The 72,089-nt window shown below is 40.0% G+C and overlaps 1 protein-coding gene across 1 annotated transcript; it reads left to right on the forward strand.

Moving 5' to 3' along the window:
- Nucleotides 1–4,668: 4,668 nt before the first annotated feature.
- LOC311204410 (DNA mismatch repair protein Msh3-like) lies at nt 4,669–48,585 on the forward strand (the record flags this gene model as incomplete). The annotated part of the gene is made up of 12 exons (XM_084280840.1): nt 4,669–4,803; nt 7,322–7,509; nt 9,544–9,712; nt 13,034–13,098; nt 14,350–14,466; nt 16,133–16,240; nt 19,742–19,856; nt 23,162–23,319; nt 42,411–42,597; nt 42,801–42,930; nt 45,085–45,259; nt 48,314–48,585. The coding sequence occupies 12 exons, from the start codon at nt 4,669–4,671 to the stop codon at nt 48,420–48,422; spliced, it is 1,656 nt and encodes a 551-aa protein (XP_084136966.1). The 3' UTR covers nt 48,423–48,585.
- Between the last annotated feature and the right edge of the window lie 23,504 nt (nt 48,586–72,089).

A 72,089-nucleotide genomic window follows, 5' to 3' on the forward strand; every position in this document is an offset into this window, starting at 1 on the left:
TGTGGAACACCACTCCCTGTCCGCTCTGGCAGATGAGGTTTATCTGATGGGCTCTCTGGATGAGAGATTGGTACCTGTATGATCTCTGGCTTCAGAATGTGCTCAGTAACTACTTCCTCTCTTCCCACCTTCAGCTTCTTGTATTCTTTTCACATCTCAGACTATGGGTACGGAAAGTTCTTCCATCTTTTGACTTTCAAGGATGCGAGGCAACACTGCTTAAAATTCCAGAGGCCTGTCTTTCCTATTCCATGAGCCCCTGGGAAGTCCATAAATGTCAAAGAAATGTTGGATTATTTATGTATTTGTTAGGTCTATGCTGTGTTTCTGAGAAGGCCTTGTGGCATTTGGTCAGTACATCTTTAGAAGACATAACACAGACTAAGAGCACTGTACATAGATCAAAAGAATTTTGATGTTTCCCATATTATGATCAATCTGTCTTGTTCTTGAGACATTATTGTGTAGAAAAAGCACTTTTCATCCTTTCCTTTGCCAAATTACTTTTTCAGCTCTTTGTGCCTGTGTGTGTGTTTTTAAAGGATCCTTAAGCAAGGATGTTTAGTGCAAGAAAGAACGAGGCTGGTCTTAGACTTTGTGGATTTCACACGATGATTTTTCTCTGAGTCAGTTCCAAGGCTTGAGTGCTCTGTTATAACACACACAAAGAGAAGAATCCCATCAGGATGATGCTTAAGTCCTTCAGTAGGATTCAGGTAAAGATTTATGTCTGTATCATGATAGCTACTGTGTCTCTCTAATTGCATCATTGGTGCTCTCTAATGAATTGTACTCCCCACTGATGCTGTTTGACCATTCATACTCTGTCACTCAACTTCTGGCTAGTTTCAGGTAGGGTCAGCACCATCTACCCATGGTGTTTGAATAAGACAGTGCAGACAACAGCTCTCTTTTCAATCTGGGTGTCCCACCCGTGGATATGCCAAGCACTCTCTTGCCATGCCCTGCTGTGATCTCTCTGAAAGCCACACAGTGACCTCTCTGAAGCCACACTGTGATCACACTCTGAAGACACACTGTGATCTCTCTGAAAGCCACACAGTTTCAACAGCCTTTGGATTAGAAATTACCTGTAGAGACTAGAGAACCCAATCTTGGTGTCAGGCAGTACCAGGGGCTCCCCCACCCCTATTCCCCTTGTTTTGACCATGGCCTGTATTTCACAGCTTAGCTGAATTTGCCTTATGGCTCCGTATTCCAATTGAATCGGGAACTAAAAACTAACACTCTCTCTGTTGATTTTCTCAGTGGTGGTATTGCCTGGGAAAGGAATTGGAAAGACAGAACCTGTCGCTTTTGTGGCCTGCACCAATCTTTCAGATTGGTGTGACAAGGCAAAGGATTGCACGGGAACAGAGATCTGTGGTGTGCACAGGATGAAAAACCCTTGTCCACAGCTTGGCAACACACAGCATCACATAATGGTAGGCGTTGGAAGGGATCTCTGCAGATCATCTGGTCTAACCCCTCTGCCAAAGCAGGCTCTCCTAGAGCAGGTTGCACAGGATTGCATCCGGGTAGGTTTGGACTTGAGACGATGATGTTTGGCTAAGCATACTGCTGACTAATTCTTTTCCTGAAATTAAAAGCTAAGATGAGATTGTTCTCATCCTGGCAGGGGAGGCTGCTTTCCAAGTCTTCTCTGTGTTCAGTAAACATCCTGACATGTGGCCTGTCATCCGTACAGGGACAACAGGTTTTGCTGATGCCTGGATTCAAACCAGTAGCTCATGGGCATTCCAATACTTCAAACACATTGTGCTGCTCACACTACTGAGGAATGTCTTCTGAGATCTGGTGTCTCAGATAGTTAAAGCCAGTAAACTAGGAACTCTCATGTAACGAATTCTAATCACTTCTCTTTAGGACTCATCTGTCAATAGGCCCTGTTGTCTCTATGCATTTGTCCATCGACCTGTTGACATAAACAGCTTTCGCTCTGTTATTTACAAATCATTTTCTGACCCTGTTGCTCTCGTTTTGGAAAGTGCTGACAGCAGAGTGGACAAGATGTTGGTTTCGGTCAGATAATCAATGACAGATCGTTTATGCCTAACAAGAAGTAAATCACAACCCACTCAGAATGGTCCACTGGACGTTACTGGCCATTGGCAGTTATGGTGGCATGTTTATTCTCCACAGTCAGTTGTGTGCACAAATCCATCACTTGTTACTTGTTAAACAGGAAGAGCTGATACCACGCTACAAGGGAACAAATGTCCACTAATGCTTTAGTGCTGTTCTGTATTATTTTTAAAGCTCCTGGGCATGTGTTGGTCGCTTTGCACTCCAGACAAGGGATGTAAGGATGGATTGTCCAGATGATCATCACAGAATTGTAGGGATTAGAAGGGACCTCGAGAGATCATTGTGTCCAACCCCCCTGCCAGAGCAGGTTCTGCAAGAAGACAGCGTGTAAGCGAGATGTCAGGCAGCAAGGGAGAGAACTGTACAGGGGAATAAAGGCTGCCTCTAACATATTAGAGCCAGGGAAGTCCACTGATGGATGGCTTACTCACTTGGATGTCAGCACGTTCACCTGAGTGTGCACAACGTCTTACTGCTTTTCTAATGTGTTAATTCAGGACTAAGTTCAAGAATTCTAAGGTCAATTATTTGTATTTTTCATTACTGTAGATAATAAATAAAATGGCTCCAAATGTCACTGAGGTGCCATTTTACAGAGTGTGAAGGTAGAGTACTGTAAGATCTGCAAGGGGGGGTGATAATTTTTGGCAACACAAGTCTGCAAGTGTGAAAGGAGTTCATGACTGGCAGAATTTTTATGATGCTGGCTGTAAGTTTATTAAGCACTACACTGCGTAATTTCTGTCAGCATACTGCACCATTTTCTGAGCCATATAGTAATATTGCTTTGAACTTCTACAGTGCCTTCCATTTCTGTAGCTTCCTAGAAAGTGTTACCCATGTTAATTGCCACGGCATCTCAGAGGGGTAAAGAAATAGGACTTTTAGCAGTGAAAGCGAAGTGACTGTATGTCTTGCTCTTCGTCTTGGCTTTTGTGGGAGCTGGTTCCTTGGGGCAGTATGCTTTCTGGAGCGTGCTTTGCTCAGTGAGGATGGCTGAGTTCTTTGGGCTGCTACAGTAATTACCAAAAGCTCCTCCCAAAATAACAGTGTTGATCTTCTCAGGAGCGTCATTTTCTGCTAGGCAGCGATAGTCAGGCCTTCCCTGTATAGTATGGCACAGCCATGCTTCCTCCTGTGACAGCTGATGGAGTCAGCTGAGGGTGGAACCCAGTGTCTGTGATTATATCAGCATGCACCCAGGGCGCCAACACTCCAGGGATGCTGAGCTCATCACTCTTCAGAAGCTGGCCAGAACTTGGAGATGAAGGCTGCAAGGGAAGCCCAGGATGCTGTAGGCCACCGAACTGGAGATTTCTCTCACTGGCCTCGCCAAAAGTACACACTGATGTCAGGATGCACGATGCCTCCTTAATAACTGCCATTTAGCTTGAGCACAAGATGAAGCCTGATTGTTTGTAGGAGTTAATTAGGAAGTGTCAGGCTTTCTAACGCAAAGCCTGTGAGCCCTGTAACCTGTAATAGTGTGGCCTGTGCTCTGCCTGCCTGCAATGCTTCTTGATTACCGGTTATCATCTTCTGCAGCGCTGTTCCTCTGTGCTGTGGCTGTGCTGCAGCGGTGGGTGTGGTGAGCAGACCCTATTTCAAATCGAGTACTGGGATTCCAGCTGGAATAGGCACCAACTGCTTTGTGATGCTTTGTTTCGAACTACAGAAACAACCCACCCGCTTCAGGATGAAACAATCTCACTTTCTTGTCGTGGCGGAGCAGGTGACTCGGTACAGGTGGAAAAAAATATGTCCCCTTCCACAGCCTTTCTTATCCTGTTGCCATAGCAGCTGCAAGTGAGGTTTCTGCAGAAGAGGACTAGGTCTTTCCAGCCTAGAGCAGTAGATCTGTTAGTTGCCACCTTGACTCGGTGTGAGTGCCCTGGCTCCCTGCCTGGGATGCACAAATACAGCTGAGGGCTCTCAGCCCTGTTGCCTGCTTCTCACAAGTGAACACTTCTGCTGCATGGAGCCAGCTTCTCATGTTACAGAGATGAGAAATAAGAGGGTTAGTGTTTGGCTTCTGTTTACCGTAGTATTCTTTAAACCACGACCCCACTGTAGAGATACATCCCAGAAAACATGTATTCCTTTCTTCCTTCATCTCAACCCCATCAACCTTTGTAGCTGTTAACACGTCAGTGGGACCAGCTCTATGCAGGCACAGTGTGCTGCTCTAAGCAGGTCAGCAGACAAATCTCTTATAAGGGGGGTCACTGACATCCTTCTGTCTGTCTGTGGTGGCTTGATGCTGGCTGAAGACCAGGTACCCACCAAAGCTGCTCTATCACTCCCTCTCCTTAGCTGGACAGGAGAGAGAACAGATGACGAAAGGCTTGTGGGTCACCATAGGGACAGGGAGAGATCGTTGGGCAGTTACAGTCACAGGCAAAACAGAGACAACTAGGAAAAAATTATTATCCAATGAAAACAGAGTAGGATAAGGAGAAATAATTCCAAACACCTCCTCCCATGCCTCCCTTCTTGCCGGGCTCAACTTTATTCCTCATTTCTTTTCTCTCCTCCCCCTGAGTGGCATGGAGGCGAGGAATGGGGGTTCAGTCAGTTCATCACACCTTGTCTCAGTTGCTCCTTCCTCCTCAAGGGGAGGACTCCTCACGGTCTTCCCTGGCTCTAGCAAGGGATCCCTCTCGCAGGAGACAGTTCTCCATGAACTTCTTTAATGTGAGCCCTTCCCATGGGCTACAGTTCTTCACAAATTGCTTCAGCATGGTTGTCATGGGGTACAGACCTTCAGCACCAGACTGCTCCAGGGTCAGACCCCAACAGGGTCACAAGTCCTGCCAGAAAACCTGGTCCAGTGTGGTCGCCTCTCTCCGTGGGCTGCAGGTCCTGCCAGGATCTTGCTCCAGCACGGGCTTCTCATGGGGTCACAGCCTCCTTCATATGTCTCCGCATAGGGTCCTCCACAGGCTTGAGGTGGAATCTTTACTCCCCATCATCTTCCACGGGCTGCAGGGGGGGGCAGCCTGTCTCACCATGGTCCACCATGGACTGCAGGGAAAGCTCTCCCTTGTTCAGTGGTGGGTCTGTCCTTGAGCCCAGCTGGTGTTGACACTCTTGGGCCTAGGGGAAGCTTCTAGCAGCTTCTTGCAGAAGCCACCTCTGCAGGTTGCCCCCCCCCCCCCCCCCCTACATTTCTCTTCCACCCCTGTCAATCCTGGGAATATTAAGATTAGGTTTTCTGGTTGGGCAGGAAATTTCCTTGGAGAACTAAGGAAGAGAGAAACAGGGCTCAAACAGTCCTAGAGGAGTCCTAACTGAAGAGGTAAGGTCTGGCGCTCTAAAGAAGAATTTGTAATGTTCAGGATTTTGACTTCCAAGACACTTTCTCAAGTGTTGTTGATCCCTCCTTTTACGTCAACAGAGCAACCAGAGACTGCTGTTCCACTCCGTGACATCAGAGCAATAGGGAAATATCAAGTGCTTTGGAAAATAAGGCAAAATGTAATTTGGGAGCTATTTGTAGGCTTAATCAAAAGGATTGATTAAGCATCCACAACTTGAGCAGACTTGAAGAGCTTTGTGATGAACACCACTTCAGAATCAGTCCATATCAAGCTGTAGCATATATACTGCACCAGACTGATGCCTTGGTCTTTTGTCATCTTCTTCAATCTGCCTAATCTACCCATTTATCTTTATTCTAAAGAGGACTATTGAAAAACCTGCATGAAAACAATACCTTATTTTTGATAGGTCTTGTGAAAGCAGTGCCTGTGTTTCATGGGAGCACAAAAAAAGGCAGTGGAACTGGGTGTTTACCCATCAAAACAAAGAACACAAGCGAATCCCAGAGTGAATTTTTCCAATTAATAGACCTGTGTCGTGGTTTCACCCGGCTGAGGGCCAAGATCCACGCAGCTGCCTGCTCCTTAAAGGAAAAGAGCAGGTGAAAGGGAAGGGGAGGGGGGGGGTGAGAAGTAAGGGAAGGGAAAAGGAAGAGGAAGGGGCAAATAACCCCAAGATCAAGAAATTAAGAGGCCCGTGGGTTGGGATAAGGATAGTTTACTAAGATAACAGAAAGATACAATATAACAATGTAATAAAAGAGCAAAAATACATGAAGCTGTTGATACACAATGCAGTTTCTCACCGAACCCACAGCTCAGGCCGTGCCACCCAGAGCCGTCCCAGAACCCGACCGTCCCCCACGAACCGCGCATCCCGGAGCCGCCCCCGTTCTTCCTCCCGTCAGCCCCCGATATCCTGGGCAGGACGTAACTGGCGTGGAATACTCTCTTTGGTCAGTTCGGTCACCTGTCCTGGCTTCGCCCCTCCTTTCTCATGAAGAGCTGAGAATGTCCTTGACTGTCTGACAGCAACTAGAAACATCAGGGTGTTATCAGCACTACTCCCATCTTACTCTCAAACACAGCATTCATCTGCTGTTACAAATGAAATTAACTCCATCCTGACCAAAACCAGGACAGGGAACCAATATGCTCCTGCTCTGTGGATATCATGAAGCAAGCTCTGAAAGTGCTGTGTGGTATTGGCTGAAATCTGGAAGATTCCTCTTCTGTGGTACCTGGCTAACTGTCTGACATAGGTAGAACAATCTCTTTCTACCAATTGAGGATGAAAGGCAAAGTCCAGGTTAGTGTGTTCTTATTACATAGACCTAGGAGTGACCTGACAGAGGCTGAAACTGGCAATAGCTACAAGCACTTTAAGCAATGACTGCTGGTTTTCTCTTTCTGTGGGTTTTTTTTTCTTTTATTTTCTGTGTTCTTATTCCAAGACTCTGCCTCTTAGTGCCTGACCTTGTCTTTCCAAACCCCCTCTTGCCAAAACAGCAGCCTGGGGATTCAGATAACAGCACATAGATGCAGAAATCCATATGGAGAAGTTGTGGTACTCATAAAGTTTCTCAGCCTGCGTTTTTGATTCTTGGACATAATTAGTCCATTTTTCAGCTATTTGTGTACTGCATATGTGCTACAGACCACCATCCAGCAAAAAGTGTAATGTACATCAGCTCTCAACTGTTTGTTGACAACAATGGTTAAAACAATTAGTATGCTTTATTAACCTTTTGAATGTGATGATTATGCAACTGTGTTACAGTTAATTCATTTAAACTGTATTTTATGTCATTTTCCGAATGCAAAAAAACCCCAACTATGTAGGATTAAATGAAAATACACTGTAATGGTTTACATATTGCCTTCTTTCTCAGTGCTCAACCCAAGAGTTTTTCTTGATACTCAGCACCCTGTCCCGTCTGGATTTGGAAATTCAAGCTCTTGTTCCAGTCATACATTCTCAAGTGAAAACTCCACTATTACAAAATGTGCTTTTGGAAATCCCAGAACTTCTCTCCCCAGTAAAACATTATTTAAAGATCCTTAATGAAGAAGCAGCCAAGTAAGTAGAGAAAATAGATTAGTCTTCTGTGCCTTGTGGGCTTGCTGACTACATGTATTCAGTTATGTGAATTACACATCTTATTTTAATATACCCTAGGTTTATATTTTTGATTTTATATATGTACAGGTTGCTTATAGTTAAGCAGAGATTGTGCTTTTCTACAGCTCATACCCTTCCCCTAAACCAGGCAAGCAAATATTTTGCCTAGTGGATATCTGCCTCAGGTTGAAGAGTTTTTTAGTTTCTTGGCTCTTTGGGGGAATGAATTTATAGCAAAATGTGTTTTGCTCATGTTAAATTGTTTAACAATGTATGAAATACTTTGTTTTTAAGCTATTTCTTTTGAAGTGAGACTTGACCTTTAGCAAAGTGGCTGCTTTGCAGTCAGGAATGTGGCTTCTACTATTGTTTGTGAAAATTTTTCAAAGCTTTGCATGTCCCACCATCCTTCTTAAAAATACATTTATATGCTCACTAACAACAGAGAATATGCAGTTGACAGCTACATGCATGCTTGCACGTGCATGTGTATATTGCATTGTGTTAGTTGTATAGTGCAGGTAAATCCTGTAATAGTTTTCAAAAGTGGCCCTTTGCTCCAGGGAGGAGTTTGAGATTAAGGGTTAAGGGGAGTTTGAGATGTTGGGTTTTATGTTGGGGTTTTTAAACTGTCAGGTTTTGAATTTTTGGTGTACATCACATAGTGACAGTCTTCACAATCAGCTGCTGGCTACTACCGATCATTTTATCCTTTCCATTCCCATGGAAACAAGTCTAATTAGCACAAAATCATTTCTAAAAATTAGTACTGTATTTACAAATGGCATCTTTACTGTCACTTATATAATAATCCTGTGTAATGCAAAATCAAAGTCCAGCTTTGCGTTACCTGTATGGTCACTGGCTCCATCTGTAGTTTCATTCTCAAGCAAAAGGGGTATTGATATAAGTAGAAAATGAGACTTTCTATTATTTTTGTGTTTTAGTACTTTCAGTTTGCTAACTATTTGTTCTCCAAATATTAGATTTCAAGGTAATTATCTAATTAAATGGTACAGTTTTGTATTTGCTCTAAAGTACAAATGTATACTTCAGTTCATTTAGGCCTGTTTGTACTACTTTTTGTTGTTTGCCTGATAGTTATTAGGACAACTTAAATTTTTGTTACTTTTGATGACAACAATATTTTTAATAGTTTGTTCGGCTTCCAGTTTTAAATATTTGAATGATGTTATTTCAGGTTTCAATCCTGAGCTGAGATATTGCAGCCAAAACTATTTTGTCATTTTCTGACATTAAGACTAGAAAAGAGCAGATTTTTTGCATGTATTAAAAACTGCTCTGGTTAATCATTTCTTTAGAAAAGAAGCAAGGTACTCTGAAAAACTCCTGGTGATATTCTGCTTTGATGAGAACTTTATAGGATGTTTTTTTTCTTTGTAATCCTCATTAAAATCTGTCCAAATTTGGACAAATTCTAAATATGCAAAAAAATCTGTGTTCCTGTTATGCAGAAATTATCTAGAGCTTCACTTTTGATCATGGTAAAAGGGGTTGTCTGTACTTGGGATCCTCCATGTTGGGACAACAGTTGTATTCTGAAATTCTGGATTGAGCCAGAAGGGAATGATCTGTCTTGTGATTCCTTTTCTTGCTTTACTTGACTAAGGGAAAACAAGCATAAAGCCGCAGGATGCACACTGAGAGATGACAGAAATCCAAGTCAGCAGGGTTTGGCATAGAAGGGCAAATATAATGTAGACGAGTAGAAAGCAATAGCAATAGATGGGTTTTTTAATACAATGGGGAAAGGACTATCAGTGTTTAAATGCCTTTGTGTTTATATACTGTGCATAGCAGCTTTTGGTAAATGTGCTGTACTATGAACAAATAACAGAAAAAACTTACTGAGAGAGGAATGAAGCTAGTATTAAGTGAGAATAACAAATAAAAATATGGACACAGCCAGTAGAATTGGGGAGTGTGTCTTTTGGTTTTACCATTACTATATCTTTTGCTTCTTATGGATAGGACTGGAGATAAAACCCAATTGTTCAAGGACCTTACGGACTTCCCTGTCATCAGAAAGAAAAAAGAGGAGATCTCGGATGTGCTTTCTAAAATCCAGTTGCATCTGGTAGACATTCGTAAACAGATCAAGAATCCTTCTGCCGAGTATGTTACAGTTTCTGGTCAAGAGGTAATATGGTGTCTATTATGGATGGCTGTTCCCTTGCTTGTCTAGAAAATAGCTTAAAAGCTAGGCTTAACTAGAACTCTCTTCATTTAGTATGGTACTTGATCAGGTCATTTGCCTATATTTGCACAACTTCAAAAAACAGGTTTTTGACAGTGTCACTTTATTTAAGTCAATTTCTTTGGTGATTTAAATAATAAAACCACATTACTGCAGTCAAATTTGTTTCAGTAATGCTTTGCTTTCTTGTGTATTGAATTGAAAGTATCAGTGAGATACCACTGTTCAGCATTGCGCTGGAACTGAGAGTGGGAGACCTGGGGAAAACTCCACAGAAAGTTGGGAAAAGAAATTAGCTTGGCAACTGAATGAGGGTTGAGAGTAAAAGAGATGAATCAGTGAGGACAGTGTGGTATGAAGCTGGAAGCAGATCACCGTCCCACTGAGGACCTGGGACGCTGAGAAAGACCCAAGAGATGCAGCAGGGAGCAAATAGACAATGCTGAGAGGGGATGGGAGAAGGGATGAGTTAGAGTATCACTTGATAAAGACCTTGGGTGGATATTTCTTTTGCTACTGAGGTTCAGAAGAACAAACATGTGGCAGGAGAGTCGGGGAGGATGTCAGCTAAGATGCTAAGTCCAAGAGGAAATGTGGAAGAGTGCATTTCGGTATTGCATGAGGAAGGAAAGAGCCAGGATTTGAAGGATTTCTCTGAAATACTGGCTTAAGAGTTGGATGATGACATGTGTGTGAAAGAGGGAAGAGTTGATGAAAGAGGAGAGTATCAAGAAAGTAGCCAGGTCTGAACTGGAGAGTTTCAGAAACCACCAGTTAACTATGCCTGTTTTAGAGGGGCCCCTTGTAGCAGCAGACAGCTCAGAAACCATTGCAGGCAAAGAGCTCTATCTTGGGAAATTCATTAATGGAGCTGCACAAGTTAAAGCTATCTGTCATTTAATTACATCTGGTATGAGTGTATTGCAGACATCAAAAGACACAAAAGAGGAAGGGTTAGAGAAGAGGGTCAGTGAGGAAAGGGAATTGAAGGGGAGGAGCAAAGCATAGACACGAGTCTGAGTTAAGCTCAGCCTTCCTCAGAACTTGTGCTGTTGTAGCACTCTAGCACTCTGATAGATGTTGTGTTCAAGCACTTCTTTGCAACAGGACTGGTCAGAAGTAGGTTTATGGTTTGCTGGTTCTGGAAGAAAAAGAAGCTGCCAGGAAATCTGTTCTCTTTATCTTCCCACTCTGAACACATTCAGAGAACAGACGTTCTGTCAGGGAGGCACTCAGATTCTTTGCTCCTGCATGTGTGCCCTCCAAACACACTCTTATGAATGCAGTCAGCCCACAGTTTATTAACTTAAATTTGTGAAGATCCACTTGACATACACCTTTTCAAAAATATGAGGTTACATCCATATCTATCTTATCTTTCATTTCCAGACCTCTAATGTAACTAATAGCATCACTAAACAGGACAGAAAGCTGTCCAGATAGTGATAGCATTGCTATTCTTTTCAGGCAGGATTTAGAGAGAAATTGCTACATTTGGGAAAAGTTTGCTTCCTGATAAGCAGTGCTTCAGGCCCAGTTTATTTAATACTGCACATATTTATATAATAGGCCTAAGAATTAAAGGGTAAAAAAGGAAATGTTTTTGTTGTTTTGAAGAAGATTGCAACCTCTCTACTTATTTCTTGCTAGCCACACAAACACACCAGGCAATTGAACTGGCTGTGTAACTGTTCTGAGTTCAGTTAGTCGTCTAGCATAGACACAAATATGGTCTTGTTTTCTGACTACTCTTCATGAACACAGCTTGCTTAATTGTTTTGAGCTAAAATTCAAGAAAAAAATGCAATACTAGCACATCAGCAACACTACTAGTAGCAGCAGCAGTTGATTCATTTTCAAATCTTTGTCTTGTGTATTATGCAACTTCAGGGTTTCAGAGGTACCGATTATTTTCAAGGTGTTTTAGGTAAATTAAGAACTAGTGTAGTCTGTCCATTCTGGAGTGTGCTCATGTTAGGGTTATTCTTCTTGTTTGTAGTCTAAGGTGATTGCTGGGTATTCTGGTGAGGTGTGGAAGGTTTTATCTAAATCATACTAACTGTAATGTAAGAGCTTTGTCAGATGAGTCTTGGGCATTTCTGTAAAGGTGATCAGATACTGGGCTAATCTAATCTCTGCTGGAAATTAATTTTCCATCTGTGTTTTTTATTCTTTGACGTCTAGAACCTCAGGCTGGTGTTATAAAAATAACTGACATGAATTGTATAAAATACTGCAGGAAAGACGTAATGTAAATTTCACTGTACTAAGCTTCTTGCCATTACTGCTGGTTTCCTCTGTTCTTTCCATTTCTGAACTCCAATTGATCCAAACGTGAAGGAAGGTACTGTACATGCAGTGCTAGCATTTGAGGTTTTGAGCTCTTGTCTGTGAAATACTGTAGGTAAATATGGCTCAATAGGAATCACTGATCCCTGGGCAGGAAAGCACATCTTACTCGTAAGGCTGAGGGACTTGGGACTCTTTAGCCTAGGTGAGACTGAGGGAGGATCTTACCAGTCCTTTTAAATACTTGTAGGCTGGGTGTCAGGAGAACAGGGTCAGTCTTTTGACAGTGATGCCCTGCAACAGGACAGAGGCAATGGGTACAAAGTGAAATATAGGAAGTTCCAGCTAAACATGAGGAGGAACTTCTTTACTGTGGGGGTGGCAGAGCTCAGGGCCAGGGCTGCCTAGAGAGGTTGTGGAGTCTCCATCTCTGGAGACATTCAAAACCTGCCTGGACTGTGTCCTGTGCAACCTGCTCAAGGTGACCCTGCTCTGGCAGGGGGGTTGGACTAGATGATCTTCAAAGGCCCCTTCCAACCCTGATCATTATGTGATTCTGTGAAACAGCCTGAGTACAGCTTGTGTATAGTGTAGAGTCTGTGTAAATGCTGAATTCTCTGCGAGGCCCAGTCAGGATCAGGTAAGTCTTAACTAGCTTTAGTCTGGGTTTGGCTTGGTAAGAGGGAGGTGAGCAGAACATTTTAGTAGATGGAGGAGCAAAAGGGCAAAGATGAGGCAGGAACATGGCAGAGCAAAAGAACAGCTCAGGGTAGAAGTTGCTCTATTGGCAGCAAATGTACGTGATTACCCTCCTTTTTAGGGAAGAAAGAACATTAGCTTCTGGTCTGCTCAGTCTCTTCAGGATGAGTATGGGTTTCGTCTGATGCTTGCAGATTTCTTGATTTCATTATGGTTATGCTTCTGTAGTCTTCTTAACTTCCCATGATGTGTAATATTATATTTCTGTTTGTTTAGTTTATGATAGAAGTCAAGAATTCCAATAAATCATCCGTTCCATCTGACTGGGTTATGGTTAGTAGGTATGTAAAATGTCTTTAAAGTTTGCTGTATTTTAATATATAAGGAAAAAAATATAGTATGGGCCATTTTGGTTTTACAGTTAATTAGATACACATTGTCACAGCTCCATGTGTGTTTGTGGTTTGGGGTTTCTTTAAACTAAAAGCAACCAATGAAAATGGTTACATTGATTTATTGCCATAGTAAGTTTTGCTTAAAACCAAACAAGACCAAGCTGAAAAACCGGAACTTTTAAAAGTGTTTATTTTTAAATAGTACTTAATGTTTCAAAGCAGATGTATTGGCATGAAAATTACGGTTTTGATTCAGTTGTGCCTGTAGATTGTAGATATACATTTTTCATAAAATTTTAGTTGTTCTTACTTTATTCAGAAAGGTAAAAGTAGCTGTGCAAAATATCTCAGTATCTAAGACTTAGTGTATTAAAAATGTTTTAATTTTATTTGTTCATACAAACAAGCTTTGCTTGCTTTGTTACTTAGTGTTGTGTAAGCATGATTTTAGATAGTTTAGATACTTTTTCCAGTACATGAAACAGAGGTGAACTGGAAGATCATTTATTATTTAAACAGGTAGAATACCTTATGTTATGATGTGTACACAGAGCCATGTCTCATCAGAAGTAGGCATAATAAAGGTGAACTCTGAAGCGATGTTCTATTCACTTATGCAAGAATTCGATATTGAAGTGCACAGAGTAGACAGAATTAAGGCGATGAAGGAAAAATACAGCTATTCTGGATATTGTAAAAGAATGCCTGGGAATGCCAACATGAGTCCTTAATGGAAATACATAAATAAAGAGCAAGTGCCTTAAATGGAAACTAGTATCCATGCAATACAGTCTGTATTTACTAAGTTTATTCCAGGTTTATTGTGAAGTTTCAGCTTTAAAGTAGAAATTTTTTTGTTGGAGGTTGTTGTATATGCAGCCAGTCAAAGAAAAATCATCTTTGTGAAGCCTGTTGCTGAAGAGAATTTTGTGAGATATATAAGCTTCAGTGATACATAATACATTGTGAAAAATGCAGCCTTCAGAATGGGCAGCAGTACAGTAGCCAATCACTTTATTCACAGTGAAGATCACTGGTATCAATAGAGTTTGGTACCACAATAAAAGAACTGGCTTTTTTACCGTGCATTTTCAAGGCTCAGAGTGAGTTAGAAAACTAGTCCAATTTTGCATGTAGATGGTGTAACTGATTGCTTAGTAACCTTGATTTCCTATTTGGCTTCTCTCTGTTTTCCAGCACAAAAGCTGTCAGCCGTTTCCACTCGCCGTTTGTTATAGAAAATGACAAACATCTGAATCAGCTCCGGGAGCAGCTAGTCCTTGACTGCAACGCTGAATGGCTAAACTTTTTAGAGTGAGTTGACAAAATAGACTCATTTTTTATTATTTTATTTATTGCTGTAAGAACAGAAGAAGAAAGAGTTTTATCTTAACAAAAAAAAAACAACCAAAGGAAAAAACGCAGTTGATAACTCAGTTATGCTGCCCATGGTAAAATACTGTTCTTCAACATAAAGCATTTGAAAGCGAGACCTTTACACACTAAGTCCTGAAGGCAGCAGTGATGTCTCTAGATTTTAAAATTCTGATGACAGCACACTATTAAATATATACAGTGGCTCTCAAAATTTGAAAATTGAGTGAAACGGAATCTAGTACAGTGTAACTGAGATGAGAATAGAATTTATTATACAACAATTGCAGTGTTACAGTTTTTCAGTTAGGAATGTTCAGGGTGTTTGGGCAGTTGCTTGTGTGAGTGTGATTCTCCCTACCCCTGTATGGAAAGCGGCCTGGTGAGCACTTCTGCTAGCTCCTTCAGCACCCTGGGATGGATCCCATCTGGCCCCATAGACCTGTGTATGTTAAGTTTAAAATATATTTCTCAAACTTCTGAACACCTTTAATTTTCAGGTGTCAGGTTATAAATCACTGCTTTACTTCCAGGAATTACTAGCACACTGAAATTATCCCTCAATTCTTGCAATAATAATTAACTCACTTGTGCTTTTTTCCATACCACAAAAACTTCCTTCTGAAATTGCCTCACTGGATGTAACTGATGCCAAGTTTTGCCTCTTGGTAGGAACCCAGAGGTTCTGTAAACTTTATTAGAAACTGAAATTCCAATTCACTCTTCCAGATGTATTGCCTTTGCAATACCATAAAAATAGTTACATTATTTTTTTTGTTACTATATTAGCCATATAAGTTTTAGTAGACCTTTCTTTACTTAGATCTGCTGCTTTTCATGTTCACTTTGATGATTTCAATAGTGTCATATGATAGCAGCGTACAGCAAGGAAAGATGTGTAGAGAGTGATCTTCCCCAGCCCTCCATTTATTTATTTATTCATTTTTGCTCCCTTACTTGCTTTATATTCCCCAATTGTATCTTTGAGGCTAGGAGTGGAGAGAAATAAATTCTACAGTACTAAAAGAATGAACTCTGCTTTCTCCTGGTAATGTTATTGTTGTACTAGGGGCATCGGTACCATAAATGGAAGGTGAATTCTTGAATTTTCTATTGTACTTACCATATTTTATTGATATTGTAGACAAATCCTGTATTCAGGCACTTCGGGGTTTGAGGGTTTTTTTTTATTGTTTGGAGGGGGGGGTTATTTGACTGTAACTTACAGCTGAAGTGAATTGGCAGTTGCGATTCAGCTGCCACTGTGATAAACAGTGGCATTTTCAGAGACCTTATTTAGGCAGCAGGGATCAACTGTGGACCCTTTATATGCTATTAAATGAGTTTCATTTTGCCACCTTTTTGTGCTTAAAAATAATGCCCTGTTACAAGGGAAGCACGAAGTCTGCTGTGAGCAAGATTGTGTCCTCACACTGTAAGTTAATACACTGCTGGGAGATTTGAATTCAGAGTAATTTAGAGACTGTAGAGAGCTCTGTGAGAAGCATGCACGAGGTGTATTTTGACAGTACATTCCTATCTGTATGAAATGATTTTTTTTTTTCCTCTTTTCTTCCTCCTGTTATTTTCCCCTGTTTTGGTGTAGCCATTTCAGTGAACATTATCACCCCGTGTCTAAAGCAATTGGTCACCTAGCAACTATCGACTGTCTGTTCTCATTGGCTCAGGTGGCTAAACAAGGAGACTACTGCAGGTAATAAATGTTTAATTTTTATGTAAGATTTTATAGGGAATTATGAGAGAGCTTTTTAAATAAATTTGATTTTAATATGTGTACCGTGATAAAATGCATTATTGAAATTGTTTGCAGTAGTTTCGACTTAATCTGATTTTGCAAAGCGGCACTTCTGGGCTTAATTCAAGTCTGTAAACATTGCGGTTTAAATTTGACATCTCATGTTTGTCTGGTTTTCAAACTGTGTGTGGTTGGTAGATGATATCTCACAAACATAAATATATGTTGGACTTTGCATGGAAATATTTTTCCTCCTATTTCTTTTCTCCTCATCAAAGTCTGACTTTATAGTGTATAATACCTAAGATTTTAAGGTGTATGAGGTATGTTTCAAAGATGTATTTCAGGTAAATAATAGGTAATTAGAGCCAGCTTCCAGAGCAGGGATGGTGCCTTACCTAGGAATGTGTGTTAAATCTGATGAGCTGTGCCCTTCCCTCTGTGCAAGACCCACACGTGCACACCAGGCACCACAGCCTGCTGCATTCTGCCATGAGGAAGCATGAACCCTTAAGGCTTTCTGCCTCAGAGATTGGTCCAGAGCTGGCTCCTGAGTGTGTACAATCTGCAACTTGGGTCTTCCTCCCCCTCGCAAACCCACATCCCTTGCACCTACACAGAGATAGTCAGTCTTATTGGTGTGTTTTCTTCTATATCACGAGGTCTGTGTCCCCAGAGAGACTCGACGCTCGCTGAACCACTGCTTCAGCTTGCTGAGTGCTGTCCTAGAGATTGGCATTTACTGTTTCTGAGGCTTACTGTGAACACCCTTGTGAGGGCTATCTGTTTCCAGTCCTCAGCCATTCCTTCTTCCATACAGTCCACATACTCTTTTTTTGAAAAGTGCTGTGTGGTTTTTAAATGTCATTGTGGGGCTACATTGCAAGTAATTGGGCAATTGCTTATGTATAACCATATGAATTGGTAACATTTGTGACCCGTGGAAATAACAGCAAATCATGTATTAAATGTGTGTGGATAAAGGGAAATCCACTTAGATATCCTTCTGCATTTATACAGCATTAAAGACAGTATTGATCACTTCTGGATTCTTGATCATGCCTGCTGCTAATCAAAATCTCTTTAAAAGTAATTGCTCGTTTATTCTGTATACTGAGATGAGAAAACAAACTGAAATTTTATTAATTCACTGTGCAGTGTTTAAATAATTCACTGAATTTTAAAGAGTGGCTTAGAGCTTATAAACTGGCAGGAAGGAGACTTCTCAGTGAAACTTCAGCTGCAGGGAAGGTGTCAATAATTAATTTTGGAGGACTACTGAAGGAAAGACGGGACATCCATATTAACCAACTCGAGTATTTCGGGAGAATGTTTTTTTGATTGAGGATTGTTTCATATCATCCTACCTGAGGCAGGTAAACAAGTTGTGAGGTTGGGAGCACTGGTGCTCCACATGGTTGTTGGAGAGTAGTAAGCATATCTTGGAGTTTCAACCTGTCTCTGGAACCCTGCTTTGGGAGACTCAACCCTGACATGGACAATGTAAGGCATTGGGCTCCCAGGACACAAAGTTAGATGCCTAACTGGTGTAGGTAGCCCAGAGATCATCATCTGAAGTTTGAGTATCCATTCTGCAAGCAGTGAGTTTGTTTAAGGAGCACCATTGAAAAGATGCATGAATAAAGGACGTTATACATTCCAGAGCAATTTCCACCCCCGTCCCCCAGTTCTCTCTTACTGCATGACATGTGATTGTCTAACTGGGACAGGGAAGAACTTTTAAATGACTGTGGCTGAGGGCCTGCCTCTGCAAGCCCCATTGTGTGAAACCAGAATAGGCAGAGTCAGCAAGGCTCATGGCATCTGAAACTCACATCATATTTCACAGTTACGTGTATGGAGGCTTGAGCAGTTAGGATAAAGACAATTATGCCCAAAGTAGAGGGCAGAATTATAAAATGGCAAATGGATCATTCAGCTGTTATGCCTCTCTTCTGAATGCAAAGTGGAGAAATCCAGAAGGAAGTGCTTCTAGGGATGTTCTCCCTTTTAGGACTATCATATTACAGCTCCAAACAGCTTACCAGTTCATCAAATGGAGGGTGACATTTCCTTTCTTTATCCCAAAGGCCTAAGACTCTGTCCATATTGGTTTAATCTCAGCTATTCAACTGCTGGAAATATCTTCGTGCTAAAAAGAAACCAACCCACACCATTCTTAACTTGCACCTCTTTCTCCAGTGCATTGTGCTCCTAATATGTCATTTATTTTATCTCCATGTTCTTTTCAAATTGCATCATCATTCTTCCACTCAGGAAAAATCACGCTCCTCGCGTCTTTTCTTCCCTCCCCTCTAAAGTCCATCCAAAGTGTTAGTTAATTTCCAGTAAAAAAAATATGTGTCTTTATTCCAGTATTACTCTTTTACTCAGCTGTCGTCACTTTCCTAAATTACTGCTCTTATTTCAGAGTGATTATACTTCTTGTGTAACAAAATGTTGCTGAGACATGACACCACATTTACCTCTCCATTGAATGCTGCACTTCAGTTTGCAATGAAAAAGTAAATTTAAGTTGCAAGAGAACAAAAGGAAATCACAGTCATAATTTAGTGGAACATGCTTCTTTTGCATTTTTCTCTCTGTGAAGAGCACACAGCTCTTGGAGGTAGAACTTTGTTGATGTGAAGATGTATAACGTGGAATTACACATGTATGACTAGACACATAGATAAATTTGTAGCTAAGGTGGAAGCATTAAAGGCAAAACTTTTTACATGGTTTGGAGATGAGAGAAGAAAGTAAGTAGTATTGATCTGGTTTGCATACTAATCTCTGAAAAGGTACTGTCATTTCAGTATGTCAACTTAAATAGTAAGCTCTTTCTATAGACTGTTATGGTTTGATGACTCATATGTTTGGGAGTTGCTGTCACATTATGAGAGCTGCTAATGTTTATAGGAGAGTTACAGCTCTGTCATACTGTACTCTTTGATTTATATCATTTAATGTGTTATCAGTCATAATATACAAAGTTGGACAATTATTTTTCCACTCCCCACACTAGTTAGGGTTTAATGCAGTAGCAGGTTGGACTAGTTCAGCAAGATCATTCTGAGAGTATGAAATGTGTCTGCAAAAGGTGGCACTTGCAGAAGCCACTGTAGTGGTGGGAAGAAAGCAGTCCCCTCCAGTTTGCGTATTTTTGCTACTGCTTGTTCATTTTGTAGTTCCTAGTATTCCTTTAGAATACAACTAAACAAACGAAAACATTCCCTAGGGAGTGGAAAAATGAAGAATTCTAAAATTTTGTTACCCAATCTGCTAATACTTTTTTATCACTGAATGAAACCAGGGAAGTCCTTAGAAATATTTGACAGCATTAATTAATTTTTGTCATTTCTATTTTTTTCCTACCCTTCTTCAGGCTTTAGCTGCAGTACTTCTAAGTAATCAGTTACAATGAATGTTGAAATTAATGTCTCTTCCTTTCTGCAGACCAACTGTGCAAGATAATCGTCGAGAAATAATTATAAAAAATGGGAGGCACCCTGTGATTGATGTGCTACTGGGAGAACAGGATCAGTATGTTCCAAATACCACTAACCTTTCAGTAAGTACTGAGAAATGGTTTGAGCTTCAGCATCATCCAAGGGGGGGAATTTGGCATCTGCATCCTGGCCACGAAGTTAAAATAAATAATTTAATCATACAGCTTTCTGCTTGGTTACATTTCAGAGAGATATGGCTAGATGTGATCACATCTGTTGTGTCCTTTTTCTGCTATCTAGCAGCCAGACACTCTCTTTACAACGTTGTTCGCTTTTCACGGCATTAAGAAAGATCACAGGATCACAGGGTTGCAAAAGACCTTTGAAGATCATCAAGTCCAACCAATCCCTTCCTAAGCTAAAACAGATGATCTCAAAACTAGGAAAATAAAAGTTTAAAGTGGCTCTTTTTGAAAAACAAATTAATAATTCCAGGGGTTTTACCAGTGTTATCAGAAGAAGTCTACATTTTGTCATAACTTTATGTGAGATTAGTGGAACTTTTTAATGTTCAAATGCACAACAAATGTTTCCATGTCTTACAGGCTCACTTTCCAAGACAGTTCTAAGATAGCTCAGATCATTTTTGGTGGTATTACTTTACTATGTGTTTTCCTTTCTTTCTGGAGGTATTGATTTCATGCAGCCTTTTTTAATCTGACAGAGCAGATTTGGAGCTCTGACTCTTGACTGTGTAGTGGCAAGTCCATTCTTTGTAGATTGCACACTGGTTGGAAGAAGCCTTTCATATTAACATATGCTAAAGATCCCCCATGCTTAGCTTGCAGGCAGTGTGTTGCCCCTAAGTCTCCTTCTGGCTGTTGTTTTCTGCAATAGAGAGTGATGTTGAGAAGTAGTAAGACTCTTGCTTGTTATTGTTGCCAAGTCGTCAAAGAAAGTGGGTAGGTTATTTCCTGACATTTTCTATGCAACATTACCTAAATTGCATGACCTACATTACCTAAAATTGCTATAAATACACAATTACCACAGGTAGGAAATATTGTCATATTTTACTTCACTTAATCTGTTTCTGATAAACATCTTTTATTTTGTTTCCTCCTTTTTTTTCATCAAAACCTAAATTTGTTTTTTTAAGTGGCATGCCCTTTTGGCGTTTTTTATTAAATATTTACCTTTCTGAACCTTTTTTTAAATACTGTGTTTCTGTTCTTAATACAAAAAATGCACTGAACTGTGTATACGTAACTGCTTTTTCATACAGTTGATATATAAAAGGTATGTCAGTGTGGAGCATGGGCTGTGATAAATACCATTCAAATGTGTATGTATTTCTCTGGAGATATTTTTAAACCATGTTATATACTGAACAATGATACAGATATTGTGCAATACATCAGGGAATGTTTTCAAAATTATTTGTCAACTCCAAACAAACGACAGATGGCATTTACAGAAAACTCATCATTTCATTCAGTAATCATCATGCACTTTCCCCTGTTAGCCCTATTCTTATGTTGGCTTTCTAAATACTGAATATTACAAAATCAACTGATCGTGGTGGAATTGTTTTTGCCTCTACTGTTAGAGTTCTGTCTTTTTTGAGAGAGGTAGGTGGGAACCCAGTTTATTAAAACGTGTCTGGTTTTAAGCTGATGTATTTGAATCAACAGTAAAATGCAATTGCTGTCATGTTTTCAGCTGAAATGTTGTCAAATAACTAACTTTAGGAAAAGCTTTCTTGCAGTGCCCTGAAATAAACATCTTATTTTTCAGTTCTCCCTCTCTCATCCAAATATTCATGGAAATTCTAACTTCATCCATAAATTCCACTAAGATGTTAGCTTATGGTTCTGTGCAATTATAAGGGCAGATGGGCTCTCTGGTCTGATGTTACAGCATATGTTCTTTCTGAAAGCTGGCTTTGCAAGCCAGCCACCAGTGTCAGAACATGGCTGGAGGGACCCCAGAGGGATACCAAACACATGGAAGAAGTTTGTGGGTTCTAACAGATTAACTCATCCTGGATTTAAGTATCTGTAATTCTGTTGTGTTGAGCCAAATGGTGGTCCTGATGAAGTTTCAGTTGCTGTATTGAAACTACACCTCAGAGACTAGAATGTTGTGAGTTTTGTTCTCATGTAGTCATATGCATGTTATTACTTCCATTCTTTATTCCTGATAATGACATTTTTTGGGTTTTGACTTTATTGTGACTTCCTTATGGACAGGGTTTTTTTTTTTTTTCCAGCAAAAGCTAAACAGTTTTCTGCATTGACCTAAGACTGATTCCATCCATCTTTTCTATGATGTGGATTATGACATGTGACATATAAATCTTATTTGCCTCCCTCTTAACAAAATGAAATCCCTGTAAAGATAATCATGTTTATTCCTCAGAGATATGTTGTTGTCATCACAGTGCCTGGTCAGTTCCAACTTCCCTAAGTAGTGTGTCTAATGTTCATTATGCTTGTCCTGTCTGACATGCCCCGCCTGTGGAGCAGTGAAATATGCTGACTTTTGGTTAGTTCATCAGTTGTTGGATTTCATTGTATGTATGTAGTAGAAAGTAAAAACTCTAGTTATTCAACATCCTTGCATAATCTAATTTCCTAGTTTTGATGCAGGCTGTGATAAGGCTTTATAGACTCATTGATGAGTTTTAATTTTGTATTAGCAACTGTCTTCCACCAGAAGATGACAGTTTTATTCTGGAGCCATAGACCTACAGCAGTACTGTAGGGACTTTTACAGCTGAGACAAGCTCTTGCATCTGATTCATTTTTCTGTAAGATTTCAGTGGTTGGATGCACCAGTCAATCAGAGATTGGATACAATCTGCTCACAATATCTGTGTTGCAGTCAAGTATTGCCAAACTCAAAAATGTCTTGATTTCTTCTTGTAGCCCTTCTGTTTGAATGTGTGTGTGTTGTAGCAAGGCAAGCAGTTATGAAGGGGTCTAGGTCTGATCTTTGGCTGCCAGATTTCCCCCCCATTTGGCAATGAGAACTCCTTAACTGGAGCAGAATCCAAATTAGGACAGCACTGGCTGTGCTGAAAGCTGGTGAAGTTCCCCCTTCAAATGAAATTGTACAGATGCTTCATGGATTCTCTTGGTTCCTTGATGGACCAAGAAGGTTCTCCTCACTTTGTTTTGCTCAAGAGTAATGAAAGATGATAGTGATGCTCCTCTCTTATGAGCCTGGAGAGGACTTAGGAAGATTTTTGATACGTGGCATCATAAACTCTTGAAAACTGAATGCTGTGAAGGAAGCTTTTTCAACTACAGACTGTGTCCTGAGGGCTTGTCCTTTATCCCTGTAGGCACATACACTCAGCAGCCTTTCTTAGAACAGCACCATGTGCAGGACAATATGTTTCACCAATGTTTTATGTTTCCAGGGAGATGGTGAAAGGGTCATGATAATAACTGGACCCAACATGGGAGGAAAGAGTTCATATATAAAGCAAGTTGCATTGATCACAGTCATGGCACAGATTGGTTCTTATGTTCCCGCAGAGGAGTCGACGATTGGTATTGTGGATGGTATTTTTACCAGGTAATCTTTCAAACTTTGCTGTATGTTTATGAAAATGTTACTGTGGTGGGGCATGTGTGTGCACATCCAAGTATAATTTAATGTTTCACTTAGAGCTTTAGAATTTATATTTGATGTTTCCCTTTTTCATTTTAAATACGTGCATTGGTTGTTGGGTTTTGGTTCTGATTTCCTGCTAAGCTATGGTACTTGTTTTGGAGTCTTTGAATCTCTAAAGGATAAAAATGTTAATGTGTCTCTCTTGATTAAGATGCAGGTATTGAACATCATGTGTCTGAATGGACACCTCAGCCAAATTTATTCTGCCAGGTGATAGCCAAATGATGTTTCCCCTAAAATGAATACTGTCACCTCTAAAAATCAGATCCGTTTCTGCAGGGCAGCACAGTTGTACATACAGTATTTGACACTGAGAATTTTGGGGTTTTGTCCTTTCTGTACTATCAGTCTTGAACACACTTCAGGTATTTTAAAAAAATTAATAATGGCAGTTCATTTCACTTAACATGTCTCATTTTCAGGACAGTGCTGAGTAATTTTTGAAGTCAAAACTTCCCTATTTTACTGTCTAATGTTTGCCAAGGATCATCCAGCTGGTTTTCCCCCCCTTTTTTTAGTCTGTTTTTGTAATCAGCAGAAGTTCTGTGTTACTGGTGGTACGGGAGATGGAAACTTATTTGTGGTTTTAAGTTTCACAACAATTATATATCTGTAGTAGGATTATTTTTTCTGAAATTCTAGTTCTGTGATGGCAGAGTGCATTTCTTAATTTTACAAGGAATCTAAATACTGGTCATTTGGGATTGCTTCATCATATAATGATGATATGTTCTTAGGCCTCACTGTGTCATGACAAAAATGAATGCAGTTGTGCTTTGATGCACTTTGGTGCTAAGCAGGTGAATAAATTAGAAAACAATTTCTGTTATCTTTATAAAATTAATTGGAGCTGAAAATTCAAAATGGTTACCTTTTTCCCTGTCCTGCGTTGAAAGTAATTGACTGGTTGATTGGATGAGCTTTTCTCAAGGGAATATAGGACACACAAGATCTGAATTACTTTACAGAAAAAAATTACAACATTATTAACAATTTGAACATTATTTTTGCTTTCCTTTGTAAGTGAACAGAGTACTTATCTTGTGTTCACACTGACAATTTCTAACCATACTTGCAGAAGTCTGTTACTCTTAAGCTTAATCTCCCCTTTTCTCTATTTTTATTTGGCTGTAATTGCTTATTTTTGCAGAAAAATTAAGAAATGTGACAGAGTCACTGGGCATGCCATTTCATTTTGTACCTTCTAGAAAGAGAATAAATCGGTTCTTATCCTCTACAGTACCTTGAAATGTATGTATCTGAGTTCCACCTGTTCTGCACTGCATTTCTCTGATTCTACTTGGCTTTTCTCTACATTATTGATATTGTTCAGATCTGTTCTGATAATGTAGTGTGGTTGAAGATAGAATTTATTCTTTCAGGTTTCAAGCCAAGCAGACACAGAGCATGTTACTTACTGACTGAGGTTTCAGACCATTAATTTGGAGCCCAGACAAATTCTAACACAGGGGATTGATTGATTTATTTTTTTCCCTTGTCTAAATTAGCTTTGGAAGCTCAGCTAGATATGCCATTCTTCATTTAATGTGAAATGTGTCAAACACCAGATGAATATGGTAAAGAATTACTTAAAATCTTGTCATTGTGCTGGCAATTAAGAGTAAGCTAATTGGCTCAATATTAATCAAGAAGAAATTGAACATACATTGAGATAGGAAGAGTCATGCATTAGTTAAAAGGTTAACAGGAAGGATAAAAAAATAGAAAAGAAGCTGAGCTTATGTAATGCATTCCTTCAGAAATCCAGGGTGGTCACTTCAGTTTGTAAAAGACTGTAAGTGGATCTGCTTGTCTGCATCTCTTTAAACTTCTCTCTTCTGTATAGTGTATTTTGAGGGAATTGATTGTACTGGTGGGACAGGCATTAACTGTGGTGTTCTTACAGGATCTTGACCCAGTTGTAGCTTTTCTTTCAGTAAAAATGCTTAAAATACTTGGATCATTTTGCTTCAGCCTATGGAGTATAGCCCTTCCTTGCTGTACATACCCAAGTGATCATCATCCATGCTGATGATTGTAGGTCAGTTGTCAGTGCTCTTTTCTCTTCTGCTGTGTTGGATTGTCAGTAGCCACAGAGTGGTCTTTTGTCCCCAGTCTGGGCATGCCTACTTCCTGCTTTGTCCACATCTTCTCCAAATCGTGAACTTTGCTCTCTGCCATGAGAAAAGGAGAAACTTAGCAGATTCTGCAACTCAGAGGGAAAACGTGTACAGAGACTGTGCAGAAAGTTGGTACCTCTGTTTTGGTTAGTTTGAGAGTTTGGGGTAGGGTTTTTTGGGGTTTTTTTTCAGTGTTCTGGGAAGGCCTTAAAGTATGTAAGTCTAGGTTAACGTGGTGTTACACTCATAGTATTTCTTAGCCCTAGGAAGTAATTGATGAGTAGTTTTTAATGCCTGGTTGGAAGAGAAAACCAATAAATTCAGCTACCATGCAAAATGTCTTACATTGTTTCTTTAGTGCTCTCACTGAACAGACATGTATAAAGCCTTAGAAAAAGTTCTCTGCTTTTGCCAAGAACTCTGCTCTAGTAGGGAATGAGCTTGAAATTATTAGATTTTTCTCTTGACTTGCCCCCAGTTTTGGTTTGGCTTTTTTAGTTGTTTTCTTCTTCTGTGTTTTGTTGTCAGAAGGGCACATCTATGCTGACCTCCTTTTTGCACTGCCACACCAGACCACATACATGTCTTTCTGGAGAATGAGATTTTTTTTTGTTGTTGTTGATGATTTTGGTATCTTTTTAATCTTTAAAAAACATTGCATGGGAAGATGTCAGTTTCCAAGTTATTTTCATCACTGCCATGGTGTGTTGTTTTCTAGCACCCCTGCTGTGAGGGATGCTTTACAGGCTGACTCTGAGGAGTTCTGTGCATAAGGAGCACCAACAGTTCTGCTGCTTGCTAAATTTTTTGAGATACTGGTGCTTTATATTGCAGACTCTTTTGTTTGTAGACTGCATCTTTGAAGTGTGAATTTATATAGATTTAAGAGATTAACATTCATGTAAGATTTGATCATGTGTTGTAAGTAGGGTTTCCATGGAAATGGAGAGGTTGCTACTATGGTTATTCCTTTGGATCTGCCTAGTATTTATGTATGATAGCTTCTCTAAACTGGCTTTAAATACAGCATTATATTAAACATTTTTAAAGATGCAAAAGGAATTATATTGGTTACAGGTACGGTGAAAATAAAAGTGATTAATCTTCATTACTGGGTGTGTACACACAGTAGAGTGCTAAGGCTACTCTGAACATTTCACAGTAGTGTTGAGCATTCCATCCTAAAGAGGTATAATAGGAGAAAATCTTCTCCTGCAAAATGTCCCTAAGCCCAGATGATATGCTGTTACAAGTCTGTGAATTGAAAATTTGGAGGGGTGGGGGTGAAAAGTATTCAGCTCGTGTTATTCACGTAAGTATCTTGAGTGCTCTGATGGACTCTCCCAAATCTCACCATGTTTTATGCTTAAAAATAGCCTTAAGTGTTTCCATTGATAGGATTTTGTTCCTAAACCTGAGAAGAGGGTGATAGTGGTTGTTAGTAAGCAAAAAGTTTGCATTACTGTTTGGTGGTCCGAGCTTCATAACATCAGACTAAAAAAACCACTGAAATATTCTTCATATTGCTGTATTTAAAGCTGTGTTTAGCGTAGTTTTGGAAAGATCAGTGCTCAATTTATATTGACTTTCAGTGTGATTTGAGTACTTAGTTCTCTGATGTTTGAAAATTCCTAATCAAGTTTCTCCGTTCAGTAAATGGGTTGAATTTCTGCTTCAAATTTGAACATTCAATTTGTTCTTCTACTACAGTTATTCAAACATGGAAATTAACATGTTTGTGTTTGTGTAGAAAGACAAAGCAAGTGTGGAGATGTACATATGGAGGAACTAATGAGAGAAATTCTGTTGACCTAATCATGTGGTCAGAAGAGATGATGTTTAGCTGCTGAAGACATCTGACCTTTAAAAGAGGTCTCACTTAATTACTAATGCAGTTTCTTAGAGCTAGAAAAGTACCTGTAAGTCACCAGTAGCTTTTCATGAGGGTCAATTTTCAAAATCGAGAATAAGAATGCTAGAACAACTTCAAGGTAAAATGTGTTCAAATAAACAAGGTAATTAATAATTCAAATTACTGAGTGCCTTGTATTCAAGATTCTGACTCAATTTATTAAATCACAAGCTGCCATTAGAAAGAATACTGTGAAAGAGGCCAACTCCTACCAACTCTAGATGATGGTGAAGGGACAAAGAAGAATTTCCTTCCTAGAGCGCCTACCTGCCTGGCTCTCCCTGTGTGCTGAATTAAAAGCAGTTTCACTTATATTCAGTGATCAGATGCACAGTCACACTTTGGTGACATGCATCTTCCAAGGACATTTAACACCATCAGTCAAATTGGGCTTACTGTTGAAGGTGCAGCTTCAGTTGACTGAGCTAATACATTGCGTTGTGCTTCAGTTTGGAAATTGCCTCTTGCAGGTTACGTGCCACATGCTTAAACGTTGCAGGAATAAATAGAAGCATCAGTAAGATCCATGTAGATTATCCTTTTGTGCACTTTGTCTCTTCTGAAAGTTATCCTGCTGTCTACTGATTCTCAGCATGTCTTTAATCTTCATGATAGCAAAGAAATATAGAGTTTGAGTTGTCTATGGAGGTGTATTAAGAAGAGAGAGAGGTGGTGGAGGTTGGCAGTACAGGTTAGTGAGTGATAGTGGTGGGTTGCCTGGGTAAGCAGCAGTTTAATGCTTTTGCTTCATGTAAGACATGCAGTTGCCTGCACTTCCAGGCAGTTGTCTTGGTAGAGGCTCTGTGCATTGCGTGATCTGTATGAAGGTTTACAGAACTTTGTCCTACATTTTATCCTTGTAACAGATGATTTAAATGTATTTTTAACATGGAGGGCACTCCTTATTGCTAAATCTATAGCTAGGAGATACTCAGCTCAAATTCCCCTGTGTATCTGAAAATGCTGTGAAAACAGATGGTAGTTGTTCACCTCAGCTGGGGAGGAATGGTTTTGTTCTTCTGGCTTGTATTGAGTGTCTGTATACAGGGTCTTTCTTATAGACAAGGCCACAGTGGAATCCTGAATCCGTTCTTGGGCTTAAGTGACATAGCTGTGTCACTGGCTTGTCTGTCTGTCTTCGTATAATGATTTTGAACATGTGTAATAGTTGCTCATTCAACTAAAACTGGAGTGCAAAGATCTTCAGGCAGCTGATCTTTAACACGTCTGTTTGGCATAACAAAGTTGCAGAGCCATATAAATTAGGCCCTCTGACTTTGAGCTGTTGCCATCATACAGTAACTTGATGCTTCTGATCGATGCAGCAGAAGCTGTTTCCTGCTGAGGTACTTGTGTGTGTCCCTGGCTTGCACACAGCCTACTTGTGTTTGCAGATATGGAAACCAAGGGAAAGCATCAGGTTCAGGCTGAGCTTCTGAAAGGTGACTTTGAAGGCAGTCTTCAAACCTCTGCTCAGAGACCTACCTCATTGTCCTTCACACACAGGACACATTTGTGGTCTTTGCTTTCATAAGGAGAGAGGGGAGGCAGAGGAAAGGAAAGGATGTTTTTCTATATTGGTTGAGAACTGCCAGCCTCATTTAATACTGAAATAATGAGGCAAATTCATCCTCCTGGCTGCTGGCCTTAGTTGGGTCGTTTATTTCAAGTCCAGCATCCAAGATCCAGTTCCAGCCACATACCTCGGCCAGGAGTGGTGGTTCTGAGTTGATCAGGGGGTTGGTAAAGGGAAGGAGTTTTGATTGCTACAAGGAACAACAGTGCTATTGAGATTTGCCAACTGAAGATCAACTCCTGCTATTGAAAACTGCATTTCAGGCCCAACCCATGGTAAGCATCAGCTATGTCCTCACAGCTGTTAGATGTGGTGACAGAGTTCAGGGGCCTCTCTCACCTCATTGATCTTTTTCGAGTCTAAGAAATCATCTCTGAACAGGCAGGCTTTACCCTTGAAAAGACATCCCAGGTGGCTGCATTGCTTGGTTTGCCATTGCAGTGTCATTGAGCAAGACACAGCCAGTCAGTCACAGACCAGCACATCACTCCAGCCTGGATTTTTTATTCCAGTTGAGCCTTCTTGTGGCAGAGTGGCACTCTGTTTTAGAGGCATCCTAGTAGTTCCCACCTTCTTTCTCATCTATGAAAGAGAATAGGTGTAAGGAAACAAAGCTCTTTTTGTGTTCTCAGCTCTTTGAACAAAGTGACCGTGCATGTTTTCAGTCCTCTTCACAAGTCAGTCAGTCAGCTTCCATTGTGTGTTCCAGAGTAAAGAAGAAATGGCATTATTTGTATGTATGCCTGGCTTCACATGGTGACGCTGATGAGATTAAGTCTCTCTTTGTTAGTAGGAAGCTGCTTTAGAGGCCAAGACATTTCATCACCAAGTTCCTCAATGCATCGTGCTGTTCTGCCAGCTGGTGGCTGTACTTCCCTTACTGCTTGTCATTGCTTGCTCTGCTACTGCTCTGGTAGCACCTTTAACTGGTCCTGAAATGCACAAAGCTGACATGTGGGCCATTACACTTTACCTGTGAACACTGCATGCTTGCATGGGTAGTGAGAGCTGATGTTAGATCTAAAAAAGCAACATCTCAATGCTTGCTGATGTGACTTATTTCCATCATCCTGTGAGCAGAAAGACCTTTGTCAGTCACGTGCAATGGGATTCATGAAGATGGAAGAAAGAGCACTTATGTCATCCTGAAGTGACATTTCTTCTATGAGGTGCTACAGCCGTCATGGACTCTTCACCCATTTTATTTCTCAGCCTTGGTAGTTGGTGGCACAATGAGAATTTACTGGCCAGAGAGTAAGGGAAAGCTTCTGGCTGCACCTCTGTAGGCTCAAGCACAAATGCAGAATGTGTGGAGCTGTTGGCTTGTTCACATAATCCCTCCAAGGACTGCAGGTATCTCTGCTTCTGCAAGGTGTGTGAAGAGAAATCTTTTCCCATTGGTGTGCCCAGCTTTTGGGGATGAGAGGGTTGTTTTCCTTGTGCCAGAAAAATCTCACGTATTGTCAGTGGCATGATCATCAGCTGAAGCACACAAACATGAGATGCATAAGACTCAGGGGAGTGTAGATAATGTATTCTTTCTGTCAGGTCTTCTACTGTGCACAGCAGAGTGTGGCTATTCTCTGCCAAGGTGAGAAAACAAACTGGGATCAGCTTCTGACTGACACATTGTTCTCCCATGTAGGAGAAGTATGTTTATTCCACCTATAGTTGTATATTACAAGACAGAACTGTGACTAGTTGTAGTAATTTCTTACATATGATACAAAGGACCTTTAGAAACAACTGAATTTGTTTTGAAGCCCTTAATCCTTACCTTGTCTAGAAGATGAGATGATACTCTGGAAAGAAATGCTGTTAAAGCTGAGAAGATGGTGTAGATATGAAGGATTTCTTCAAAGTAAGCTAAAAAACCCAGGAAAATTCAGCCCTTATAAATCCACATTTCTTAAAAGGCTGTCCATCAAACATGCCATAATGCTTTCTTCTCTGTGTTTTATTCTGTCTGTTCTCTAAGTTTTGGACTTTCAAAAAGGTTGGGTCTCACAATAGATAAATTTTGTATGTTACCTCCCTAAGTACTTTAACAGCTATTTAATTCTGACAACTTGACAAACTCATTCTACAGTTTTGTCATGAGTGTGTGGAGCTGAAAGAAACTATTAGACAAACCTCACTATTTTCACTCTAGACAAGCTTTTAAAAAAATCTATAAAATGTACATATTTATGGCATCATTACAGATCTAATTACAATTAAAAACTGTGATGCAAAGCAAATACTGTGCATAAAACCAGCAAACATTTGGGCAGTCAGTTTTAGATGTTTGCATTTGTTTTTTTCTTTGCTTCACTGGACTGTCACTGTCTCAATAATTTTACAGATATTTAAATGGGGATGATTTACTTTTACACAGGTTAAAATGTTTCAAGGCTTAAGATTACCTTTTATAAGAAATCTTGAAAAAAATCAGAAAGCACAGGATGGAGTGGTATGTGAAGCAGGAAAAAGAGAACGTTTCTGTTTGAGTGGAAATTGAGTGGAAGATGTTTCCCAGGTGCCTTTCACAATAAATTGAAATCTGAGGTAAATCACTTCAGAATAAAAACAAAGTAGTGCTTGTAAATATTAATGGAAATGAATGTTCCATTGATGTAGCTGCTGGTGGCAAAAATTCTTCCCAGCTTTTTCGAACTACACAAATAATGTTGCCCTTAATTTCATTCCAGTTTTACCAGTTGGTCAGTTGGAGGGAGGTGCACAGGAGCAGAGGGAAGATTTTTGTATTTAAAATAATAAGTAACAAGCTCCATTTTTTCAGAGCTCCACTGCAGAGATGGTGCTATTCGGACAGCAGTAGGCAAAAAGAACAGTTTGTAACCAGGATGCAGCTTGTTAGATTTTTATGCATTGCTTGGTTCACAGATGAGCTGTATTTGGATAGAGATTGTCCAGGAACACGCTTGCTTGAAAGTGGGTTAGAAGTGTTCTTCATTAGAAATCTCTTCCTACAGAGTGATTTCACTAAACACGATAAAGAAATGGACATCATCCACCCAAAGCTGCTCTGTGTGTTTCATCTTGATTGCTGAGGGAGCAGCACACTGATGACATTTTAAAATGGTTAGCAGACCACAGGAGATTTGGGGGGCTTTTATGTCTTACATGTGCCTTTCCTATCTTCTTGTTAGTCTTTTATTCTCTGGATGGAGTATGATGGTACTGTTTTTCACCCCTTGAGGGGGTCTGCATTAATTCTGTTTTGTAAGAAATCTTAACCAACATATCCTATAGTATATTCTATTATGCACTAGAGATTACATAATCATGACTTTTTTTTTTAAATCTATGGAAAAGCCTTTTCCCGAAATCACTACATCACTACCATTTACAGGTTTCTGCGTCTTTCTCAGAATTGTTGTGCTGCCCACAGCCTCCAGAATCAGTCAGAATCATTGGGCTGGACTGAGACAGGTTTTGAGCATTCACATATTTAGCATAATAAATTCTTGTCCTTTCTGGTAAACTCCTCAGTAATTTGCCAGAATAGCTTATAGTGTCTGGCATATCACATGCAGTCTTTATTGTTCTTAACTCAAAAGACTAGTTTCTAAACTAAAAAATTCCTTGCTTCCATATATTGCTTTATTGATTTACTTGAGGCTTATAGGGTGGGATTACGAAGATTAGTCTTCCTGTCTGTCCTAGAAATATCAGTTAAATCACAAAACTTGGCATTGAAATTCAGCTAGTCAGTTTCTTCATACCTTTACCATAAAAATCTAGGCTATGAAATTCAAGTCTTGAGGTGACAGCAGTGTTGGGCATCCTATGTAATGCAGAAATCACCGTGAGACTGAGTGCTGAATAGAAACTGTGGAGGGGTTTATCTCAGCAGAGTAACTTGTCTGTGTCTTGCCGGGTTTTCTCTAGAACTGTGGTGGTGGTTGTGTTGGCTTTTTTTTTTTTTTAGTTTATTTTTAGTTTTTTTTATGCCTGAAAATAAACATTTAAATTTAAAGTCATGCAAAAACTAGATTCTCTCAATTTGCCTGTGTAGTTAGATTCTTAAAGGCTAGAAAATTAAAAAGTAAAGGTACCTTTTCATGTTTATTACATATGTGTGTATCTGTATATGTATAGCAGTGCTTACTGGTTTTGTCATACACACTAATTTATCTATTGTGCAGGAAGCAGGGAACTGTTATTACAATGCAGTTGCATACGTGTAATTATATGCTAAACAAGCATTGTTCCTATTGCTCTGGAAAGCAACAATGACAGTCAGACAAACAGAACTTGTTAGTTGTCAAGAACCCAGAAGTAACTTCCAGAAATGTTACTGCTTTGTGGCAGAGTAATTTATTTTGTTTCTTGCTTAATTGTGTTTGTGTTTATTGCCAGGATAACAAAAATTACTTAGGCCTTTCATTTATATTTACAGTGTTGTAATGATGCCTCTGGGGTAGATTATGCCCACCTTTCAAGGGGAAAAAAAGGTGGTGTAATAATATTCATTGAACCTGTTTTCTGTCACATGGAGATGTTCTTTTTGAAAAAGACAATAATATGTAAAAGTTGTAGTGAGTGTTCAAATAAGTTGAACATTATTTGCTGTGTTTTTTTCTAAAAATGTGTGTTGGACATATCACAGTACATCTGAACTGTATTTCTGACAGTGTTAAGTAGCTCAGTAGAAATACATTAAGCTGTGCTGTACATATATTTGTAGATAATTTAGCTTCATGTCTGGTCATTTCATAGTAACATAAATCTCCAATGTTAGGATTATATTTCGTATACATGTAATAATATTTAACAAAACAGTCTTTGGCTTATGTAACTTTCATTTGATAAAATTATTAATAAAAACACCTGTTTTGTTTGCAGCATTTTAAATCAGGCTTGAAAATCCTTTTAAGTTAATAAAAGACAGTTATTTAAACATAAAGTGAGATTTATAAAACAACTTCTGTTGCTTATTGCAGTATTACTGATAGGGATTGAAAGGCTTTCCCTGTGATAGTATTGTGTGGGCAAGGGGGAGGGGGGACAAACAAAAATTTGACTGTGAAGCTGACCAGCTCTCTTAACAGTCAAGTTGAAACTCTGACACTGAACAGTGGTATTTATCTTTCTAAAACTCTCCCCTGATATGATTTAACCTAGTCACAATTCGAATTGGATTTTCCATAGCGTCCACAGGTTTAAAGGGGAAAAGTTCACTTGCACTGAATACTTCAGCTGTTGTCCCTAGTCTGTTACTATAGTTTCTGCCTTTTAATCCCCCCTTGGCCTCAATCCTTCAGCTACATATGCACATTAACTTAATTACCTCGAGTTCCCTCCCTGGAATCCAAGAGTAGCAAGTGTAAACCTGTGCATATTTTAGGGATGAGTTTTTCTTTGTCTCCATTTTTTCAGCTTCTTTGGGCTAATATTGTCAGCTCACAAGTGAACACCCTAATTTGGATATCTCTGCTTGTAATTTAACCTTCAGCAAAATGATTGTACTCTTAATCTGTTCTTTCCCTTGTGACCATCAACAACATTTATACAGTGTTAATGGTTTCCTGTAGGAAAATTGGGGTAAACTTGTTTGGAGCTTCAGTTGCTTAATGCAGCTTTCATAAACTTCTCCACCTTGCACTGGCCTTCTGCTGTGCTCTCTGTCTGTGCTGGCAGATCTGTCCCTCAGGAGACACTGCAGTAGGGAAACCTCAGTTTGGTGCCTCTGTACAGGAACAAGTCATACCTTTCTCACTCAGGGCAAGAAAAAGAAATGCTTAGTTCTGTGTTTGAGTAAATGTAAAAGCTGATGGACCTGTGGAAAGCAGTCCATTGATGTGTTTGGCATGTTTGAGCGTGGAATTTAAGCTATTGCATCCTCCTCCTGCTACCAGACTCCCTGTTCCTCTGAGGGCTTGACTCTTGTGCCTTGAGAGCCAGCTCCTGTAAGGTTGTGTGTAATGTGGGATGGACAAAGTGAACTCACTCAAGCAAGTCCAGTTTTAAAAATACAATGGAAAGATTTAGAATTAAGCAGAAATCTGCCAGATTAACTGTGTGTAATTTATGTTCCTTAGGTGACAGGTATTTTTAAGGAGTTCTCTTATTATTGAGGGTATCATTGCTGAATTTTGGAGAATAACTTTCTTGGGTGTTCTTCACTAATTAATGTAACGTAAGCTTTTGGAAGGAAGCTTACAAGGGCAAGTAGTGATAGCACAAAGGGTAATGGTTTTAAACTAAAACAGAGTAGATTTAGATTAGATAGAAGTAAGAAATCCTTCCCTGTGAGCCTGAGCCTGGCGCAGGCTGCCCAGAGAAGCTGTGGCTGCCCCTGGATCCCTGGCAGGGTTCAAGGCCAGGCTGGATGGGGCTTTGGGCACCCTGGGTTACTGGAGGGTGTCCTTACACATAGCAGGGGATTAGAAATAAATGTGTTTTGAGGTCCCTTCCAACCCAAACCAGTCTGATGCTGTGATTCTAAGAACAACTGAATTTCTATTGCCTTGTAAAGCATTAGAAATGAGAGGATATTAGTAACTTCTTCTCATTCAGTGACTGTACTGACTAGAGCAGCATTGTGTCTTTTGAACTCAGTCCCACCTGAGTCCCATTCAGTCTGTTGAGGTGAATTCAGCTTTCAAATTATTAAATGCCATCCAGGGATGTTTTTCTGTCCTCCGGTTTTCAGCAAGTAAAGCAATGCAGTTCACATCTTGAAAGCCAGTCCTGTTAGATACATCTCTTTTAACATTCTGGGGTGCTTGCCTGTGCAGCATGCCTCTGTTGGCCAGGTCTATAAGGTAATGAGGATTTAAGTGATTACTTGTGTTGACTGTTTCAATTAGCTAGTGATATGGGGGACAGAGGAAAAGGTTACAAAATGCTATGAAACTGAGTATTAAAATGACTTTGGACTTACTTTTCTTTCCAGGATAGTACAAAGTGTGTATCCCTAGTGATCTTAGGCTTTCACTAATTTGTCAGAGACTGAGAATACCATGTGTCTACAATAACTTACAAAATAAAAATGTATTTCACATTAAATGTATAATGTGTTCTGTCAGGCTTTTCAACAACTGTTCTAAATAAGGTAACATCTTCTGATTTCCTACATTGCCATCCACGCAACTTTGCACACATTTGCTTCTTAGAAGTTGTCCATGAATAATACAAAAATAAAAACTCCTGATAACAATGATTAGGATAAGGAGGTTTTTTTATAATTTTAAATTCTGTAATCACAGCTCTGTAAATTACTGTTCTTAATTGTCAGGTTTTAGTTTGAATCAGTAAGAGGTTCATGGAAATGAAGTGAATGATTTACCAGTACCCTGTGGGGGAGTGTGAAGCATTAGTTTCTTGCCAGTGAACAGTTAGAAATTTGCAGATGCTGTCTTCTAAAGAATTACTTGATAAATTTTCATTGTATGTGGCAAGTAGCCAGAAGTTAGGATATCCAAGTTGGGCTACTTTTATACTAAACACTGTTAAGTTCTGGTTAGCAGTTGGAGTCTTTCTAAAATACTCAGGGTTTCAAATTTCTTTTGTGGGCAAAACTGAACAATTGTTCTGGTTAAAGGTGTTTGGGATTCTTGGTACCACAGTAGGAGAGGACACAGAGTAGTCAGCCTGCCAATCCTCTGATTCGGATGCCTGTTTTCATTTTCTTGGCAGACCTGTTTGCAAACTTACTTTTAATTTCTAACCAGTGAAGTCTCAGTAAGTGTTGTTTGCTAGGTGCCTAGCAGAAAGTCAATAACCTGGTTCAGTGGCAGAGGATTTATCTTACCGTTGTGTTCCTCTGTTCATGTCAGGACCAGTAACAAGTGTTTCTGTTCTCATGAACATCATCTTCAGATAGTGCTCCCACTTTCACAGGCATTTGTTTTCTGCAGACACTTCAGCTGGTTAGAGTGTCTTCTGCAAAAGATGAAAGGATACAAGCAGTGTTCATGAGATCTTCAAAAAAAAATGAAAAGTAGTAACTGTAGGGTGTTAATGTTGTAGAGAACTAGAGAAGGAATAGGATAACCTCTAAGGCAAGACCCCATCTAATCCTAGAATCATAGACTGGTCTGGGTTGGAAGGGACCCCAAGGATCATAGAGCTCCAACCCCCCTGCCACAGGCAGGGCCACCAACCTCCAGGCCTGGAGCTACACAAGGTTGTCCTTTCTTCTGCAAGCTACTTATTTTAATAATTCCTGTTCAAATACAGTCAACTTTGAAATTATATTTTGAAGGGGTTTTTTTGTAAATTCGTCTTAAGGATTTATTTTATTTGTTTTTCTCAATGTTCTTTAATCACAGGAGTTTCTCTCTTGGTGTTGAGAGAGTGCTATTCTACACTTTACATTTAAGATATTCTCAGAGAAAAGAGTAATTTTAATGTTAATTGTTCTGGTTGAATAAATAATTTAACTTTGAGTGCATCCTGAGATGAAGCCTGGCTTCAGTTCTGATCCCAGGGAAGGTAAACCATAGCTGGAAACCAGAATACTTTCACCTGAAAATGACAGAGGCACTGTGTAGAGATTCTATACCAATCAGGTTTATTCTTCTGCAATAGGCACTAGGTTTCTTTTCTCCAGTAAGTATTTTAGATAAACTTTTGAAGTCAAATGCATATTTCTACATCTCATTTAAGTTTATTTTTCAGCTTTAAGTATTTTATAGTTAATAAATAGTATCAGGATTTTGTCAATGGTATGTAAATAAGGCTTTAGGAACGGGTTTGCAGTCTTGTTTTCTGGGATTTATTCAGTGCTATGTAGTTGCTTTTTGTTACCATTGGGAGCTCTTGGGCTGTGTGGTCGTTTTCACAAGCACTGTGAGGGATTTGTCCCAACAGAAACGAATAATATGATACCTGAGGTCCATGCAGTGCTCTTAATTTTATAATCAACCCCACCAATAGCATGTTAGATAACTTCTTCTGAAAGGCAGCATGGAAAAAAAACTTAACTGGAAGTGTCTGGATTTCAGATTAATTTTTCTGCTAGGGAATTCCTCCCACCCCACCCCCTCACATCCCCCCCCCAGCCCCCTCCTTCTCTCACCCTGGGGCAGTCTCGGTTTGAAGCTACAAGTCATCACGTTCACCCCTGGACTGCTGCACAGGGCAGCTGCAGTTCTCTGGGAGCCTTCTCTGCTCTGCTCCAAAATAAGGTTTTGTGTTATTCTGTTGGTTTGTGCCACTGGTAGTCATCAAGCCTGCAAGTCTTCCCTGTCTCCAGGACACTTTGGTTTTTTAAGAGCAGGATGCTGTGAGAAGGAGCTACAGGAAGGCCTCCATGGCCTCAATTTACATTTTCTCCTTCTAAACAGCTCTTTAGGGGTGACTCTCAAAGCCCTCAGATGTTTCTAGCTGATCAAAAGCTTGAGAGCACCAGACTTGGAGGTGACTTTCAGGGCCACGCAGTTCAGGGATATTAGTTCCTGCCTGTTGAGTGCAGGTCTAAATGGATACTAACTGCATAAAAATTCTTCAGCTGCAAGGAAAAAAGGTACAAAGTTACTATTTCATTCTAGTGACATCATAGCTTGTATCATTAAAAAGATTCCTTACATCTCCAGAGCCTCCTTGAACAAAATATCAAGGATAACTTCCTAGAATGATGAACACTGGCATTGGAGAAGGTCAGTACTATGTGCAGGCACTGACTCAGGAGAGCAGATTAGAAAAAGCACCCTTTGAATGCTGCAAGTGTAGGATGTGGAAATCTGTGTCTTTCTCTCTAAGGGGTCACATGCAGGTTAAGCATGTTGTACTAGCTGGTTTGTATAAAGCTGGCTGGTGCTGCTGCATATCATCTAACTTATCCCACCAAAATTAATTTTTGGAAACATTGCTTCCCTGTTGTTTTCTCTGAGTTTATAGACAAGAATCTTTACCACTTGAAACCTAGCAATGAAAAGAGATAATGCTTCCTCCCTTTTTTTTTTCCTGTTACATAATAGATGTGTTGAACATTGTAAGAAGAAGAGCTTTTAATTTTATGAAATTTGGTTGGCTGTCAAAGAGACATTATAAAAAGTGGTTTCTAGCCAAATTGCATTTGCTGAGGAGTGATGAATCTCTTGCCAGCACTAAAGAGGCACTCTCCACATTGGATATCTGCACACTTGTCATGGGCAGAATGCAGTAATTTTTCTGAACGTAGACAGTAGAAATTCCATAGCAGAAATTGAAGTTTTCGTATTAACTGTCACTGCTTCCAGCAGCTGGTGTGCTGACAAATAGAGCAGAGGTGGTGGGGCTGGGTGGTATTGTTCCTGCTCTGATGGTTTGCTGTTGTGATTGCCTTACTCTCTTGTAAACTTCATTTTCCTGTACATGTTTGTGTTTTGTTGGTTTGTTGGTTTTTCTTTTGGGTGGAGGGGGGGTGTTCAGTTAAGAGAAGGAAGAAAATAAATATTATGCAGTGCATAACATGACTGCATCACTCAGGGATGACTCATACCTCTTCTCATATCCCACTGTATTGTCACCAGACATATTGTTAGGGTGAATGCAGTATTAAAATGTAATCAAATAGTTATTTTTGTGTACATATAAAAGTCAGAAAAATATCTGACCCCATTGGAGGCAGGGTGCCAGCAAAAGTGAGGCTTGGAGACTTCATTTAGGACCCTATGTAAAACAAATGAAAAAAGGCAGACAAACAAGATGATTTAAGGGGTGACAGCTTTAAGGCTCAGTATCTATAACATTTCTCTTTGCATTTTTACCCTAAAAGTTCATTGGGATAGCACCCAGGTATTAACTGTAAATTAGCTGCTAACAGTGGTAAATCATCTTCATTCTATTGAGCATCAGGAGAAAGTTTAATGTTTTGACGTATAAAAACATTTAAGAGGCAAGCTACATTTAAATGTAAATTGAAAGCGACTGAATCCCACTGTAGTGGGATTTATAGTGGCTGTTTTAAACCTGAAGAAATGTTTAAGCAATAGGTGTTTTGTATCAAAAACTTCATTAGATCAGGAATAACACACAGTTGGAGCAATGCCTTGCTGCATATTAACTGTTAGTTTGATAAATGCAGACGTCCACATTAAAATATTTATTCTTACTTTTTTTGGATAAAATTATTGACGAGATATATTTGAAAAACAAGTGTGATTCTTCCTTCTAGTGTCAAGGGCACAGGCAGAAAGAACAATTTTATCCATTTTCAAAGGAAGATATTTCAGAGGTTTTATATCATTGAGAAACATACTGTTTTGTTTTTTTTTTTAAATCTGTAGATGAGCCTGAGTTGGATTTGAATGTTTCAAGATGCTGAAAAGAAATCTTCTTTTGCAGCTGTTGTTAAGAACAAGAGAACGATAATACTAATTTCTGTTTGTATCTTGAGCATTTAGTGAGGAAGTTCTGAAAATTATTTTCCTGAATGCAGATAAGATGCAAAATGGCTAAATGATTTTGAGGGCTCTATGGATCTGATGCAATCCAAAAGAAAAATAGAAATGAGAACTCTGAGTGTAATCATGCTAAGTTCAGAAAAGACAGCCTGTTAGATGTTCTCTCTGTAATGAAAAGCCAAATAAAAATTACATTGTAATAATGCTAGGGTTGTAAATGAAGTTGAAGTTGCCCATTATGGAGCCAGAGACTGTTTGGACATGAAAAGTATTTGCTGTTCTGGTAAATTTATTTGTAGTTAATAGTGATAAGCATAGTAATGTTGGAGTATACCTACTACTCGTGCAATCTTAAGTGCATACTCAGCGAAGTGCTGTTTGCTTGTTGTATGGTAATGCCCTGCCCATCTCCAACCAAGATCAGTTCGTCACAAGATTCACATGTCATGGAGTTACACATGACACCATACAAAATTTCCAGGGCAGGAACCAGAGGACCTACAGAAATCATAATTTTAATGTGTCCAGCCTATTTGTAGCCAGTTACTCTTGGCAATCAGAGATCCCCATAAAATTATGAGTATCTTGTTAGTGCTTCTGTAGGCAACAGAAGCGATTACATTAGAGAGATGCAGCAAAAGATTGAGAAAAAAAGGCTGTCTTGGGATTCTCTTTAAAGGTTTTGATTGGCTTTAAATACTGTTGTGGCCAGCTGTTATATTTGAAAATGTGATATGTTAAGCCCAAGAGTCAGCTTTCCTTAAATCAATGAGGTTTGTATGTAACTATACTGTTGGCTGATGAGAGCGAACAAATCCGTTCTTGCAGCTGCACTCCGTGGGTTGCTCATGATAACCTATCTCAGAAGTGGTATTGTAATGTGGTTAATGTAATTGAAAAGCATATGTGGGAAAAGGAAATTCTTTCTGCCAGTTAGAAAGCGTATTAATTGAATAGGTTAGGAAAGCTGCAGAAGAGAACAGGGTGGATTACCAGTCGGTTTCTGAGGTGAAAACTGTTTCATGATTTGAGATAGAATCTGACTTGAAATGGTGCTAAAAGACCTGTATGAAACGTGAAGGAATTTGTGTGTCTGAGTTTGCATGTGGATGTGTACAGAGCGTAAGAGAAGCTCACCTGCTTGGAGACCATTAAGTTCAGGGACATTTGTGGAAAAGGATGAGGAGAGAAATGTTTCTCTTAAACATGTTTAAACATGATAGTGAGATTGTGTACCTGTGTAAGTAGGGGAAATCATTGTTATATTGTTACAGCCTGAAGAAACTAGCTTCTGTATCTGTTTGGATGCTTAAATACCCGGTCACCTTGAGTGTCCACTTTATCACTACATGGAGATTCTAATATCTGACACTTTCAGGTCTTGTAGGCATTTATAAAACATGCAAATTACATGGTCACACTAAACCAAAGAAGTAAAATTTGTTTTCACTGCTACATTTGCTGTTACCGTTCTAGTGAGCTGAATGGTATGAATTCCCAGGGTCCTTTTTAGGAGAACAGGCTGCCTGCTACTGTTTGTGAAGGTAGAAGAATTGCATGATAAGAAATACCCCCTTGTCTACCTCATCTTTTTCCTCTAATTCCTATAGTTGACATGTTATGCTGAGATTCCTGTCTACAGATTTACCTTGGGACTTAGATTACTGATGGCCCAGAAAAATTCTCTGCTGTTCCTACAGTCTGACATTCCCCAGAGGCCCATAGGGTCAGTATAGTCTTGGAGAATGCAGGCAAGCCTTTATTAATGGTACATGAATATTTTATTAATGGTACATGGATAGATCTTTCACTCTTTTAGAGTAACCTCACATCTGCAGCATGTACTCTTGCAGTTTTTTTTCCTAAGCAGTAGCTTGTTCTGGAAGGTGAATGTTCTGCCTTAGTTTTACTGCTCTGCTTGGATCAGCAACATGACATTTATAATAAAATGGTTTCATTATAAGAAGGTTTTTTTTTTTTTTCCCCAACATTATCTGGCATTTATTTGAAGTTAATAAATTGATCTGTTTTGAATCTCAATGCAGAATGGGTGCAGCAGACAACATTTACAAAGGTCGAAGTACTTTTATGGAAGAACTGACAGATACTGCTGAGATAATAAGAAAAGCAACTTCAAGATCACTAGTAATTTTGGATGAATTGGGAAGAGGAACTAGCACACATGATGGAATTGCTATTGCTTATGCTACACTGGAACATTTCATTAGAGTTGTAAGTGTTTGATCTGACATGTGGTTGTGAATGCTTTTTCAGCCTGTACCATGTTAGGCTGAACTGGACATGATGCCTGTTTCCTTGTAGAAATGTAGCATGTCTAGACTCAGAGCAAAGGGGCATGGATAGAGGATACCAGTGTTGTGTTTTATAACTGTTTTAAGCCAAACCTTCTTACATGCCTTACCTCATTGTTGTAGGTGGAGTCACTGACACTGTTTGTCACTCACTATCCTTCGGTTTGTGAGCTAGAGAAGATGTATCCAGACAAAGCTGGTAATTACCACATGGCTTTCTTGGTGAATGAGGAGGAAAGTGCTGAACAAAAAGGTACAGTATAAATCCATCTGAGGTTTTCACACAACAGGTGTAGGCAGAAACTGTAGAAGTGTAATTTAAACCTCAACATGAAAGTTACATGTTCAAATTCACTAGAATATCAGCCTATACAGAAATTTTGGAGGGCTTGAAAACTGTACAACCATTTCTCTTTCACATTTAATACAAGAATCAGTAACCTGGGTCAGATAAAAGAGTCACACAGCTTGGTAACTCACAGTAGATGAATACAAAGGATTAGGGAGGAGGGATTAGGGATCAAATGTGTGTTAACTCTTTCTCTAGAAGATCTCACTGTCTGCAAACATTTGCTCTTTTGGGGGCTTCAAGAGCTAGATGGTTTTCTGATTTTTATTATTTTCAACAAGGTTGTCTAGTTTCTCTGTGTGTGCATGTGTACTTTTGGCATCTTCATCCTATTGTGTAAGCAGTTTTCACTGCATTGTGTGAAGAACAACTTCCTCTTGTTTGTTTTGAAACTCTTTTGAAACAACATGTAGCTTCACCTGGTGGTCCCAGTTCTTTGAATTGGAAGAGGCAGAGGAATAATCTTTGTTCTTCCTGTCTGTGCCATGCCTAATTTTGTAGATTGCTGATCATAATTGCATCCAGTTCTGCTCTTGCCAGGCAGAAGAGTTGCAGCATTTATGCTTGTCACTGTTGCTCTGAATTAGTATTTTCAGTAAAGTTTGTCAGCTCTCTGCTTAGCCCTTTTCCTTGTTTGACAAGTACCTTGAGCCTCTCTAACTGCAGTGATGATCACCCTTCATGGTGAGAACTGACTGTTACTGTAAGTTTCCTATCTTTTAACCGATTATATACAAATGCAAAGGCATTCCTTTTAGATTATGGCTGCTTAGTTTTCAGAGGAGCACTTGATGCAGGGCTCTTGTCAAATACCTTTCGAAAATTCACACAGGGTTTATCCACTACATGTGTCTTACTCACATGGCATCCAAACTTAGAACAGATTTGTGATGTAGGAATTCCCTCCATACCTTTGCTTTTTTTTCTTTTTCTTGATGTATCAGGTTTAATCAGGTGCTTGACAATTCTGCTTGTATTCTGGTTTTCCTGCTTTGCCTGAATTCTTCTTAGGAATATTTAAGAATTGATATGAGCATCAGCATGTCCTTTGCTCACAAAGTTCATTAACTGGAGTGTTGATCTTTGATCCCATGATACAACTGAGATGTTACCAACATTCAGTACTTACTAGTCCTTAACAGCTGTGTCCACAAAGCCCTATCATTTATGTTTCACTTTGTCTTATTTCATGTTTATGTCCTGCTTCAGCATTTCTACCTTAAATGTTATTTTACCTGAACCTTCAGGTTATATGTAGTCTTTACAGTTTTGCTACAGAGAGACACAATAGCCTGTGAGCAAAAATGCATCTGTGTTTCTTACTCTATAACTTTAGCTTCTGTTGTCTTAACATTTTAATTGTTTCATTTAAGGTGAGTTTTATGGCATGTTTTTTCCCAATCTTTGACTTAGATAACTCAATTCACCTTGAGTCATTATCAGTTATGGAAATGTCCATTGTTCCAAAATCTTGCAATCTTAAAACAGAAAAGTGAATGGTAGTGAATGATGTTGTAGAGTTTCTGGTCTTTACACAAGGCCTGGCTTGTGCAGAGTTGCAACAAGGATGTCTTAAGAGGAAAAGGAAGGAGTCATAGGACCTATAATGATGTCTTTTACATTTGTACCTTTTCATCCTGTAGAAAACCCCCTAGCAGAGGATCCACCATCCCAACTTGTATTTTTTTCTAAGCATTTTTTATGGCTTTCAGCCTCCTGGTAGGCAGGAAGCTTTTTAATGTGGTGTGGTTATGGACTTCTTGACTGATAGGTTACCGACACTGTCATTGCTTAGCAGTCATGAGATGGAGTGTCCCAGTTGCAACATAATTAATCAGTTTGACGTACAGTTTTTGACACACAGAGATAAGTCTGCTAAAAAAGACACCAGGTAAACATCTATTTAAGAGTTTTTTCATTCTCACAATGGGTAGGTAAAACAGAATAAATCATACCTGAAGCATGAATGGCAATGAGACCACAGTCTTTGTCATTTCAGTCTTTGGTCTGCTGTGTTTTATTAACATAATAGTTTCTCATTTTGGTTTTATTTTTTAGGATTTGAACACGAAGAGAATCCTGAATTTATCACTTTCCTTTATCAAATCACTAAAGGAGTCTCTGCAAGGAGTTATGGGCTAAATGTTGCCAAACTGGCAGATCTTCCTGAAGAAATCTTGAAGAAGGCAGCTCACAAATCAAAGGAGTTGGAGAGGATAGTGAATATGAAAAGGTCAGAACAATTGTGATTTCCCCTCTCCTCAATGAATATTCAGCTATGAATTTAAGAACATTTCACACAGTATGCATTAAAAAATGTACAGTAAGAACTACTTCAGCTACCCTCCTCTACTTTTCAGGGAAGACAGTGAAACAAACCTCAAAAAAAAAAAATCTTAGGGAAATCGTGCTATCTCTTTCAATCAAAGCTTTAGATTTAAAAGGTAGATACTATGTCAGAGGTTAATTGCTGCTCTCTGAAACAGGATTGGAAAAAACTAAATGCATGTTGAGCTAACATTAGGAATAAACTGTGGGGGGTCTTTTTCTTATGCTAAATACGTAATGTATGCTTTCATGTATGTATTTTCTCTGTTTTCAGAGAAAATATTTAAACATATATTTAATATTTAGAATATAACTCACATCTAGTATCTCTTCTGTTCTACCAGCGATAGTGAAAATATTAATATATTTAATTTGGAAAGGATATTATTCTCCGTGGAACTTGTATTTGCATAATACAATATAGATGAATATTCTTCAGTTTAACTTAAAAAATTAAGTATTTATGATTTAATTAAAGTATTAATAATTTATAATTTATTTTGTTTACCTCCTCCTCCCACTCCCCGACACAACACACAAAAATTTACTGAAAGTTTGGGCGTTTTAATATCTTTCTGCTAACCACTTTTCATTTAGGAGCTTATGCACTTTATATAGAGACTAGTTATGAAAATTCTTATGTGTGTCAAATAGTATCACCTCTATAAAACCTGTAACATTATATATATAGTTTAGATATAAGTATGTGCGAGCATTCATTTTAATTTCCACTGAATTTTTTGTTATTGTTGTTTTCAGTGGCAGTCCTATCAGTAAACCTTCAGGAATATAATAAATTAACATCCTTGTTGCCTGGTGGTTGTAACTAATCCTGACAGAATAATTTTGTATGAGAAAATTTTGAGTACTAATTATTTGTAGGTGCAAGCAGTTCTTTTGAAACTGAACAGTGCTTAGTGCTTAACACCAGTTTTTATCCCTTTTTCAAAAAGCAAAATAATTCTTTTGATGATACATGACAGTTTGTGGGAAAAATAATGTGGTGGCTTCTGTTAATTGGAAATAATAGCCCATAATTGACAAAAGTAAAACAACAAATTACTAGCAGTGACTTGACTCTGTTGTTATGTGGGGTTCTAAAATCAAGGAAAAAAAATGTTTTCCAGAAAGGTGAGAGTATGAGCTGGAAGGGTAGTGTTACTGTGTAATAAAATTAAGATGCAAAATAATACTATATGTACATTTAGCTTGTATTACTTTGTTCTGTGAAAATCATGCTAGCATATTACTTGGACAGGGCACAGAGTTCTAGTGTGTCTCCAACCTGTGGGCAGTAAAACTACTATCCAGTGATGTCATTAGAAGATTGATTTACAGTGCCCATGGAGGGGTAGCATGAGGGCTGACCAGCCAGTTTTAATTAAGGGACTTAATTGTGCCCAGTTGTTCAGCTTTTGAATAGGTAGGTAAGCGATTGTCTCTATTTTAGATTTTGGTATAGAATTTGCTTCTGTACTTGTGGTGGTTTGGCCCTGGCTGGAGGCCAGACACCCACCAAAGTCGCTCTGTCACTCCCCTTCTCAGCTAGGCAGGGGAGAGGAGATATAATGAGAGTCTCAGAAGTGAGATGAGGACAGGGAGAGACCATTCCACAATCAGCACCAAGGGCACAACAGACTCAACATGGAATAAAATGCACCTATTTATTACCCAACTGAAACAGGGCAGGGTAATGAGAAATCAAACCAAATCTTAAAACCCCACCCCTCCCATCTTCCCAGGCTCAACTCCACCCCCCATTTCTCTCCCTCTTCCCCCAGCAACACAAGAGGATGGGGGCTGGGGTCAGTCCATCAGATGTGGGTAACCTGCTGCCTCTGAGACTAGCTTACACCATGTGATGTTTGACGCTTTCTCTTCTCCCTTTAAGGACAGTGAGCTACACAGGGGGTGAGGGACAAGGGACATCCAAGGCACATCAGTTGGTAATTCATCAGATTTGACCTGTAGCAGGTTATTCCTTCCCTGGAGACCTTTTGCACACACTTTGTAGGGAACTTCATGCAGCTGTATAAACCTGGAGCTCAAGTCAATGACAAAGTAAAAAAAAATCCCAACAAACAACTATTATGTCCAATGACTTCAAAGAGTATAAATGATTGTATTAATTTTTCCAGTTCTCCCGTGTAGGTCATTATAGAAATACTTGCTTTTGTATATTCCTGTTTATTTTCCCTTATTACCATGATGTCATCTAAATGCCAGAGTATTTTCCTATACCTTCTCCTCAAAAGAGGCATTAACAAATTCAGAATTTGGTATGACATATCAGTGGTAGGAAATAAAAATTATCATGAACTTGGGAATAAAACTCAGACCTCTTCGTAGCAGTATACTTGTGGTGTAACAATACCCACAGGCTAGCTGTCTTGTCTTAGTTTTTAAAACACATTCATTTTATTTAAGAAAATCCACTGTGTAATTCCATCCAGTCTTGACATCTTTGTCATCAGGAATGTATTAACCTATTTTAAACATCCTGTTGTTATTTGTGTCAGCTCTTTTTAAATCAAAAAGTATTAAAAAAAGAACACAGAAGGATGTGTCTACTCATTTATATTGAAAATATCTCTTTATGGTTCTACTAATGCACATTTGTTGGAATTGAATGCTGAAAATTAAACAGTGCAAACTACAATGCTGTTTGTTGCCTTTGCTCTTGCTCAGTGTTCTATTTCATCTCATCAGTGTTTCTAGTGCTCTGAAGTTAGCTATAAAATTAAATTGTTGACTGACAGAGCTGGAATAAATATGTTTGGAAATGTTAACTAATTGTTTAAAGATCACATAACATTTTAAACTGTGCAAACTGCTGGTTTTGACTGTGTATAAAATTTTGCATAAGACTATAGGGCTTTCAAGGTTTGATGTGTTTAATTTAAAAATACTTCCACATTCTGACTGACATTTGTTTGCCCCCCACCCCCCTTTTTTCCAGAAAAAGGCTAAAGTGCTTTGCTGAAGTATGGCAGATAAATGATTCTCAGGAACTACAGAAATGGAAAAGTATGTGTGAACCTGAAGATGAAAGAAAGGACAGTTTTTAGTCTTCAAATCATGCTTAAAGATTGAAAATATTGGGGATGCAAAATACAGATCTGAAGACAAACAGATTATAGGTGCATTAAGCTGACTTTTCTGCCTTTTGAGAGATAAGAGATGATGCATTGTGATATGATGCTCCACACCCACTTCCTGATTGTATCTTTCTCACTCCACATTTCCTCCCTGAAGTGTTTTCACCCTTTTCCTTTAATGCAAAATGTCTAGTGGCATTGGATTTGGTTTCTAATATGTTTAGAAAACAAGAGAAAAATTACGTTGATAAATAATTTGGCAAATATTTTTAAATAAAATGTCTTTTAAATTTATCACATTTCAATTTCTATAAAAATCCCTCTGTGTTGCAAAAATGTAGCTGAGTCTTGACTATGCTATACTGCTGTGCAACTGGTAAATGACTGCCATAAAGAGACTTTTCTGGTTTGTTTGTTCTAGTATTAATGCATTTAAAAATCACTGGTTTTGTAGATCACCCTCTAACATGCACCATGAATTACGAACAGTGTGTGGCTGGATAGGAGAGATGGTGCAACTAGTAGTTCTCAAAGCAGCAGCACAAAACACACATTGACTGGTTTTCCTCTTCATTCTTATGCATACCTGCTTCTTTTTCAGCTTCAGCTTCTGATATTGGCATGGTCTGAAGACTGACATACCCTAAATAATGTTGGAGTACCATAAGATGAGATGAAAAAGGCAATTCAGACTATGCAACTGACATCCCCTGTGCTCTGTCAAATGCAGAGTAAAGCTGGGAAACATGTTTAAAAACAGAAATGATGTTTTTTAAATTTTGAGTGTGATATCCAATTGATTTTCCTTTATAAACATAACCACTTGCTATGAAAGTGGACAGTGATGTCCAGACACTTAAAACTTGGTAAATACTTTGTTGTGTTTTAACAAAAAAAAAAAAGTGGAAAGAAATTAAATAAAATATAGTCTTTATTTTAGTCTTTTTTATAGTCTTGATGAAATGAGGTTTTGTAATCTTGGAGACAGCTGAACCTTTCTAATTTTTTTCAGTTTATATTTTTTTTTCTGAATAATGCATGTCAGATGAAGATGAAGTAGTGATATCACATGGGATTGAATTAGCCTTTCCAATATAGAGAACTTCATGCAGAAAAGCTTGTAATTTTTTTTACCTGTGAAAAACAATTGCTAACCTGCACCAAATATTTTTTCCTGATAGTTCAGATGACAAAGCATAATTAAAAAAAATATATAGTTTGTCTGCTTCAAATAGCAGCATCTATTTAATACAAGCATCTGCTTCTGCTGTGTGTGGTGTATTGATGTAAATCAGAAGAGCTGAAGAAGGAAGCAGTTTTTTAAGGTGTTGCTGCCCAAGTGTTTTTAGCTTTGCCACATGTTGTGAAGCACGAGTGTAATACTCCATTATTAATGCACACAGCTGTGGTGCATTGGAACTCAGGACTTGTGACCACAGTCTTCAAAGAGAATAAATAAGCCATTACTGAATTCCCATATGTGCTAAATGTGCCTTTAGTGAGACTCTCTTTACCCTCAGGGGAGCATTCAAACTGTGCCTCTGACAAGGAAAAAAATACCCACTACACCTGTATGAAGTCTGAAAAGAACTGAGAAATACAATTAAGGATGGAGAAATGGACTGGCCCCTTCATACTATCAAGAGCAAAGCAATTACAGCAGGCTTTTCTCTTAATGCCTGCGATCGTATTAGAAATAACTTCTGAATTTAGCCCTGCTCAGTTCAAGAACAGAGTTTATCTTGCTATCCCAGTAAGGTTTATTTCTAGATGTGCAGGCTAATTATTAAAGCCACTGTTTTATTCTCTGCTGATTCCTAGCAGATAGGTAAAAAGTTACAACCATTTGAGGATGCACTATGAAGAGATGGCGTACTATTGTTACATGTGTTTGCTGCTGATTTTAGGATACATCTGTAATGAATCACACAGTACAGTGCCACTTCATCTAGAGCTTCTTCTGATGACGTGGAGCAGCCACCCTCATTAGCAGGGTGAGTGCCACGTGAGTGTGATGACTCTGGGATGTGACGAGTTCAGACCTCACTTGGGTACATTTGCAGAGCATGAGATTAGGTGTAGTCTAGACAGGCAGCCAGACAGACATTCCTTGGCCTTTGTTAGCACAGAACACTAGAGGGATATAAAGAAACAAAGGCTTGCTGGAAAACCTGCAAAGGCATTAAATTTTGTAGGAGGTTTGGGGTTTTTTTCCATGTTTTTTTGCTGTTGTAAGCTGGGACTTGCGTGTCTGTCATAGCAGGAGTTCTAAGAGATGGAAAGATGAGAAGCCTCTTTTGTGTTTTCCTTTTTTTCTCCTTTCTTCTTTTCTTTTCAATTCCAGCGCAGTAAGTTTCATCATAAAGACAGTTTGAAGTACGGTTTTTGGTAGGTGGTACAATCCTAAACATGTGCCCAGTTTTTAAACCAGAGAAATAAACCTTTTGTCCCAGTGCTGAGTCAGCAAGTTTGGATCTTTCATGCTGACAGCTGCAAGACTAAAGAAGAGTGATCCATACACAGAACATGCTTGGTTGTAGTGGGAATTCGTGCTCTTCTGGAGGTCGCCTTCAAGAAAAGAATGTCTAAATATCTTTGTCAAAATATGAATATTTTTGGGAACCTGCACAGTGTTGGCTCCTCCTGCCTGTGCCAGCATGTTACTGACGATAGTAAGATGTAATACTGATGTGAAAAATACAGATTTGTACTATACATAAAGGTATGGTCTCCCTGAAAGACTTTAGCACTTGATGGCTTTTACCTGGTTTCCTGAAGTATTTATCACTCCCTTAGGCTTTCCCACTGTTTCCTCTCCCCTGCTCTTGAAATATAAATTTTAATGCCTTTGTGCATCTTGTCTGGAATGTTATTGCCTTTAGAAACCGCAGTGCCACAGGTTAGCAACAAAAACTGGTAGATGGTTTTGATGGAAGAGAAGGCGAGAGAGGGCTGGGTACACTTGTCACTGCCTTTTTGTGTTTGGTTATGTAAGAACGTAATTATAGAATACCCAAAGTAAAACACATTACCAGTAGCAATTACCTTTCTTACTGGCATACAGTGCCTTTCACTGAAGTAACTCTCAAGAGGATTTTCCCATGTATCACAAAGTTTTCCAGAAGCATTTATAGAAATTACATTAATTTACCTACCACATAAGTTTACAACCCGTATAAATGAATTTAAAGATCACTGAAATGTCATCTGAGTCAGGTATTGCAGTTAAGTCTGTTCACTGCAATGAAAGTATTATTTATTCAAATCTGTGGGAAAGCAAAGCATCCAAATATTTCTACTATATGTAAAATTCAGTGAGAATTTAACTCAGTTATTTGAATTTCTTGCAGGTCTGACATAAGTGCATGTTTCATAGGGAGATAAGAGTTTGGTAGATTGCATTGCACTGAGAGAAGTAGGACGCTGCTCCAGAATCTGGATCACACTGCTAGAATGGCTGTTGGAGGGCCTCCTCCCCACTCTCACCCCAGGTGGCCACTGCAGTCTCCTTCAAAATCTTAGCACCAGCACTGCCAGTCTTGGACAGCAATCTGAAATGTAAGTCTGAGCCCTCTGCCTCTTCCCCCTCTCCAGTTTTACAGCCCATGAATGGACTGGATGCTTCTCATCACCTTTTAATTGTTCCTAAACGCAAAGGCCACAGCAAGCGGAAATTTACCATCACAGCATCATTTTCCCATCTGTTTTCAAAGCCTCCCTCACACCTCCCTGCAAAATCCTTGACACTTGAACCCAAATCAAATGTTTGTTAAATCCCAATTCAGTTCTGGGTGACCTACCAGTCCAGCTGGTAGGTAAGCATAAGATTCAGCTGTGAGACCACTTATTTGGGTCTTAGAACCACATCAGTCCAGTGCTGTTGACGGTCCTTGTTTTGTAGCTCTGCTTAGGAGAAGCTCTGGATTTACCCAGCTTGGTACAGTCCTGTACTAAAAATTCTCTTACCAAAATTATAGAACTCTGCTCACTTTGACAATGCTTCATTTGTCACTGTACATGGCTAAGCACACTTGGTGTGGAAATCCTTCCCTTGAACCGTATATTAGTTTCTTCCTCAGCTACTGATGCACAAGCTTGATGACTTCCTTAATTACATTATAGATTTTTCTCCTTGCCTAGCCGTAAAGACAAGTAGGAAGCAAAGGATGTTCTCTTAATTAAAAAAAAAGAAGAATTTCTGAAACATCTTGTTTTGTAAGATGTGAGTCCTTGCAGGTCATGCTATTAATTGTGAAATAATCTATTTGTCCGAGACTAAACTGGATTAAGTCATAAATGAGCTGTAAAGAAAAGGATGGCAAGGCCTAAGATACTATTCAGGGGAAATAAAGGGTGAGCAAGATAAAGACAAATACAGAAATCTAGGAATAATTCACTGTTCTAAGAACAGCAATAGGAAACGGAGTGAGCAGGCACTGGTTTGATGCTTTGGCTATAGGTAGAAAACATAAGGTGAAGAGAGCTTGCCCAAGGCTGAGTGCTGCAGTGAGCTCTTGTGCTGTTGCTGTGGATGGCCAGCACTCAGACTACAAGCAGTATCTTTCCTTCAGAGGTGTGATCAAGAGCATCTTGCCCAAAGTAGTCACAGGGAGATGGAGGTGGTGCCTGGTCATAGGATTCATGTCATTGACATCGCAGCTTGTGGAGGATGAACTAAGCCATCAAGGGAGGGCAGGGAGATAAGTTTGATGGCCCCTCTCCTCTCTGTGGGTCACACACAGAGGTGTTCTCATCACTCATGATGGAGAAGGCGTTTTTATTCCATCCTCAGCCCTGCACAGGTTCATCACAGAATAAAGTTCAGCCCTGAAATACAGGGCTTTGCCTGTCTTTTAAATATATATTTATATAATGTTCATTAAAAGGCAGAGTTTTCAAATATATTTTTTGAACTTGCAAGGAATTTTTAAAATTTTGACTGCCTTCCTTCCAGATGTTTCCTTCTAAGTAACAATATTTTGGGGGGTATTATAAAATGAGGTAATTTTTATTTAAAATACTGGTAGATGCCCCTAGTAACAAAACTGAAAAATACTTCTGATTTAAATGTATTTTTAATGTTTGGGTCTTTGTTTGTGGCAATCGGTGATTCCTGGGAAAGAAGGGATTGGAAAACACAGCAAAATTTAAATAAACAATCTGCAATGAAGAAGTAGAAATCAACATTGCTTTTTACTTACAATAATCCAAATATCCAGGGTGACTTAAAACTCGGTGTCCTGAATACCAGGAAGATTACTAGATATAATTATCTCACTCTTATGTAACAAAAAATAAAAAGTTTCAGTCAAGTGCTGAGCTTTTCCTTCTGCCTACATACTGAAATATTTCTCTTTGCATATTCCCCTCTGCGTAAAGCATTAGAAATTGACTGTCACCTTAGAGCATTTCAGAGTGACTCGTGTATTGTGTGAGCACATGTTTTTAGTTCTCAGTTTGGGGAAGGGGAAATGACAGCACCGTGATGCTCACGGCTAGAGGCAGGTACCACTGAATTTGCCATACGGGACCTCCTTTTGCTGGTAGGTCTGTCAGGGTGGGGGACTGGCGTTTGCCTTTACATGGCTGAGTAGGACGCTCAACCTCCCCCAGGGCCCTGGTCCTCTGGCTGGACAACATCACTTGGGAGTAGGGGGGCTGTGGGTGGGGGAATGCCAATGTCCCTTCCCTGCGGGATCCAGCGGGACAGGACGACCAGGCTTGTGCCCTCGGAGGACTGGGTTGTTTAGTCAGCTGAGGTTCCCACTGCTGTAGAGGAAAGGAGAAGGGAAAAGGTCTGTTCTCTAGTTGATCCACCACAGGGGACAACACCACACAGGGCAAATATTTATTTAGCAGTGAAAAGGCTAAAGATCGTTCCTTAGATCTCTACTTGGATGTGCTAACAGGCAGCTTGTCAGCCCCCCCTGTGTGCCTCAAACTTCTCTATTGCAATCACTGGAAAAACAAGTGCTTCAGTGAGAGCAAGCAAAGAGGGAAGTGGGGGGGATGTTTAAGGAGAAGACCTTGAAACAGCGTTTTTGTCAGAGTTTAAGTCAGCCTATTCAAAAAGCATATCTCCAGGGAGTGATAAGGCTTGTAATTTGGGATTTTTTTTCAAAACTCCAAAGTAACTAAGTTTTAAGAAAGCCAAGTACACAACACCAAGGTACGTTGAGCTGGCTTTTCCAGCTGGAATAGCTGGAATGCTCCCAGCTATTAAGATTGTCACATTGCAAGAAGCATAGTGTCCAGGGAGACTTCCCCTCTTCCCAGCTGGTTGGTATCTGTGGTGTTTATGTTCTCCTTAGTTATGTCTTGTGCATACTTTGAGTTAATGTCATTTAATTTTGGCTCACTGAAGGCATCTCCGTATACTGCGCTCTATTTGCAGTACTTTACTTAAGCAAAGACTGCATTAATGCAATAATTAGCTATATTAAACCAGCTGATCATCTATGCAAATTCATATTTTTAATAGCTTCCACATAGAAAAATAAAGCCCTGCTAATCCTTTAATTAATTTGCAATCTAAAACTGTGTAAGCCTTTGACACTCTGTTTTCAGGAGCAATTAAGTTCAAGCCTGTGGCCAATGGTAAGTTCAGCTTGAGCCTGTGTTATGTCCCACAAGCCATCAGGATGAGCAGCTGTAGTTTTCCTTCCCATCTATACCCAACAGCTGGGAAAAAATCTCCACCTGTTTCCCAAGTGATGTGTGGCACACAGGCAGCAGGTATGCTCACATTTTATCCACTCCCACGGAGTTTTCATTCTTGACCTCAAAGATCTTTTCCAGCCAAAATGATTCTGTGAGTCTATGATCCTAAACAGGACTGTTTTAATTCCTCTTTGGGTCTCTCCAAGGCACCTTTGCATACTAACATCCTCACCACCATTGCTGCCCAATTTCCTTTAATCACAGTCTTACTCCATGTAACAGTTCTAACAGGCTTTGCAGTATGTTCTTCATGTTCACCGGTTGTTTCTCAGCTGGTATGTGCTACAACGATCTCATCCATCATTGCCAATAATTTTCCTTCCTCCTGATGAAGACAGAGGGTGTTCAACAAAAATAAAATAGCCCCTTGTCCCTGAATTTAAACTTTCCTCTGTACAGCAGCACCTTACAGCTAATTCCTCCTCCCTCTGATAACCAGGCATTTCAGCAGAGGCTACGACATTGCTCTGGATTTTATATTCCCAATGCTGTAATGTAAGAATGCTTCCATACATTCCTTCATTGTGCTGTTCTTCAGGCCAGCGTGTCCTGCAGTCTCTCCTCTCTACCCCAATTTCTGTGAAGACCTGTCCACATGCCTCATAATCAGATGCAGGCTTGATGAGACCAGGCACACAGTAAACAAGATGCTTGCCTGCAAGGATCTCTTCCTACAGACTGGGAAATGCTGGACCACACATCTCCTTGCATCTTGCCAGGGTGAGTGGGTTTAGTGCTACCTGCAGTTTCTCAGCACATCCTCAGTTCTAAAAGCTTTATCTTCAGGGCCCTTTAAAAATGTTCCCAGACACTCTAGTGAGGGTCGATTTAGATTCTAGGTTAGGAATTGTTTTATTTCCCCTGTGTTTTACAAAATCCCAGCTAGCATTGTCTGCATAGCTTTGTTTTCAATTTACACATTTAATAATTTCTTCCTTCTGCATTTTTGGAATGTAGGAAAGAGAATGATAGGGAGAGGCATTTTGACTCCTCCTCCACCTTTATATGGTAATCCTTTAATACTTCATTTCAACACCATGGTGATAAAGCAAGGGAATTGTAGCCTTCCAGTACCTGAATGGGCTACAGGAAAGCTGGAGAGGGACTGGTTATGAGGGACTGTAGTAGAGAGGACAATGGAGAACGGCCTTAAGCTGAAGGAGGGAGCATTTATATTAGATATGAGGCAGAAATAACTCCCTGTGAGGGGAGGCCCTGGCGCAGGCTGCCCAGAGAAGCTGTGGATGGATGTCTCCTCCCAGGCAGTATTCAAGACCAGGTTGGATGGGGCTTTGGGGCAACCTGGGCTAGTGGAGGATCTCCCTGCCTGTGACAGGAGGTTGGGACTAGATAGGCTTTGGAGTCCTTCCAACCAGAACTCTTCTAGGATTCTGTGAATATCTGAAATTAGATTTTTCAAGTCTCGACTTCACTTGGTGTTTCAGTTTTATATCCACTAAGCCTCGAGGCACGTTGATAGTGAGTGGCCCAGTGCTGCACATCAGTTTCCCTTAGCTTGTTTGACAGATCTCTGTGATCACTACTAATAATTTTAAAAATTTCCCTTCCATTTCCTGTCCATTGTCTTTTGGCACCACAGATAGCTGCTTTGTCAAGCACTTACTGAAAGTACATTTTCTTTTTTTTTTTTTTAAACCCCACTCACTTCCTCACCTTCCTAACAGACCTCACAGTGAAACTGTCTGCTAACATACCAGTGTAACTGCCCTGCACTGAGGAGGGAATCGGCCCACTGTTGCTGTGAGAAAGGAGCAGAGGAACTCTGAAGGCGACTGAGCAGACCCATGTCATGTGTTAGTGAATGGGGGGTGCTGCTCCTACAAGAGCTTTCTATTAAGCACTGAGCAGGTGGGCTCTTCTCTAGGCTTGGACACAGCCACGGTCTTGGAGGAGAGGAGAAAGTGCCTGTGGCAGCGATGTGTAATGCAAATTCCTGAGGCTGCTAAAACCCCGAGGAGACAATCTCAGTGTGAACGCTAAACTGTGTTCCCTCAGAGCTGTGCTTGAAGAGGAAACATGCAACATCTCCTTCCTTCACGCCTCCAGCCTCCTACCATGCATTTAGCAGAGCAGGAATTGTCTTGGCTGATAGGTACAGGAGAGCTTAACTATCTTGCATGGTCCTGTCTCCTTAGAGGCTTGTACAGCTTCTCAGTGGTGCTCATGAAAGCCAGCAGCAGGCCAGAAATCACTAAGAGGTGCTGTCTTGGTTTTGCCCCAGCTGAGAGCTGAGCCCCACGCAGACGATTGTTCTTTAGGAGGGAGTGTGGTGGGCACTACCAGGACAAGGTAGATACAAGTTGGAAATTAGGAAAATGTTCTTTAGAATGAGGGTGTTACATCACTGGATCAGGTTGCCCAGGGAGGTAGTGAAGGCTCAGTCCCAGGAGATACTCAAGGTCTCTGAGCAACCTGATCTAGGCAAGATGTCCCTGCTTCCTGCAGGGCGGGTGGACTAGAGGACCTTTAAAGGTCCCTTCCAACCCAGTATGAGCATCAGCTTCAGGCAGGGAAAAATGCCAAACCCAAGACTTTTTCCAGTGCACAGTCTGCCTTCTGTTTGAGTTTCCCCCCAACGCGGCTTCTTAGGCAGCAAAGATTGCTGATGGCTTCTTCTCATCTGTCTGGCCTCAGCTAGGTCAGCCCTGGACTATTTGTGCTTCTGATCAAACGTGTTGCCATATTCCAAGTTCCAGGAGCGTGGAAATGACATTTTCAATCCGCACAGGGGCCAGTGCCACCCTGTGCAAGATCGCCAGGAGCAGGAGGCCCACTGTGATGCCAGCAAGCAGTGGGATGTGACGTCACGTCGCTGGGTGGTTCTCTTGGGGCACCGGCAGAGCCTGGCTCAGTCTGGCTCGTGCCTGGACTCCCACTGAGCGTGCCTGCGAGGTGTGGAGGCTCGAGCCAGGCTTCTCTGGGTGTTTTGGTGTCTGCCATTGGCAGCTTTGGTGCCCGTTCAAGAGCCGTGCGGTGTGTTTCCCCAGCCCTGCCTGGCTGAGGCAGCTGGACACTGTGTGGTGTGCTTTTGGCATTGGAGGTGAGCCGTGTGAGGAATCGTGGCTATGGGGTGGCCATGGGGTGGGCTGTGGGGCTTGGGGAGCTGGGAGGGTGTCCTTCTGGAGCCAGGGGCCAGGGACCTGCTTCCTCCTCTCCCCTTCCCGGGACAGCCAGTGACTGTGGCCCCTCTCCCTTCTGCGGTGCAGGTCTCCCCAGCCCGCTGCAACAAGTCAACATGGCAACAGAGGAGGAACAGTGGAGCTGCCCCATCTGCCAGGGTGCTCCAGGTGACATGGCTTACGTGACACCCTGTGGCCACAAGTTCTGCCTGGGCTGCGTCCTGCGGTGGGCAAAACACAAATCATCGTGCGCCCTGTGCCGGCAGCAGGTCAACACCGTCCGCTTCTCCCTGCGGTCTGAGGACGATTTCTTGGAGTTGGATCTGCCACCACCATCAGATCCACTGGAGGACCATGATGACCAAGAAGAGCAGGAGATTGAGGAGCCGGCACCCAGCAGAGATGTGGCTGGCTTTACACCTGAGGACTGGGCAGACTATTTCCGCCAGTCTGAGGAGACACTGGAGCCCCTGCTCCCCTGGCTGAACCAGCATCTGCCATCTGGGGCTGAGTGGTGGGACGCAGATCTTCTGAAGAACACCGTCATCTTCGTTCTGTGCAGCCAAGGACTGGACGAGGTGTCCATGGTCCGTACCCTGCAGCCCTTTCTGCACGACCGGACAGCCAACTTTGTCAATGAACTCATTGAGGTCGCTGCAGAGAGCTGCAGGGAGCAGATGCTCCTGCACATGGGCTTCCCATTCTACGAGGCTGCTGAAGATCAGGAGTACAGCCCTGCCACCAGCCCTGTGCCTGCCCTCATCCCTGGGGGGACTCCTACATCATCACCAGAGGGAAGTCCTGTTCCTTCACTGCAGGAGACTCCTACCACCTCCTCACAGCCCACTCCTGCCCCCTCGCTGGTGGTGACTCCGTCTTCCAACACCAGCGCAGAGGAGGAGTCCTTGGAGGAGTTGGGACAGGAGGTGGCAGCTTCCTCCATGGCTGCCCAGGGCAGGGAGTCATCACCCGGCAGGAGTTCCACCTCTTCACCACGGCGGCCCCCGAAGAGGAGAGCGAGTGGGTCCTCAGACGACGCTTCAGACCCCAAGAGGCCACACCACCGGCAAGACTAGGGAGACCCCGGAGCCATCGAAGCCGGGCCTGGACCAGCAGCTGGGGCAAACACCAGCCCCCACGGGCACTCCACAGCACCTGTTCTTTTTCTCAGTCTTTTCGTTTACTAAATACTCTTTAGGATAGTTATTTTATTGTAAGAATAGAGCCCCCGTAGTTAAGTCTCATTTCTTTATGAATCCCCATTTCACCTTCCTGATACTTTGAACTTGTTTGTTGTTTTATTGTTTTATTGTTTTGGTTTCCATTTTCTGTTCACCTCATAAGGAATAAAGCATTTACCACATTTACTTGATTTTGAAAAGGACAATGTGTTCTCATTGACTGTCGTGGTTTTGCCCCAGCTGAGAACTGGGCAACACGCAGCCACTTGTTAGTTAGGAGGGAGTGTGGGGGGTGGGAATTCAGGGAGGGGGAAAGGGAGGGAGAAGCAAAACCCAAGAAACCAAAACCTTGTGGGTTGGGAGAAGGATAGTTTACTGGCATAACAGAAAGATAAACATAATAATAATGACAGGACTTCAGAGCAAAACACATGAAACTGGTGGTGCACAAGGCAGTGTCTCAGCAAACTGCACAACTCAGCCACACAGCTCAGAGCTGCACTGAAACTGGATGGTCCCCAAAAATGTGTGTCCTGGAGCTGCCTGCTCCTCCCCCCACCTGCCCCTCTTTTTTGCTGAGCATGACATCATTGGTATGGAATACCCCCTTTGGGCAGCTTGGGTCACCTGTCCTGGCTGTGTCCCCTCCCTTCCCGCTAGCAGTGACCTATCAACAACTGAAAAGTCCTTGACTGCTTGGCAACAGCTAGAACATCAGTGTGTGACCAGCACTGCTCTCAGCCTAACTCACTCCCAAACATAGTATTCCATCAGCTCCACTTACTGAAAGTAGATTTTATTTTTTTTTTTAACTGTTGTGTTTAAAACCCCACTCACTTCCTCACTTTCCTAACAGACCTCACAGTGAAACTGTCTGCTAACATACCAGTGTAACTGCCCTGCACTGAGGAGGGAATCGGCCCACTGTTGCTGTGAGAAAGGAGCAGAGGAACTCTGAAGGCGACTGAGCAGACCCATGTCATGTGTTAGTGAATGGGGGATGCTGCTCCTACAAGAGCTTTCTGTTAAGCACTGAGCTGGTGGGCTCTTCACTCGGAGGAGAGGAGAAAGTGCCTGTGGCAGCGATGTGTAATGCAAATTCCTGAGGCTGCTAAAACCCCGAGGAGATTTGCAGTGGCTTTACATGTAATTCATTCCACAGAGAAGATGATAGGTTTTCCCCAGTTAAGTCCACAAACCCTGACAAAAGATTTACGCCTTGTGTTTGGACTGGTTTTGCAAGTGAGGAAATGATTGCCCATTAAAGGACCCAAGGCAATACAACCTCTTCTTTGCTGGCAGCACGCGGCGGAAGCGTCAGGAGAGTTTATAATGTCTCAGGCTGTAGGGGAGATGAATTATTTGCAAGAACAAATACTGGTTCAGCACTAGTATCCAAGCGATTTGGGCACAGCTTATGAGGTATGCACTGGTGAGTACTAGAGGTTTACAAGCCATTGCAAAGCTATTGGTGTACATCAGCTTCATGGGAAAGTGCACTTTTTCTTGCCTGACTCTATTCTATATTCTATAGAATATTCTGTATTCTATACAGAACTGAGTGCTGTACCTTTTGCACAACTCTTCTGACTGTCCCAAGACAAGTACTGTAACTAACGTCAACTATGGTCCATGTTACCCTTACTAAGAAACTGATAGTCAGGTGAGACTTTGTGCTGCTTTTGAGATTTCAGCTTCGTGACTCTGAAGAAAGAAAAGAGGAAAGGAGCAAGTGGAGAGGAAAGGTTTGGAGATAGGAGTAAGCCGTATTGCAGGGATGCAATAAAAACCTAAGGAAGGGAATGTAAAGTAGAACAGAATTGAGTACAAGCAGGATGTCAGAGTTAGTTAATTACTATTAGGAAGGAACAGGATTAATGATAGGGTATTTATGGCAGTGTAATCACTGGTGTCTACTGAAATTCTTCACCACCCACTGCTCAATACCCACCAGAAGAAATGATTTTCATTAGACAATGCCCTACTTGTGTTTCAGGTTCTAAGTAATGCTACCTTGGTTTGGTTTGCTCAGATGATGGCTGAAATCAACAAGAATCATCCTGCTGACTCCTGAAATTCAGACCAGACTCTAAATGGATAGTTACATTGTGGAAAAAACTAAAATCAGTATGTAAGAACTAGTAAAATATTTGAAAACCCTTCAACTTCTTATATGAGAAGTCTGAATTTACATTAACATTAGAGGATTAGAACTCAGTAGGGAAAAATATGTGTAGTGTAAATAAAAATTTGGAGCTATTACAGAACATGTATTTAAATTGTTACCTGATGTTACACGTTAGATTTTATGGGGTATTGCTTGAGAACTTTTGAATTATCATTTGTAAATATTTCTATGGGAAGACTGGTAGTATAGGGCAAAATAAAACAGTTGTTACAACTTAAAATGTGCAAGTAAATAGAGATCCATGTGGATTTTGGGACATAAGCAGGCAGGGGAAACAATACTAGAGGAAGAGTGTGACTACAGGGCTGTTTGGTCCTTTTTCCACTGAAGCCTGAAGGGGTAGAGTTGAAATCATTGTTGCTAGTAAATGCCCTTTAGAGTGTTCAGCTGGAAGTCCTTTTTTTTTTTTCTCCTATTTTTTTTCCCCTTTAGGTGAGCACTCAGAATAAGTGATCCCTGCTTTGAGTCCCCTTTACTACTCCAAAGTGTGTACTAACTACTATATCAGAAAATGGAAGGAAAGTAGGAAAGGAGCGACTACTCTTTTCTCCTTCCTGTCCATATTTTGCCCTCAAATTGCTGTAATTTATTGTTCTCCTAAAATGGATCTTACTGAACACTTTAAGCTTTGGAAAGAAGGGGGGGATTTCTTTAGAGGGACTACACTTCCTCCTTTAAACATCAGATGATTATTGAGTGAACTTGTACTGGTCATCTTTTATTTCAAAAATACATATCATTCTGCCTTGAAAGGTTATTTTCTCAGTTCTTACTGTGGTCCATTTTAGTGTTGTATATGCAAGTTATTTCTTTTCTAACAGATTTTTCTTCTCTGTGCTATGTCTGAATCTATTTCTTGAGGAAATAATTGACATCTCAGGACAGAGTCATAATGACATCACTGTGAGTGATCCTATGTCAAAGTTCCCATTGAAGTTGGTGAGATACCTGCCTACTGAGAATTAAGAACAAACATCATATCTTTGTAGAAAATGGCAAATATAGGAATTTTTGCCACTTGGAAAGCACAAGAACACTCACGTAACAGTTTAATAATAACAGTGCTTCTCATGTGAAACCTTCCTCTAGAAATGAAAACATGGATTCATCTTGCATTTTATCGCATACACTCGTGTATGCACAGTACAGCTACCAAAAATAAATAGAATGATATGTATGAAATGACTGGGTACTGCATAAATGTCCTAGATGTACAATTACTGCAAATAGAAATAAAAATACTGCTGCATTTACAGCAAAGATGACTTCCTGCCCTTTTTGGTGTTGTCTGTGAATATAAAGTAGAGAAACCTGTTGCTTTGGCACCTTCAAGCTGGTACAGGCTTTGTGATATCCCCTGTCATTTGTACACATTGTACAGGCAGCAAACTACACCTTTTCCATACACTACTTTGTTCTTTTCTTATCAGTCTAGTAATGGCTTGTTCAAGAAACTGTTGTGTTTACCAGCCTTCTGCTTAGAAAAATCACAGAATCACAAGGTTGGAAAAGACTTTGAAGATCATGAAGTCCAACCATTCATGTCCTAAGCTAAACCATATCCCTAAGTACCTCATCTACCCTTTTTTAAAAACACATACAGGGTCGGTGACTCAGCCCCCTCCCTGGGCAGCCTGTTCCACATCCCAACAACTCTTTCATTAAAAAAAGTTTTTTTCTAATATCCAATCTAAACCTGCCCTGGCACAGCTTCATGCCATTTCCCCTTCTTCTATCTCCTGTCACCTGGCTGAAGAGACCATCACCCACTGCTCTACAACCTCCCTTTAGGTAGTTGTAGATGGTGATAAGGTCTCCCCTCAGCCTCCTCTTCTCCAGGCTAAACACCCCCAGCTCCCTCAGCCGCTCCTCATAGGATTTGCCCTCCTGCCCCTTTACCAGCCTGGTTGCACCTGGCAGAATTAGAAGTTATCCTTTAACATAAAATATCTATTAGTCAAAGGCAGTTGTGTTTAATGCATTTTTGGTACTAAGTTGCGTCAGACCCTTGACACAAGTTGTTAATGTGTTCTGCAAGATTAGTATCATAAAAAATGCTTCATTATTTTTTGATTTTACTGAGGTAATTCAGTTTTTTAAAAATCCTTGAGCATCTGATGGCATGTTTTTTGGGCTCTTTTCTTAAAGGGGGCACTGTTTTGCTGTAGCAGGGAAAGTGAATGAATAAAAGGGCAGTGATTTCTTATCTCTTCTTATACGGGGAGGCTTAGATACAGTCTTCAATGTTATTTGAAACCATATAGTAGTATAAATGTAATATTTAGTGCTTAGAGCATCTCAGTAAGGAAGTAGATTTTTTCCCTGTATTTTAGCATTTGTGGGAAGAAGTGGAGACTTCAGTAAACATGAGTCATGGCAGCGAGAGTTATGGCGTAAGGTTCTGATTCATTCTAGGCCAACCAGAAAACTGTGAGGTGGCCAATCTTGCATTTGATTTTATGGCATCGCTTTCTGTTTTCATGTTTCCCTGACTTTTGGTTGAAGTAATACAGGTGTTGTTCATGATGTTCTGATAAAAGCCAAGAAATATGCTGGTTCAAAAAGAAATTACAAGTACAGTCTGGCGCTGACTTGAATTTCGTTTCTTCAGATTGTATGTTTACATGCTGGATTTCCTCTAGTAAATATTTTTGTCACATGTACTCTCAGCTTGTACTAGAAATGATCTCCCTTACTGTAGTAGTTGGGTTCAAGGTCTGTTTCTGCAGGCATTCTGCAACACGTGTTGTGTTGGTAGTGCAGCTGATGGCACAGGAACTTGACAAATTATAATAATTACATTCTTATCCATGAAGTTTCTAGTTTGCAGGGAACTGGAGCTGGTGATACTCTTTTGCAATTAGCTTTGTCAACTGCTGTAATTATACATTTGGAAAATGATGGCATTTTACTTTTCCGCGTTGTTCAGAACTGATGACTGTAGACAAGAGTACATTGTAATGGCTCTGAATTACATTTAAGTGTTTGCTGCTTACTACTGCCTAATCTGGTTTTACTACTTGTATTATTTTTGAGTGTTTGCTTGGGTTCAGTTTGATGGATTTGATAAACTTGGCATGTCTGATTACTCTGGCTTCGAGTTCCAGTTAATATATAAACTGCTAAATTGTCAGTGTTACCATGTATGTACACATGCCATATAAGCCCATCTTTGTTTACATACCATGTACGTTGTGCTGAAGTTGATTTGATATCTTTGTCTTGTGCCCTTGACTGCTTCACTTGCTTCTATGCCTTTTAATTTCTCTCTCTTTCTCCGGGATTTACGGTGGTATTTCAGTTTCATGAGGCGTTGCGAATAACTGCCATTAAAAAAATAAAACACCTCAGAGCAAACCATTTTCTCTTATGATCCTCCTCTCCTCCTCCCCATGTGGAGCTCCACTCCTGCCCTAACAGAGAACTTCATATTTTGCCAGACATCCTCGTCCCTGTTGCTGTGAATTGAACGCAGGCATTTAGTTAGCATTATGTGTAGTGGCTGATGGAGAAGTCTCTGTAATTTTCGTTTCATAAAGTACACAAGTCTAGGTTAGCAGACACAATTTATGTTATTAAAATATATTTTTCTGAAATCTCAAAAAGTTATTTACTGTTTTTTCTCAAGTTTTCTCCACAGACAGCTTTTACAGTACCGTGATTATAAATCTCTCAAAAGAGATGATTTGCAGGAAGATCTGTGAAAATGTAGTGTTCAAATAATCATGTCCTGTGAAGTTGTGTCATTCAGTCAACATCTTCATCCCAGCTCACTGCCCTACTCTGGTTGGATTTTCTTTAGAAAAAAACAGGTTTAATCATAATTGTAAATAAATTCCTTAGGGTTGTTTTTTTTTTCCAAAATGTGGTTTTGCAAATAAGTTCACTTGTGTCTGCCTGAATCCTTTCTCTATCATTATTCAGAGTGAAATATTGCTTGCTCAAACCTAAAGAGCCACCAGTATAACAGGTTTTTTTGCATATTACAATACTGTATGTCTAAGTCTGATAGCCTATGCCAAGAAGACTATATACTGTAATTCCTGTATACCTTTTCTTAGCTGCTTATTCCTACTTTAATTTGTAGCTCTGTGGCTTGTGCTGGTGCACCTCTATGTGGAACCATGCTGTAAACTGGATGACCGTCTGAGTGTCCTCCTTTCACTAAAGGGTGATTGTTGCAGCTCTGTTCAAGCTAGGAGAGAAAATGCAGGTAGTGACCAGGGGATTGATGCAAACCTGTGTTATACTTCGCTCAGAGTTATGAGCGTGGTGACGTACATTTTGATCTTTTAAAGATCTTTGTAGCCTTTTATTATGTATGCATCATGATAACTGAGATATAAATATCCAGAGATTAGGGAGTATTTGAAGTCTGGTATGAAGTGAAATCTGAATTTTTGAGCAAACTACTCAGATTTTAAAGGTGAAGATTAAAGTCCAGAATCTGAAGACTACTTTAGCTGCAGAATAGATGTGACTAACATGAAAATAATAGCATTTCTGTTTGGATACAGCATGAGAGATTAGCAGTGTACTTTTTCTAGTAATAATGGGTCATAAGAATTTTGGAGGGTGGAAATTTTTACTATAAAATCTAGGATAAACCTATGTATTTAAAATACTGAGAATATCTTCCACTTTGCTTTCCTATAACTGTTATGTATGAACTTCAATTATGGTTCTGGGCTTCATTTTCCTCTGTGCACTAGAGGAAATTTGGGCTTATTAAATCCTAAGTCTTTTCAGCGTCTATCACAAATGTAAATGAACAGTCTGTAGTGTTGCATGCTCTCTGGATTGCTCTGATGATCATGTTGCCATGGTGATAACAGAGCATACAGGTTCATGAGACAGTATTAGTAATGCAGCAGTTTGAAACTTAATCAATGTACTGCTACTTCTCCCTATTTCAGTATCACTTCAGCAAAACTGAATTCTAGTCAGTTGTCAGTCCAGTTTATTTCCTATGGATTTCTTCTACAAAATTTCCCTCTTTATTCTAGGCACTGATCATGATCCAGTAATTGAAATCTGTAGTGGTCTGTCATACTGATTATATGACTGTCTTGTAGCAGGCAATCTTTTATTCAGCAGCAAACAGGTGAGGAATATTTTGGGCTTGAATAAATTATAACTTCTGTGCAGAAAGAAATTCTCTTTTTCAGAAGATTCATCTTGTTGGATAGTTTTGTTAATTGTGAAAAACTTTCAGACCAGTTTAGAACTGGAAAATGAGTGCCTATTAGATGTAACCAGAGGTATCAAAAGCAACTAAATGGATGTTGTCTTCTGGATGTTAAGAATACATTGAGGAAAAGGTATTTTACCCTTATGAAACTTTAATTAAAAAATATGTTCTTAGCAGTGTTTCATATTCTTTTGCTTCTGAGAGAATTTTAAGTTTAAAAATAATGTCACTAAATGTTTATGGACAATTATTAATCTATTGCTAGTGCCATTAAAGGCAAACAGTGACATAGGGATCTATAGGTTTTTAGAGATATGGTATGTAGTTAAAAAAAAGGCAAATTCTTCCCATGAGGAATAGCTTTGGTAGTAATTATTCAAGAGTAGGATAAAACCCTTAAGTTTTTTCTATACTGCATCTCAGTACTAAAAATTACTTTCTTTTTGGGTGCCATATTAATCACGTTTAACGTGCAAGGTCATGCAAAACTGAATTTACACCTATCATAATAAACCACAAAAGCCATTCTCTGAAGGTTTGTATTATCAGAAAACAGTACACCTGTATAATGCAGCTGTCCCTGGACTGAATATAGGCCTGTAATTAATTTCAGCGCCTACTCTTATGCTGTTAACATCCAGAAACAGCTTTTATTGGTTTATGAGTTGCAGACTGCAGAGGGTAAATTCCGTTTGATAGGCTCTCCTGGGTCACTTCTAGGAATGGTGTGTCAGAAGACATTGGAGCTGAAATTGAAACTGTACCAAAATGTCTATCCAGAAAGTTTCTACTCTCTTTTTCTTATTCTTTTCTTTTATTTTCCTTATTTCTAGTTAAAGCTGCTGTTACCATCTTACAGGCTAGAAAGTGGAGTAGCAGCTTTGTAGGGATCTGCATTGGCTATTCAGGGAGTTGTCACCTTAGCAGGAAACAGACCTCTAAAGCTTTTGTCCGTGATCTCTTCTAGCATCTGGAACATGTTTGCTCTTCGGGCCTGAACAGCTTACAGTGCTGCGACACACAGATGAGAGAAGACAAAGTTTTTGGTTTTGCATAGACTTGTGTGTGTTGTTTTATACTACTAAACTAAAACAAGTTAACATTATTTATTTAGACAAGTAAAGGCAGCAAGGAAGACCTTTAAGAATACATGTGATTGTTTGCGAGGTTAACTAGTTCATGAAGCTTTGTGGACAAAATCAAACTTATTGATTCAAAACTAATATGTTGGATATATAGGATCTATTTCTTACCAGATATATATTGTATACTTTCCTTTTAACATCCTGCTTTTAGCAGGTGGCATGCCTGTGAGAAACTGTTGTCGCAAAAGCAAAGATTTAAGGGGTGGAACGTGATCTAATGGGAATACAGGGGAGAAAAATCACTCTGAGGCAGACCTGGAGGTACAATCCCTCCTTAAGGCTCATTTCAGTCCTCCAAAATTGCTCTTATGAAGGTTGTTAGTAACAGACTGGTTTGAGGCCAGACCTTTGCAGCTGAAAAAGTCAATATACGGAGCTGTTACTTTTTCTTTACTGCCCTGTTCTCGCACACAGCTTTCACCAAAAATCTGTAGGGCAGCAACTGGTCATGCCTCTGAAGAGGATGCATCCAGGAGCAGTGCGTACAGTCAGTGAGCTGCACTAAGTGTTCTGTTCGACCCTTTCAAGGCTCTGGATCCCGAGCAACCAGTTTGCCACCTGCCCCCTCCCTTCAGATAAGCCTACGGTAGTTTAAAAAGTTTCTCAGGGAAATGCAATTAGTAACGAGATTTAATAAAACCAAAACAACTGAATATGAGGAGCGGAGTCACTAGTCCTTTGTTCTTCCTATGTAATGTGAGATAATAGCGAGAAAGCGATTACATTACAACTAAATTAATTAAACAAAGCTCCAAAACATAAATTAGAATTTAACTGTGCCATTAAAAACTAATTTAATTTGCAAGCCATCATTACTAGATAATAAAGACCTACTGCAAAATGCACAACAATCTCTTGTGAACACAGGAAAAAAAGCAAGCAGTAAATCTTGTTGAGCAGATGAGTTTCTGTTACATTAGTAGAGGGGAAAAAAATGCTGAATGGATGTTTTAGAGCATAATGAGAAAGAGGAAGTAATGGAACAATTGGGCAACTTAATTTTAGCCATAAATGGTTTTATCGTTAAGGGAAGACCCTAGGGAATATTACAATAAAATGTATGCAGTATTGATTTTCTTGGTATGAAACTTTTTTGATTCAAAAAACCCTTATGAATTTACAGTAACTTTAAGCTGACACTCCTGAGATGTTACCCTTAGTTTCAGGAAAAATCAGAGTGGAAGGCTTCACTTCTGTGGAGATGTGTGGCATGAGATTACACGGCACAAGTGTGCACCAAAAGATGTACAAACAAGGCAAAAATAGTCTTCAGGCTGATTAATGCTGTTCTGTGTTGCTGGAGTTTCATCTTGTGTTGAATTGGTATACTGGCTGGACTAGAACCTGCTTCCAGGTCTGCAGATGTAAGCAGACATTTGCTGTGTTTCTGCAATTTCCCTTTGCTTTTGGTTTTCTGTATAAGATTGTGTTGGTCCCTGTTACATCTTGCAGTACGTCTCTGAAAACATCATAATCTCTGTATTTCCTGATGCGTTTGATGCAGTTGCTGTAGGCAGGGCGTGCCTTGGCGGTTCAAGCCAGTGCTGTTATTTTGGCCAGGAACTTCCAAAAAAGTATTCTGCTGCCATCTTTCATTATAAGGCAGTGCCAGCAGATGGCAGTCCCGTACTTTCCTTTAGTCTAGAGGTGGTAGGCTTAGAAAATTACACTTTTACTACAATTAATACTGTTGCTAAAAGAAATGCTTTTCCCAATGCTTTTCCCAATGCTTTTTCCAATGGTTTTCCTTTTCTCCCTTCTTTACCAAGGCTCTGGTGGGAAGTTTGCCCCTTTGCTTTCTCTTCTGTGTGACGTCAGGGTTTGAACTTTATTTCTGAACAAGTGGTGGTGTGAAAATGAGGGAAGGTGTATGGAAGTTGCCGTATAGTCTGTCCCTGTGGCATTAACAGGACTATATAATTTATAGGGTTTATATTTTAAGACTCATTCCGTCTGAGTAATTTTAATCACTCTACCTGCAATTCTCCCTGTAGTATCATGAGGTCAGGCGCTCTCTTGCCTCAGTAGTTGTGGTGTGTTGATGCATGAAGCTAAAACAGCTGCCATGCTCGATCACAGAGGCATAAGGAATGTAATTTGTAATTTAGGCCCAACTCTTGACAACATTTAAGCACATGCCCAACTTGAGGCATGTGAGTTTTCCTGTTAGCAATTAGAGCTGCTCACAGATTTAGTTACCTGTAGATAACAGATTGGGGCACTGTGTATAAATCTACAGGTAGAACTGGTCAGGTTACTTGAATCACTTTGGATACAGAGCGCTGCATCAATACCAGTTGATATTATTTTGCCAAAAAATAAATGTCTTTTCTGACTCATCGTATCCACCAAGCTATGAGTCCTCAGAGAAAGACAATTCTTCACTCTAAGCTTCCACAGGTCATTTTATTTTTGCTTTGTTTATTATTTATGTGTTCCCATAAATGCTTCTTATGCTGTTTCTTTTGGTGCATACAAGAACATCTTCCAATACAGCAGCATAGACCTTGTCTTTTTAGGGGTATGACTTTTCCTGACAAGAGAGAGTGTTTGGGAACTCAAGGGATTCTGGAAGCTATGACTGCGCAGAATAATTACCCAATATCTCCTGGGCTGTCATTTTCACCAGCTTTTCCCAGTGCAGACTTGTGCAGAGCAGCGGAAGGGAATGTGCTAGAGCATTGGCAGAGGTTTCCAGAAGGAGCTTGAAATCTGTCAACACACATGATTGCATTTGAAAAAAAAACCCCAAAACCAAACCATCCTCCACAAAAAAAATCTCAAACCAAAACCAAACACCCAAAAAACCCCACCTTAAACCTTTTTCCAGTATTGCTTCCTGTTGTGTCTAGACACGAATTTATAATGGAGATGAAGGTGATGTGCATTAAGGATATGCTCTGAGTATAACTTTATTTACACAGACATGCTTCTCCTGAAATGAGATGGTCAACACCAGTGGCTAGCTAATAGACTTACCTGATGAACTGATAGGATCCGATCCAAAGGCCAAGGTTTTACTGCTTGTGACGCTTTCCCTCTCCCCAAGCTGCTTTGACGTTGAATCCTTAGATAGAATTGAGTTACCACCGCTGTGTTTTCTAAAATCGAAAAAAACCTAAACACAGGCTAAGAAAGAGAGATTGGTAGGTTATAATATCTCCACAGGATGATGCTTGAGAATAGGCTTAATAATACTAGTAAAGTACTGTTATAAGGAGTTGGAGTGGGTGAGAATATGTGTAAATGTACTATGCTATACTGTTCCTTCACTCTTGCTGTGACACCAGTTCTATCTGAAAAAGTACTGAGATCAGCTGCTCTTGAATTAAATAATATCTAACCCTGTAATTAGTGGTGTGGAAACCAGCTGGACTTCAGAGTGCATAAAATGTTGGCGTAATTTGGCTCAGAATAAAGGTATGGTGCGATACATTCTCACTGGTAAGTTGCCTTTGCTAGTATAATTCCACTGAAGAAAGTCAGATTGCTTATGTCACTGTGAGTACAATTGCAGAATTAGTCATTAGATTGTGCTAGCGTATCAGGACTGTGTAGTTTATATAATGCACAACCATAACCCAAAGAGCAATTAAAAAACAGGTAATCACCCAAAATGCTAATAGGCTTGTTGCCACAGAAAAGAAATGTCAATTAAAATTCTTATGAATTATTTACACAATATCCCCCCCTCCCCGTAATTTGATTTCAAATTGAATGTTAGCTTTAGGTCAGGGTTTTATGTGAAGATCTGTAACCCTTCTGAGCTGCACATGCACTCATTAGCTACAGGCACATTTGCAAATGTGCTGGAGTTCTCTCTTGCAGTTGGCAGTCTATTAAATACTGATCAGGTTCCCTCCTTTAAGCACTGCCACTGTGTTGCATCCTACAGGAACATGCCTTTACGCAGTTCCAAAAGTTGACTTGGCCTAGGGATTCTTTCTCAGGTTTGAAGAAATGTCCAGCTGTCAGATTGACAGGGTTGCTTTTGAGCTTACATTGATTTCAGGCAGCCTCGATCAGTAGTGTAATTATCCACAAAATATTAAAAAAATAAATTATGATACTC

This window comes from Gallinula chloropus (assembly GCF_964237585.1).
Source record: "Gallinula chloropus genome assembly, contig: HAP1_SCAFFOLD_322, whole genome shotgun sequence".
Lineage (NCBI taxonomy): Eukaryota > Metazoa > Chordata > Aves > Gruiformes > Rallidae > Gallinula > Gallinula chloropus.